The 72089-nt window shown below is 42.3% G+C and overlaps 2 protein-coding genes across 2 annotated transcripts; both read right to left on the reverse strand.

The window, feature by feature from the left end:
- Positions 1 to 1960: 1960 nt before the first annotated feature.
- Positions 1961 to 18720, reverse strand: KIFBP (kinesin family binding protein). The gene is made up of 7 exons (XM_063434092.1): positions 18260 to 18720; positions 16728 to 16826; positions 13317 to 13396; positions 12749 to 12932; positions 10845 to 10938; positions 9664 to 9776; positions 1961 to 4122 (listed from the first exon to the last, which is right to left on the reverse strand). The coding sequence occupies exons 1-7, from the start codon at positions 18647 to 18649 to the stop codon at positions 3247 to 3249; spliced, it is 1836 nt and encodes a 611-aa protein (XP_063290162.1). The 5' UTR covers positions 18650 to 18720; the 3' UTR covers positions 1961 to 3246.
- Positions 18721 to 21396: 2676 nt separating this feature from the next.
- Positions 21397 to 45402, reverse strand: DDX21 (DExD-box helicase 21). The gene is made up of 16 exons (XM_063435048.1): positions 45258 to 45402; positions 41690 to 41818; positions 34967 to 35161; positions 34625 to 34795; positions 32589 to 32664; positions 31511 to 31689; positions 30057 to 30174; positions 29595 to 29780; positions 28646 to 28791; positions 28377 to 28529; positions 28125 to 28286; positions 27917 to 28036; positions 26852 to 26925; positions 24316 to 24610; positions 23446 to 23490; positions 21397 to 21825 (listed from the first exon to the last, which is right to left on the reverse strand). Exons 1-16 carry the CDS (start codon positions 45309 to 45311, stop codon positions 21595 to 21597), a joined length of 2334 nt encoding a protein of 777 aa, XP_063291118.1. The 5' UTR covers positions 45312 to 45402; the 3' UTR covers positions 21397 to 21594.
- Between the last annotated feature and the right edge of the window lie 26687 nt (positions 45403 to 72089).

A 72089-nucleotide genomic window follows, 5' to 3' on the forward strand; every position in this document is an offset into this window, starting at 1 on the left:
ATGGATCTCAAAGGGGAGAAACTGCAACGCAACGCTGGGACCTGGCGAAAGTGACCGCATTCGTCCCACGACAGCCCCCTACGGCCCGGCCTGCGGAGGGTACTACCTGAACTCTCATTAGTGTCATGTTATGTCTAAAGACACGCAATAACCCTAAGTTACACCTAGTTGTCAAACCATGTTCTCGTCGTTATGGTACCTCCTAGTTTGTATTCTCAACACGGCAGCGCACACTCACTCCTGTAGTCAGACCATCTGCCCCCCCCTTAACCTTGACTGAACCTCCAGCTGAGCGGCGCAAGCAGCTCCTAAACCAGGCGCTGGGCCCCTAGCTCCAACAATAGACTCAACGCACCTCAGACCTAACAAACGCGCAACGAGTCTCAAACATGTGCACAAGCAGGTAACCTTGTCAGCAGATATGCAACACAAGCTGAGGTACATAGGCTTAACTTAAGGCACACTATCTGCGACCACGGCCAGAACTTAGCCTACAATCGGTATGCTAGACACCACAGGCGCACAACACACGCTTTGTTATGGCACCCATACCCTTTTAGAACAATAGTCACACTACACATACTCATATAATAAAAATGTGCAGACCCTCTGTTAGCCACGTTGTACATGTACATTTATGTTTAGCCCTGGACTGCTGTTGTGGCACCATGGGCCCGTTTGTTATAATGCGCACAGCAAAAATAAAGAATTATAAAAAAAATAAAAATAAAAGAAAGAAATCATGAACAATTAAATAAAAGTCAAAAGAAACATTTATTATCTTTATTAAAATATGGATAGAAGAGCTACAACAAGATTAATTCACTTTACTAACATTCATTATAGTCTTTGTAGAATATACAGGACATCTTATGTTGAACAAAAAGTTGAGATATCTTCATACATGCAGAACCATGACCGATATTGCGTAAGTCCTGAAGCCATTGATGCAATTGTAACTTAAAGTTTATGGCTTATGCTTAAAAATGCAAATTAACTCAGTGACAGGCAGCCTTCAGTAACTAAAAACTTCAAGTTACTCTATACCGCACTCATGGAAGGTAATATAAACAAGATATATTAATACTAGCCTTTCTACAACACCAACATATTCTCTTTCTAGTGTGCCAGAAATTTTGGTATTTGAAAAAGAATCGAAAAATTAAGAACTGTTTCTTACCTAAAGATGAAATACCTGTAAAATCAGAGGCAACCTGTTTTATGGAGTGTAGATCATCAAACACAAATTGATTGTGTTATTTGACACTAAACTAAGACAACGTGGTAGAGCATTACTTAGAGATTAAGATTTTAGTAAGGCATTTGTTACTACTCCCACAATAAGCCACATTATAAATGGCACACGTTGAGTCAACGTGTAGAGAATGGAATAGATAAAATATTTCCCAAGTAACTTGGAGTAAATGCATATGAAAGACTGTCTCAAGAGTCAATCATTGAGCCTATTACTATCAGATTACTGAATGAAGAATAGGCTTCCGCTAGACATATTAAAGACTGACACTTCACAGGAATTTAGGAATGCTTAAAGGACCACTATAGTGCCAGGAAAACAAACTCGTTTTCCTGACACTATAGGGTCTTTGGGTGCCCCCCCACCCTCAGTGTCTCACTCTCGCCAGGCTCTAGGGGGAGGAAGGGGTTAAAGGCTTCCCTTTCTCCAGCGCCGGGCTCCCTCGGCGCTGGGGACTCTCCTCCATCTTCTGACGTCACCGACTCAATGCGCATGCACGGTAAGAGCTGCGCGCGCATTCAGTCAGTCCATAGGAAAGCATTTCTCAATGCTTTCCTATGGACGCTGGCGTCATCTCACTGTGAAAATCACTAAGAGAAGCGCGGAAGCGCCTCTAGCGGCTGTCAAGGAGACAGCCACTAGAGGCTGGATTAACCCTAGTGTAAACATAGCAGTTTCTCTGAAACTGCTAGGTTTACAGCAGGCAGGGTTAACCCTAGATGGACCTGGCACCCAGACCCCTTCATTGAGCTGAAGTGGTCTGGGTGCCTATAGTGGTCCTTTAAGAAATGAATAAGGCTTTCACATGAAATAAATTTGCAAAATAAAGTTTCAACATGGTTTGATTAGATGGGCCAAATGGTGCCTATATGCTGTTACCATATATATTGTTTGAGACAGCAAATAAAGTGTAGAGAGGTAGGACTATTACCAACACAATAGTATTTACATTATTTACAGGTCTAGCCTTTCATAAATATGGCAAAGCACAAGCTTGTGCATATGTGACTCTAAATACAGGACCCCTACGACCTATAGAAAAATGACTACACCCCCTCCCCCACCTCTAAGGGGTTTAATGGGTAAATTCTAAATGCAGTGAATTGCACAAAGTGAGAAGTCAAGGCGCATTGACAATTAATTTCACCTTTAAGGCAAAGATATCTGAAATGTTAAAAATTCTCAGCTATGCGTCACGTTCTGCTACACAAGCCTAAAATGTAAAATGCACTTTTTATTTTATAACCCTGACTGTTCGGACAAGGTGTATCATTAAGTGGAAAGTATGTAGATTTTGAACATTATTGAAAATGGCCAGGATAAAACAGTTGTGTTTACTGGGACTTGGAAAACATGTATATTTCTTGTTACACCCCATTTGCCATCAAATTAATTTATTTTGTCTAAATTAACAACTTTGTTTCCTACAGTTCAAAAGAATTATTTGTATTGAAATATCTCAATTTGCTGACAATGATTCTCCCAGTAGATGATTCAGAGATTTATAACACTGGGGAGACAATTCCAGATCGGTTTGTTAACCAGTCACCTAAATAAACTGCAACACTAAAAAAAAAAAAAAAAAAGATTCAAAAATATGTATCCACAAGAGAACAACACTGAGGTCTACAGAGTATCCTGTGGGAGGTCAGGTCTCACAAAGAGACGATGTATGACGCACACAGCTATCTGACTGCCTTATACCTTTAGTACTTTCACACAGCTTGCTCAAATGTTCAGGGATGTTCTGACGGAGGTCAGCAGTTAGAATTCTCAATATTCTGAATTGTTCTGCATCTTCTTCCTCTCTAGAAAAACAACAAAACAATCCCAACCTCTGTCATTGGGTTTATTCGTTGTCCAAGAACACATTTACTGTCAAAATCAATACTTGCAGGTGCATGTTTCATGGAGGGAATCCTAAATAATAATAAATATAGCATGAAATGTATTAGTAAAATAAACACAAAAGCACATTTTATGCCTAGAATTTAGAAGGATGTTAATCTGGCTCTTAACCTCTCCATACGTGTAGGGAGTAAAGCCACCATTTCCTTACTAAGTTCCAACTCTGTTTCAACTGATTTGATGGCGTCTTCATATCTTTCACAGTATTCTACAATAAATAAGTAGTAATTCAAAGAGGTCTGCATATTTTGCAGCTGTTTCTTTTGATCTGTACAAATAAGTTTTCCATAAAGACGCGCAATGTGAAACTTGGCCACCAAGGCAGGACGGAGAACGTCCTCATCAAGCTTCTCCGGGAACTTTTTATCTGGGCTTCTCAAGGAGTCCAAAAACATTTCATAGTAATCAATTGCTGACTGTGCTAGAGTATTGATCTTTTTAATTGTGTGAGAATCCAACTCATCTAGTTTGTTGCCAATTGCTACTTTCAAATCCATCATCTCATAATAAGTGTCAGCTAGCTCAAACTGAAGCTGTCTGCATACTAGAAGATAGTATTGTGGATTCAACTCTTTGCACATAGGCTCTAACATATCTACTCTGCGTTTGTGCATTTTACAGCGCCTTTCATAATCATCCTCAAAAAAAGCAAGAACCTTAAAGAGTGCGCTGTGGTCCCGGATTATCTCAATGTGGTCAGTTACATGACCATCTAGCTGAAAAAATTCCTTTGCCTCATTGACATAATTCTGTCCAATTAGGAAAACCTCTCTTGCTTCTTTGAAATCTAGCGGATAACAACAGTCAACTTTTTCTTCTACAGCAAGTATGGAATCATATATATCACTTGATCCAAAGAGAACTGCCTTCTTCCGACCTCTCTCTTTTTCATCCTCTTCTTTTCGTCTCTGGGCTTTAAGTTCATCCTGAATGTCAACATCAAGTTCTCCAATGTTATCCTATGATGGAAATTAAGAATGTCATGTTAGCAAGAAGACAACATACTAGTCTGCCTTAAAGGAACACTGTAGTGTAATACTAACACTATGGTATTACTAGCAGTTCCCACCCGCGCACCCTGGATAATAAAAGGTTTAAATATCCATTTAAACACAAACCTGATTCCAGTGTCGAGGGACCTCTACACCTCTTCTGACATTAGCGTGAGTGGGAACCTATTGAATGGATTTGCATGGCCTCATGCAAAGTGGAGTTCCTGCTTAGGATTTTATGGCTCTCTACCATTACTAGTGGAAATGGGGAGCAGCCCTCAGTGAATCCCAGGTAATAAATCAAGCAAGTCAACAGTTTGAGTACTTACAATGTTTCCTTAAACAATTATCTCTTGAACAGTAACAATACCGTTGTAAATGTATACGTGCATTTATTTTCAAGGTGTATAACAGATATGAATACCTAAGCACACCTATCTTATATTTTTGAGCAGAAACATTTTAAGAGGATATCTTATTAAATATGCTAGCAAACACCATAGTAATCTCAAAAAAAAATATCAAAACAGACATATTAAATAATCTTAGATCAGCCACTACATGGTTTGATCCTCATATTAAATGATTATGATGCCTGTGTTCTCTAAGTAAATACAAGAAGTACTCATTGAAATCAACAGGGAATCCAAATCAACACTAGCAAATCTTTCGTGTCCAGCAAATGAGGCAATTTGCCACAGTTTCAATGGAAGTTATGAGTAAAGAAGTATATTTGCATACAATTGCATCAAAGATGCCTTCTTTTTAGAAAAAAAACTAACAAAATTTACAAAAAAAACTATTGTCTAGTGACAGTTCCAATTCTACATGCACTACTGACAGAAGCATTTTGCTGCCACCTTGTGACTTTTCGTGTCAATCTGTTTTTATTGAGGTAACGTTTATCAGAAATTCCGTAAGCATACGGTGTGTAAAACAATACAAGAGTACAGTACATACATGAGTAACAATATTTTTCAAAGGTAGACTTTGCTTAAGAAAAGTGAGTTCCGTCTGATTGCTAGTTAACACCCGTGGGGAAGGGAATTTGATAGGCCTGTGGATTAGTAAGAATGGGCCTTTGTGGCCGGGCGGCTTTCCCCTTTAGGGTCAGCGGACCATCTGGTGCGGTTATGGCTGGGTGTTGGCCATCCTTGTGTCACTGCCTAGTACCCTAAAGTATTCTCCTTGTGTTCACCCGTTATCTGTTAGGGTCTGTCTATAGTAGGTGTTGTGTTGGGCTCCCGTGCCCTCTTAGTGAGTTTTGGGTCAGTTCCCTTAATTAGGTGTGGGTAAGTATAGATGTCCAGCAACCCGGTGGCATTGTGTCATCGCGTATTTGTACGCCGCCCCTCGGCTTGTGTGCCGGGAAGGGCGAAGGCCTGCTTTGCCGGGCTAAGTCTGTCTGTGGCGGTCATTGTGGGTGTAGATGTATGTTGTGTGTGTGTGTGTACGCGGCTGAGTGTTGTGGCTGTCTATGTGTAGTTTGGCGAAAGCCGGTTTATCCTATGCATCTCGAACTAGGTACGAGTACCGAAATATACAGGAGAGAAAGAATGAAGGACAGAATAAGAGAGGAAAAGAGAGAAAAAAAAAATATATAATAAAAGTAAAATAAAAAAGGGGGGGTGGGGGGGAAGGTAGGGGAGGGAGGGACTGTGAGGTGGGGGGGACATGGTGTATAAGCTGCGTGGTCCATCCTCCCCGCGGTGGTGCGGGGTCTGTGTGGCCCTCAAGCCTCGGATCGGGTCATCTAACCCGTGCGGGGGCTCAGATCTCTGGGGACTCAAGCTACGCCTCTAGAGATGTATAGTCTCCATGGGTACCATGTCAAGGCGCACTTATCCGAGCGCTCTCGCAGGGAGGCAGTCAACGATTCCATGTCGTAGATACTCTCCACCCTATCTATCCATTGCCTGAACGTGGGTACCGAGGGGCCCTTCCAGTGTAGGGGTATGAGCGTTTTCGCGGCGTTAAGCAAGTGGATGGTCAGGGAGTTTTTGTATGCCTGCATGGGAATAGGTGTGTGGTGCAGGAGCATTGGTAGCGGCTGTAGGGGAACGTCATCGCCCGTGATCTCTTTGATCTTGGCCTTGATCATCTGCCAGTAAGGTTTGATACGGGAGCACGACCACCAGATATGTAAGCTAGTGCCCCTTTCGGTGCCACATCTCCAGCATTCGCCCGCGTCCGACCCGTATATGTGTCTGAGAGAGTCTGGTGTTCTGTACCATCGTGTTAACAGTTTGTATCCGGTTTCTTGAAACTTCGAGCTGATTGAACATTTATGGGTGAGGAGGAATATTTTGTTCCATTCTTCTTCAGTTAGCTGGGCTCCGGTCTCTCTCTCCCATTTGCTCGTGAAACCCAGAGGGAGGCTATCTCCTGACCTCTGGATCATAGCGTATAGGAGCGAAACCCCGTGGTCTATATGCCGTCTGTCCGTGCACAGTCGTTCGAATTCCGTGAGTTGGCGTTGGAGTTGCGTTCGCCCCTGTTGTTTGGCATAGTACGTCCTAACTTGGTGGTAGTGGAATTTGTCTAGTTGAGTAGGTTGTCGTTCCACCATCAGAGCCTCGAGTGGTAGGAGCGTTCCCCCCGGACTCCATTGGCGCATATAGAACCAGTCTGTCTGTCGGAAGTTGTGTAGGGCGGACGGTTGTAGGCCCCCCGCCAGACCTGGGTTGTGAGTAATGGGTGTAAGCGGGCTTGGGGAAGTGGTGAGTTGATGGGCATACCGCTGTCCGCACCAAACCCTGAGGGTGGCGTCTATCATCGGGTTCTTAGTTTGGAGATCCGAGAAAGTGGAGCCCCCGAGCCAGAGCCTGGATGGGATGGTGCCCCGGGACTGTTGTATTTCCATGGATACCCAACGTTTGGTGGTGGGACGCGCGTGCCAGTCCACTATTCGGTGCAGGTGCGTGGCCCTGTAGTACGTGAGCACTAAAGGAAGCCCCACCCCTCCAGCCATCTTCGGTCTCTCCAGGATCGACCTGCGAATGCGCGGCTGTCCCTGGTTCCAGACAAACCTGCGGATAGCTGTGGACACTGATTTGAAAAACGTCTGGGGGATGCTGGAGGGCAGCGCGGCAAAGAGATACAGCAGCCTAGGAAGGACATTCATTTTGACCGCATTAATGCGGCCAAACCAGGAGATGTATTTCTGTGTCCATCGCTGGAGGTCCCGTTGGATGGTCGCGAGGATAGGGAGAAAGTTCAACCTGTAGATCTGCGTCAGGTCAGCTGGGAGCCAGGTACCTTGTGACTTTTCATTGCATACATCGTTACTAGTTTTTGAAACAACGCACCTGCTCTGATTTACATGCTAGATCTGTATGCTGCGGTTGCATATGATCTAGATAAGGATGGTTTCATTTAATTGCATGTATACAATCACAAGGGGAGCACGCAATACAAAATAAAAAAAAACCTTGAAAGTGTGTAAGAACCCCAGATCTGTAGGCCGGTGGATAAATATAATAATGAAGGTTCAGTTATCCTAGCATATACTCTCCAGATAAAGTTTCTGCCAAAAATAAGGCCTTTGATTTAAAAAGATTGTGCCATTTTCTATAAAAATAAATAGAAATAAAATCTACTGAAGAAGCCACACTAGGCGAAACGCATTTTGGCAACAAATTGGACATTACTAATAGATTGTATTTCTATTTATTTTTATCCATGTGTTTTATTAATAAATTTAATTTTAACACCATTTGGAGTTCCTGCTATTAACTGCTGGGAGGAGATTTCAACACTCCAGGTATCCAGACCAGGTACCCAGACCATCCACAGGGGGATTTAGATCACCCTTATAGATCCTAAGGTCATCCACACCAAAGCCAGATTATATATATATAGCTCTACTCTTGTGAGTGCATTCTTATACAAAGCAGTATTTACATATATGATTTTGAGTTATCTGCACTACTGTATACCTCTCTGTCTTTGCAGCATTGCTGGACCTATTGAGAAGAGAGTAAAGTATATAATTTGCTCCACCTATTGTGTTTGTATTTTATGTTTTTAGATATACACCCAATGAAAAAATGCACAATTAAATGCATGCGTGTTTTTATTGGCGGTATATCTACTAAAGAATGATTTTTAATTTGGGTGGATTTGGGCAGCGGAGTGTCCCTTTAACCCCTTAAGGACACATGACACTACTGGAATATCGGGCCAGAAAACTCCTGGAACCATATCCATCAAAGTGATCTGTAGTGGTTTTGATGCTTGAAGTAAACCTTTAAATGGGTTTCCAGCTACTTAACTCCCTGGCAATATGGGAAACATGAACAATTGATTTGCTTGTACACAAACTATTATTGCAAATCATATTAAAATAATAAACAAAGCACTCAAAATTTCCACCCAATACTAGCCAAAATGCAGCTCTGGCGAGTAGAAATCCACTCTTGAAGGGTATGCTATGGCCAGTAACTTTTAAGGCTTGCCTAGTAGCATACAGCTAAAGACTGCAAGCCCCGATAAACAGATATCTGGAAGCACCAGGAAAGTTGTAAGGTCCTTTGCTACTTGAACACTGCTGACTAGTGAGATTTTAAATAAGCACTGACTTCGGTTCCAATCTGACAGCACCAATCTAACCATTTATTAAAAAAAAAATATATATATATATATATATATATATATATAAATACTGATATCAAAAGATTCATCCATATTTTTTATATTTGATTTCAGAATATAGCCTTATGCTTTCAGACACACACATATATTTAAAGGGACAATGTAAGCACCCAGACCACTTCAACTAACTGAAGTAGTTCGGGTGCTGTGTTGTGACCCATTTGCACTTAGTGCTGCAATGTAAAACATTGCAATTCCAGAGAACTGTAATGTTTACATTGCAGCTCTAACTCTGCCCTCAGTGGCTGCCACTTGAGGGCTTCCGGAATCCAAACTGACTTTTGGTCCGTTATCTCGCTGGATATCCTCACGGACCTCCAACATCAGATTTTCCCCATAGGAAGGCAGTGAATAATGCTTTCCTATGGGGAGGTCCAATGAGCCAGCGGCCATTACCACACATGCACATTACGTCTCCTCCACCTGCTGACATCGGCGGGGGAGGAGCGTGGGCAAGGCCTGACCCAGCGCCGAGGGACATCAGTGCTGGATTCAGGTAAGTGGTGAAGGGGAGGGACCTATTAACCCTATAGTGTCAGGAAAATTACTTTTTTTTCCTGGCACTATAGGATCCCTTTTAAACTAAATCAATACCAACATATACAGAGAGCCTCAAAATAGTGAAACTGCTCAGTAATTGTGAAGACAGCCTATATAAATGGATGGGATATCTGAGAGAGACAGTGCTATCCATGCCTATTTGCCGATTTTGAACAGCACTATGCTGTGTGAGGGTCAGCTTTTTAAATTTATGTTCGTATATCTAGTACATTAGTAAATATTAAGTTTGTAAGATCTTCATTCAACCACAATGGCAAGGATTTAAAAAAAATAAATAAAAAAAATGCACATTACCTCAAGACTTTTACGTGAGTCTTGCAATAAATTGAGACAGTATTTAACCCAACATCTGGCAATTTCTGCCTTCTTCTGCCCAAGAAACTCTATACGATCCTGTTCACTTTCATCTGAAAAAACAATCAATAATAAGGAGGTAATAAAAGTCCCAAAATAAAAACAGTAAACGTTTTACGAAGAAAAATGCAGGTTAAGTTTGTCAAAACAAAAAGGGAATTAGGGACACACCAGGAACACGCATTTCTCAGGAATGGTGCTGCCGTAATGACCAAAATGTATACATAATACCGATAAAGGAACAGCGCATAATTGTTATAAAAAAAATTTATGAGGCTCCTTAAAATCGTCTATTTCAACAAAACAAATGTGGGGGTTCTACTTCACAGTACCAACATGGAGACAAATTAAATAGTGCTAAATAAGAAAAAATGTGTAATTTAATAATCTGTTGTAAAAGCATTGTGAATATATATAATGCAAAATTAATGCCATAGTGCTTTGATGCGTACACTCACAATGCATATCATATACCTGCTTTACAAAAAATATAATTAAAGTGACATTACAATCCAAAACCTTTCTACTGTGAAGTAATGGTGGGCTTAACACAATATGGCCATATTGTGAAATTGAATCCCCATATTTGTTTAATGGTGATTTTGAAGAAGCCTTATACATTTTAAAAATGTACTTTTATTTGTGCACTGTTCCTTTATCTGTATTATATTTGATAATCACAGCATGTTCTGATACTAGCTTGACTGCCCTAGCTCTTTTCCTCAGAATCGGAAGCAGTGTGCAGAGTAGACCAACAATGGGTTGTGTAGGTGGTCTGCAGGTATGGAAATACATCAATGAGGGGTGAGAATGTATACAGGCAAAGAAACAGCATGTGCCTGATGAGATTCAGGGCTAGACAACACCAAATTCAGGGCTGTAGCCCCAAAAGCACAGCTCTACCAAAGTCCAAAGATACTTGGTCCATGTAGTCTTCTCAATCTTCTACAGACCTACAAGCCTATGTGTACGTACCAATTTCAAAATCATTAACATCTGGAAGACCATTTTCCATCTAGTAGTATTGCAGCAGATAATCTCTCAGCCCACAAACTAAAAACATTTTCTTTCAAATATATACAAATTAGTATTTTAAAGATGATCACCAAAGTAAAACATACTTTCTTTTGTCGTCTCTGGGGAAACCACTTGTTCTGCTTTGCTAAAGATGATATTTGCTGCTGCAAGGCAGTGTCTGGATTCCATGTAACATTGCTGCAGAGAAAACAGGGACAAATGCATTTTCAATTAAAATGTTTGCTGGAACCAGTTATCTGTTTGTAGGTTATGGACTTGCATTTGTGTATCTATGCTTTCAATAAAGTTAATAAGCATTTTTGACAAATCTCAAAGAATCACAATAGTCGTTTTTTAGCACCTAATATGCAAATAAGAGACAAAACACCAAAACAACTTTGATCTGTACAGTTTTTGTGTACCGATTATGCCTCTTCAGTATCACTGTTCAATTATCTGCTATTCAGGAGTTAAATCACTTTTGTTTCTGTTTATTCAGCCCTAGTCACACCTCCCTGCAAGTAACGTGCACAGCCTTCCTAAACACTTCCTGTCAAGTGAGACCCAAGGTTTACACTTCCTTTATAGAAGCTGAAAACGGAAGAAAATAATAAATAAAAAATATAAATATTCAATATCACTCTCAATATGATATAGGAGAGTGATAATGAATATTTACACTTCCTTTATTGCAAATTCTGTTTAATTTAGAATTTCTTATCTCCTGTTAGGTTAATAGCTTGCTATAAATTGAAGGAGCCTCCTGTATGTGACTCAAGTTTAAATAACAGAGCAGGAGATAAAAACTTCTAAAGTAAGTTAACAGTTGACTGAAAATAACACATTTTTTTATGCGGGCTGTGTGAGTCACAGCCAGGAGAGGTGTGACTAGAGCTGTATATACAGAAGTGATTTAACTCCTAAATGGCAGAGAATTGAGCAGTGAGACTTCAGAAGCATGGTCTATACACTAAAATTGCATTGGGGACTATAGTTTCCCTTTCATTTAGAAAGACTAATTTAATTTTTGAAAGTGGTTTGACTCCTTACAAGAGACTTCATCAGGGGACACTGGCACCATAACCAGCACACTCTATTATTACAATACTTTAAGTGGCCCCTATAATGGCCTTGCAGGATCCTGCATAGTCCTCAATGATGTACTCTTGTGCATGCGTGAGAGTACAGCAGTGACCTTGGCTCCTGCCACTTCAAAGGAGGACTGTCCGGAAGACAATAGTGGCGCTCACGATGGACAGGCTCAGGAAAGTAAATCTAACCTTTTCCTGCTCCTCCGGCCACTGGACCACCAGCGGCGATGTCACCGTCGGGGGTCTTTGCACATTAAGTCCCCAGACTGTGACAGTGGCGCTTTAACCTCAACAACATACGCTTAGTAGCATACCTCTAAACGTTACAACCATTTTCATTATTGGATAAAATAATCAGCTTTAAGGTTTTTTTTCGTAACACATGCATCAGGCAAAAATTATTTTAGTATAATGCTGTAAAAAAAATCAATAAAAAAAAATCTGTTCTTGCACCTATGTTGCTTTGAGTGCTTCTCATTCACATTTGGGAATTACTTACATGTTTAGTTAGTTGTATGGTTGCTAAGAAACAAACTGAAGGTTGTTTTGCAGCATCATAGGTTTGATGCCTAATTGATCTCAGTAATCCGACTCAGAAATCACTGCACTGGGTTATTTATCCAGTGTTTCATTTCATGGAGACATCAGTTAAAAGTATTTCAAAAATAAACAGCACATTCAATGACAAGCTCATAGCAAACTATAGAATCTGTGTCAGTTAGAAAATGCATGTAAGCTCAGTATGCATGCACTCTGCTCTAGACTGGTCCACTTTAACATCTGTCATGCATTTGCTTTCTGCAATTATGGGTGGTATTTAACATATTAAAAAATATCTGTCTCTTCTTTCAAGAAGAGAAGAAGTGTTTTATTTGCATGCAATGTAAAGTAAATTATAAAAGTGAGGAAATGCCTACCTTTGCAAGATAATATTGAGATAATGTGGCAGCATTGATTGCCCACTCAACAGGGCTGTATCCATCGTACTCCAGTTGTCTCTGCAAAGTAGTGTGACAATACTGAGCTGACTTTTCATCCTGTTTTAGATGTTTGTAGACTTGTGCTAAATAGTAAAGTGTATGGGTGTACACCCTCTCAAACCTGAAATGACATAAAATGACCATCAAAACCAAATGACAAAGAAAATAAAATATTTAGGTGTTGCCAGCCTAAATCTCAATCATCCATCCCAGCAAGCCAATTGTATCCAAATAAAAAGGTATCCATCTAAAAGAACTGAGAAATTCCAACATCATAAACTGTCTTAAAAAAGGATCAACATCTATGAAATCAGAATGTTTCTAAAATGACACCCAGTCTGCAAAGATCTGCTTATTTTATGATGGAAGCACCGTGGGTACTAAAAGAGAGGACATTCCACTCCACATCTGAATTTGGTTGCTAAGAGACAAGAATTTTCAGATGTGCATGAGTGCCAAGTCCTTAATGGGCTAACACTGGTGTAGAGCAGTAAGAGACCATTACCTCTTAGATCTCTCTTGTTCAGTCAGCTTTTTTTCTTCAGATAAGAAATGATCATCAGGATCCATTGGAGGTTTGCCAATCTACAAAATGTACATATACATACAGAAAATGGGTTTAAAGGCAAGTCAATAGAAGTGTCAGATTAACCCATTTTATTTGATTCTTTAAAACAAATTCAGCAGGATTAACATAAACTGTATCTGAGATAACAGCATGTGTCATGAATAACTATTGTGCTGTGTCACCCACAGGCAAGGTGTTGCCAGAGTCCAACAATAAGTAGTTGATACCCACACTTGATACGTGGAATCCCGCATTGCACGGACCCAACTACAGCTTGCTTACACCCTCACTGGCAACAAACACGCTTCTTCCTCGCACCTCCTTCTCACAATTTGCATGCACCGGTATCTTGTCTCGATAATAGGATACTATTAATGCCAAGGAGGTTTATCATGTAATATGATATGTACAACTAACTGTTAAATGTACGTTATTTAAAAATGTTGGGTCCTGCGAGACCGTAGGCTACTTATTCCCTTCTGTATGTCAATAACTATTTCAAATAAAATCATATTTACCTAAAACAAATTCAGGTGTGATAATATTGTTGCACACAATGGCTTGAAATGTATTTAAAGGGACATTGTAGGCAACCAGACCACTTCAGCTAACTGAAGTGGTCTGAGTGCTGTGACCCTTTTGCACTTAATGTTGCAATGTAAAACATTGCAGTTCCAAAGAAACTGCAATGTTAACATTGCAGCTCTAAGTCTGCCCTCTGTGACTGTCTAATAGTCCGGAATCCAAAACGTACTATTGGTCCGTTATCTGACACTGGACGTCATCAAAGACCTCCAGCGGCAGATTTTCCCTATAGGAAAGCATTGAATAATGCTTTCCTATGGGAAGGTCTAACGCGCAGGCAGCCAGGAGGAGGAGTGTGGGTGGAGCCTGACCCAGCACCAAGGGACATAGGTGCTGGTAAGTAGCTGAAGGGGGCACTCCAGGAGCCTATAGTGCCAGAAAAACAGGTTTGTTTTCCTGGCACTATAGGATTCTTTTAATGTTATGGTGGGATAACGATTTCCTGGGGGTCAGTAATTTGGTCACAAATTTATGGTGATATGTCCAAATTTTGGACGATCATGTTTTGTTCGAATTCCCCAATTTCAAAAAATACTTATGCAGAAATAAATTAAACTGGCAGTGGACGAGCCATTTTATTTGTTCCATAATTCTGTACGTGACACCAGAAAAAGAGGGAGGGAAAGGAAGCAGTTGTTTTTTGGGGGGCTTACATTAGTTAGCTACGATGGACTTGATGTGGGCTGTATCTCCAGCCCAATAAAGAGTTAGGTAAAAAAATTATTGATGCTTAAGGGACAGCCACTAAAGGTTGATTTAATTTAAGAGAATTGAGAAGTGACAAATAGAGAGGAAGCAGTAAAAAAAAAAAAAAAAATATACACACATACATATACAAATCTAGATAGCCCCTTCACTCCAACCAAAACAATTAGAAAAAATACCTGGTGCTCTGGTGGCTTAATAATACAGGATACAAAAAATACCGGCACTCAAGGGTTGACAACACATCAAATCTTCATTGATTTCGAAGATAGAGATCGACGTTTCAGCTACTCACAGGAGCTTTCATCAGGTCCTGATGAAAGCTCCTGTGAGGAGCTGGAACGTCGATCTCTATCTTCGAAATCAATGAAGATTTGATGTGTTGTCAACCCTTGAGTGCCGGTAGTTTTTGTAATATATATATTTATTTATTTATTTATTTCCAAGCAGGATTCTTCTAGACAATGTGACTGCAGCTTTTGAGGGAGTTAGACCAGCTGTGATTATGTATGTTTACCACTGCTTTGCCTGTGTGGGACCCTATGTCACTGATCATACTGGGAGACTGGTGAGGTGGTTACACTGCCACTTACACCAACTTTGATTTACTGATTTGTGTTTTGTTTTTATTAAAGATTATTTGATGTGCAGAGTACTTCAATGCTACTGCAAATTGCAATACAGTGTGCTTGATAACTGCATTGAGCCTGCATTGAGTGTGGCATTTATTTATTTAATTTTTGCTGTTGCACTGTGCTTCATGGCCACTGCTTGTACATTGCAAATTGCAATACAGTGTGTGGTGGTTTACTGCACAACTGTGGCAGGTCTCTTTTTTTTTTCTGAACTCTTTGTAGAAAGTGTTTTTTTTTTTTGTTTTTTGTTTTTCTTTCTTTGTCCAGTGTGTTCACAGATATAATATAGGTATGAGAACACACAATTAGCATTACAAAAATGCCTAGCCATTAGACTAGGCATTATTTTAGCAGTTTTTGCACTGCAGTACAATAATAAGAACATTTTCACGCAACTTTGCTTTGTTTGAATTGTTTTTCCTAAACCTACTACATTGAGGAGTTTCTTCCAAACCAAAGAGTCATACTGAGTAATCCATCTTTTAGTTGTACACAAGTCTAGTGCTAACGATTCACTTGCATTGGGCATCAATTTTATTGAGACACAAGTCTGTCTGGCGGTTGGTTTGTTTTGTTCAATTTTGCCTGCATTAAGGAATGGTAGACCAAATGTAATTTATAATAAAAAAAAAAAACACAAGTGTGTAAGCGCTAAAGAGTGTGGTACAGACAAATAAGCGACACTAAAAACAGTGATACACCAAGATGTATACAAAATAGTTCCCAAAAAAAGCGCGCTAAGAAGTCTGTACCTCTGAGGAAGCCTGTGGAGGCGGGGCGAAAAGCGTCACACAATCATAATCAGAGGGGCGGACCAGGAAGTTGATCACGTGATCGGGACAGGTGGAACCAGGAAGTGCCCTTGTCTCTTTGCCTGTGTATATGCTTTGCAAGCCAAACCCACCACTTACCAAGTAAGGATTTTAACCTTTTTTTTTTTTACATAATAAACACATTTGATATTATTCAATTGGAGGTCCTGCCTCTCTCTATCCTCTATCTTTCACAGTTACATCAAGCTTTCTGTGGACATACCGACTGAAGTCATCTTTAGTGTGGGAACATTCCCTCTCCAAAGGAGCTTTGAATACCCAGAGCCAGGGGTGATAGGGCTCTGGTACATGTGAGTTCTCTCCCTCATATCCCCAGCTGTATTTTTGGTGCTAATTCAGATAGCCTGCACTATTATTTGTGTCTCTTTTTTTATATTTTTACAGACTTCTTAACGCGCTTTTTTGGTAACTACAAATTTAATTTATGCTATATGACCACAACGTGATGTCTTACTCCTGTCTTCTCTTGCCAAGACTATGCCCCTTTTTATTTCTTGATTTAGGACACAGCTTATTTTATGGTCTGCATTCTTATGTATCCATATATATTTAGAAAATATATATATTTGAACCTAAAAATTAAGACTCACCTCTTTCATGTATTGGAAATATAAGGATTCTGCAGATTCTAAGTATGTCTGTGCCACAATTATTTCACCTCTGTCAGCCCAGAGAATTCCAAGATTATTCTGTAATAAAATAAAAATATATATTATGTGCAGTCAAATTTTAAGATGTTATAAAACTTATGGGGGGGGGGGGGGGAGCATAATCTTTATTGTACAAACACATATATAGATATTGCATAATACACATACAGCCATCACATACCACAAACACTCCAAGCACAGTCAGTACTCGCCGTTCGTACATCACACGCTGCCAGTACATCCTGAACACAGATGACACAGCACACAATGTGGAAAAAGAGGGAGAGTATGGGAAGGCAGGGGGTAAAACATTCATGGTAATTCGCAAGACTTTGAATTTTTGCTAAATAAATCAAAACTGCAAAATTTAGATAAAAAATAGTCATGTTGTGACTATTGCAGAGTTAGAGAATTTTTCCACATTAGCTAGTTTTGCCTCCAATTCTCCTTTCAGATTTATTTTGTGAAAATTCAGAGTTCAGCAAATAGTGCCTGGATGCAGGCGGACACGCAGCCATACCCGTGCCTGGATGCAGGCGGACACTCAGCCATACCCGTGCCTGGATGCAGGCGGACACTCAGCCATACCCGTGCCTGGATGCAGGCGGACACTCAGCCATACCCGTGCCTGGATGCAGGCGGACACTCAGCCATACCCGTGCCTGGATGCAGGCGGACACTCAGCCATACCCGTGCCTGGATGTAGGCGGACACTCAGCCATACCTGTGCCTGGATGTAGGCGGACACTCAGCCATACCTGTGCCTGGATGCAGGCGGACACTCAGCCATACCCGTGCCTGGATGCAGGCGGACACTCAGCCATACCCGTGCCTGGATGCAGGCGGACACTCAGCCATACCCGTGCCTGGATGCAGGCGGACACTCAGCCATACCCGTGCCTGGATGCAGGCGGACACTCAGCCATACCCGTGCCTGGATGCAGGCGGACACTCAGCCATACCCGTGCCTGGATGCAGGCGGACACTCAGCCATACCCGTGCCTGGATGCAGGCGGACACTCAGCCATACCCGTGCCTGGATGCAGGCGGACACTCAGCCATACCCGTGCCTGGATGCAGGCGGACACTCAGCCATACCCGTGCCTGGATGCAGGCGGACACTCAGCCATACCCGTGCCTGGATGCAGGCGGACACTCAGCCATACCCGTGCCTGGATGCAGGCGGACACTCAGCCATACCCGTGCCTGGATGCAGGCGGACACTCAGCCATACCCGTGCCTGGATGCAGGCGGACACTCAGCCATACCCGTGCCTGGATGCAGGCGGACACTCAGCCATACCCGTGCCTGGATGCAGGCGGACACTCAGCCATACCCGTGCCTGGATGCAGGCGGACACTCAGCCATACCCGTGCCTGGATGCAGGCGGACACTCTGCCATACCTGTGCCTGGATGTAGGCGGACACTCTGCCATACCTGTGCCTGGATGTAGGCGGACACTCAGCCATACCTGTGCCTGGATGTAGGCGGACACACAGTCCTCTGACAGCCGGTATCTCTCCAGGATCCTCCCGCATTTCACCAGATGCTCCTCTCCGGCGGACATCTCCTCTGTCTCCGTGTGATTGACCCCGAGTTTGTACTCGATCACCCCGAGCCGGGCCGCTAGGAGCCGGTCCTCCTCCCCCTCCTGCCGGTCCCCGGTCTCCTCCTGCCGCCGCCCGCTGCTGTCATCCTCCTCCTCCCGGGGCCGCAGCAGAGCCCGCACCTCCCGCAGCAGCTCCCGGGCCCGGTACTTGGAGCGGTAGGGCTCATTCTCCGGGTCAGTCCGGGATTCCACCTCCGAGGCGGTGACAGCGAGCTGGTAGGTGTCACAAGCCAGGCGCCAGCTGTCCGACATCTTGCTCCTCAGCTGTGATTGCGTCCGCAGAATACGGCAGTGATGCAGCTGTACGACTTTCACGACAGCAGCGCGGATTACGGCAGTAACAGGCTGGTGTAGGCTGGGCAGGGCTGTTTCCATGTGCTGTGCTGTTACCATGGCACACAAGGAGGAAATTGGCCTCTGATTATTCCCACCAGAGATTTTATTTTATAAACATTTATTAAACTGGGAATTGTGGAGAACTCGCACATTTTCTACATCGCCTACGATTTGTAATTCCATTGTAGGGTTTTTGAGTTTAGTAAAAAAAAAAAAAAAAAAAATATTAAAAAATAAAGCAACTCATTGCATGTTCACAATTAACTGTAAAAAAAAAAAAGAAAAGGATTTTTCTAAAACACGCTTTTAATATAAATATGGTAAACTCTTATTTCAGATTCTGACCCCAGCTCGCACAGTTAAAGCAACACTGTAACCTCTTGGGACTTTCTCGAATTTGCAAAGACCCCTGGCGAAGACATCGCTGCTGTGGGGCTGGTGGCCAAGGGTGAATGGTTTAAGGTAATTCTACATACTTGAACCTGTCCCTCGCAGGCGCAGCCAACCTGTTTTGGCGGGCCCAATTCAGCACCATGAGCGGACATCATTGCTGTACGCCAGCATTGAGGTCTATGGAGGATCCAGTGAGACCATGGTCCAAAGACAGAGCTAATTCTCTGCAGCGGTCAAAATAGTTTGTACTTTATCTCAGTATATCTCTTGACTGAATTACATCGAAATTCCAATACAGTCAATAAGAGTATTTCATTCATCTTTATGAAATACTAATTACCAATAAAAAATTTTTTTCAACTTAATAGAACTATGGTGAAACGATCAAGAAGGCTGAAGAGTATATAGCTTATGTGTACATAATGTTAGCCAAAGTGAAGATAAAATGTTTTTCCCCACAAAGAAAATTGGGGAGGTGCACTCATTTCTTTCATGACAGTTCTAAAGTGACTTGTCCATAAAGTGGCCACTTTTCTTGGCTTGAAGAAGAAAACCTAAAAATACAGGCCATGTTTATTTGCATAATTGATTATTTATGTCATCACCACCTACACGGTTACACTCAGGGGAGAGGGAGAGTTTTTATAAATTATCCTAATGTGCCTTCATGTTTGACTCCCTGTTAAATTGTTATTCCAACTCTTTTTTTTTTTTGTTAATCAATAATGTCCTATTGGTATAATTGTCTTGGTAATGGCATCGATAACTACTCTGTTGGTAGTATCTGCGTGCCTGACCGTTACAATCTGCAGTATGTGTAATAATCGAATTTGAGTTTTTCATTCTGTCCCCAATAATCTCCCCAACAGGTGATCAGTGTTCAGTCTGAGGGGGTGGAGCCATGTACAGATCACGGTTCAGTTTGAGGAGGCGGGGCCATGAGTCACTGTGTTCAGTCTGAGAAGGCAGGGTCATACCTAGATCAGTGTTCAGTCTGACGGGGGGAGGGGCGGTCATGCGTAGTTCATGTTCAGTCTGAGGGGGCGGGGTCATGCATAGAGCATGTTCAGTCTGAGGAGGAAGGGTCATGCATAGATCATGTTCAGTCTGAGGGGGCAGGGTCATGCATAGATCATGTTCAGTCTGAGGGGGCGGGGTCATGCATAGATCATCATGTTCAGTCTGTGGGGGCAGGGTCATGCATAGATCATCATGTTCAGTCTGTGGGGGCAGGGTCATGCATAGATCATGTTCAGTCTGAGGGAACGGGGTCATGCATAGATCATCATGTTCAGTCTGAGGGAGCGGGGTCATGCATAGAGCATGTTCAGTCTGAGGGAGCGTGGTCATGCATAGATCATGTTCAGTCTGTGGGGGCGGGGTCATGCACGGACCAATTTGTTCAATCTGAGGGAGTAGGGCCTTACAAGTTATGGTGATCAGTTTGAGGGGCTAGGGCCATGCATAAATCACTACATGTTCAGTGTGCGGGGGCAGGAAAATGTAGAGATAAGGCTCTCAGGACTGAATAAAGCAATCCTAGAGCATGTGCTCTGATTAGCCAGCAGCAAACACTGGCTGTAGGTAGGGAGGGGGACTTTAAACAGGCAGAATAACCACCCCAATACATTACACAACGCTGAAAGTCACCCAATGTTAACAGTCAGGTTTTAGATCTGTACTGCTATTTTTGCCTGTCTGCTTTGTTATTGTCATCATTCTCCTGCAATGTTTCTCTAATATATGCTTCAATAAAAACAGACGGGGGGGGGGATGGGGATATTTTCAAAAACAATGAATATGAGCAGGAGCACAGAAAACGCAATAACTTAAACCACAGGAAGGTCATATTTATGATAAAATAAATGGAAAAACCTAAAAGGGTTTTGCACCCTTACACTCCATTTTCAATTTATCAGTCGGGAAGGTTGCCAAATATTGAGTAAAGATGTATTAATATATATGCCATCTTTGTTTGCATTAGTTAATAAAATGTAAAGGATTTGTTAAGCAGCACACAACTCTGTATGTAAAGCAAAAAATTCAATTGCTGCTTCAGGCAACCATAATAATCCAAAAACCCAGATTTGAGAAATACGTGTATTTGAACTACACATCACGTGTATGGTAAGCAAGTCAGAACTTAAACAAAACAGCTTACACTCAAATGTATTTTAGAATATTTTCTTCTTCCTTTTGCAGTTTAATATTTTTTTTTTATACGGATCCCTCAAACGGCAATAGATGTTTAATCAGTTGTAGACGATAAGAAGCATACAAAGATTATATATCTTTTTATTAAGGGCTTTGTAACATAAGCTTTAAATATCGAGTGGATAAAGCGTTACCAAAAGTTAAAAGTACAAAGGATGTTTCAGCAATTGGTCGAATGGCAGTCAACGTTAGCAGTACACTGCAGGGTTTTCCCGAGAACAGAATAGAAAAAAATGTAATCAAGTCCATGGTATTTAACGTCCTCGTCTAAATCCACCACCTGAACTTCTTCCTCCAGAACCTCTTCCACCTCTGCCACCACGGCCTCGTCTGCCAAATGATGAATTTCGTCTGTCATGTGATCTTCCTCCCCTGCCACCAAAGCTTCGGTTTCCTGGTCCGCTCATGTCTGACCTAGATGGTTGTATATTAGGAAGTACAGTAGCCACTGTAAACTGCCAACGTCTGGAATCTGTCCATTTTTCCTATGGAGTGAAAGAAAAACAAAACCATCACATGAATGAAATTATAAACATGCTGCTGCTATTTGTAGATCAATGAATTACAGGCACTATAGGACCTACAAAAATTGACTCTTAGCCCCAAACCACTGACTGAGTGCTTAAACAGTATACATTTAGCCCTTCAATGGCTCCTAAAATATGTTATCTCCTAAATATGTAATTGTTGGCTGCTAAACTCCAGAGGCTCGTCAACCCCTGCACATATGTATTTCAGTTTGTTAAACTGCAAACCAAGAGGACAGGCATACGGCATTTCTCGTACACATTGCCTGCAATACATTTCAACATGGTTTCCAAAAAACAACGGAGAATATAAAAAAAAAAAAAAAAAAAGCTAATCAAATGCAATTTTAAAACTTTTCAGAGTTTAAAAAGTTTTTGGTATCTACATTAAAAGTTTTGCCTCGTATGCAGTAGAAGCAAATATTTGCCCTTCAGGTATGTTAGTCTTTTAGCTAAGTGCAAGAGCCCTATTGGTTACTGCATACCTGTGAGCCAAATAATATATATATTTTTTTAAATTGACAGACTATTAGCTGGCAAAATTGAGAAGCTAGAAATTATACAAATTATGCTTTTTAACTTACGCATTTTCCAGGAATTTTTTGGATCTAATAATTTTCAGTTTTTTGTTTAAATGCTGAAATACTTGGAGGAAATGTTAAGCATCTCACTGTAGGATGACAAGTGTCAAGTCACCAAATTTTATGTCCACTAGAGACTTCATATACACTTCTCTAACACCGGTACCAAAATTTAGTCTGACAGATGTTAGAGATGTAAGGAAAGGAGGATACACCTTTCCAAATGTGGAAGTGACCAGAATTCTGCCTTTCTGGACAGAATGGCTAAGTCTTCCAGAACTTCTGATAAATCTCCCTTCAAACTGGCAACTATGATCTTACATTAAATTGCCCTACCAATTTAATATAATAAAAAAAAAAAAAAAAGCCATAATTCTTCATAAATTTTTAAGGCCAAATCTCTTTTTTTACTCTCATTTTACTAGAAGATGCTTTGCCTACCACCTTTGGGGGTTTGGATCATGGCTGGGAAAACCACAAGATAATTATTGTTTCCTTAGTATTATCTAACAAACAGCCCTAGGTAGTTCAGTTGGGGTAATTAGTTTTTTTTCATCAGAAGACTTTCCATGTAATTTTGGATGGTGCTTTCTGACCAGGGTACCCTATTTAATGTTTCGCATGGCTGGTTAAGAAACAAGACAGTTCACTACTATCAGATGGCGTATTGTCCATCAGTATTCATACTCCTTTAATGCCGCTTTATGTTTTCTTCTCTTTAGCTTTCTGCATTCTTTTTTATTTCCTATCAAGTATGCATTGGGCCTCATCCTTCTACTACCAAAATCCTACCATTGCTGCTAGTCTTTTCCATTTCTTTTTATTTTAAAGTATCACTTTGATCTGTTGGTCAAGTTTGCATTCACCTTCATATTAATTTAGTTACATGCACTGAAATACTTTTATTTGCCTGGCATTTCCTGGTTGTTAATGGTTACTTTACTAGATGTTTAGGACACACATTGGCACCTTAAATTTTAGAGAATAGGAAACCTACCTGCATAGACTGGAGAGTGTCGGGCCGAATGTCAAAGCACACACCCTGAGAAAGAAACAAAATAATACAGATTAACTTGCAAAGTATGCAGGACTATTTCAATCCCATATTAAACATACATATAACTGAAATGAGATGCATTATACAATATGCAAGCATATACAAACCTTAAAAACTGATGTACAGACCAACCACAATTAACAAAATTTAATGAAATGAAAGAAATCTACACAACGTAATGGACAATGCATTACCTGCATGCAAGCTTCAGTTTGGTTTGTTTTTGAAACAAATGTGCAAGTTGCATACACAAGCTCATTAAAAAATAAATCTATGACCATACATGCAGCAGCCTATAGCAATAAAGGATATTGTGATGTAGAGCTGAACTATAGCAGTGAAAAGGAAACTACAGCTTGTTTGGAGCAATAGGAACCAGTGATGGAAAATGGCAAGATGTAATGGTGGAACCTGCGTCCCTGGTTACATTTTGCCCAAATTAGGATCTTGCATGAGATAAAGGGTAATCCTTGCAATCTGATTGTATTATTATTCACTTAAAAGATCTACCATTTTGCCCTAAATTATGCAAGACATCTTTGATGAATAGACATCCACCACCCTATTCCACAATATTTCAACAATAGAAAAGAGGTATAAAAGTAAAGTCTTTGTGCTTTACAGTCGCTGAAGCCAACAGTATGCACTTTTGTGTATTTGAAGTCATGGTCAGTTACTTAAAGGTTGTTGCTATATTAACATTTCTTGCCAATACTCAAATTTAAAGACAAATAGATAAAATAAAAACACAGTTTGTTAGTCAATATAATCCAGTAACTTTAAAAGCAGTAAGAGGTCTTGAAGGCTTACCATGGAATCCTTCAACATACACATTCTATGGATTTGTGAATCAATCTCCTCTCCCATTTGTTCCTTAATAGATCTCCATGCATAGCTTATTGTGTTGATGGGTACAGAACTCTGCAAGACTACAGTCACAAAGCCTGGTTCCATGTTGAGGAGGGAACGTTGTGCAATTGAGGTAGCTCCAGATATATGAGCCAATGCTGCAGCCAGGGCAGTTAGAGCTCCCTTCTTTTCAATGAGCTCCTCAGCATATCCTTTGAAATGTTCGACTACATCAGCTGGAACTGACTCTAATGATCTGTAGGAGTGAGAGAGGGTGGGAAAAGGAAGAAAAACAGTTATTGATAAAGAATTGTTTTCTAGAGAAGCAATTTTATTGTCCCAGCAGGAAGTTTGGCATTCAAACGGTTAAAAAACAAAATAATAAACTAAACATTTAATAACCGAGGTAGCTGGAAATAGACTTTGTAAGGAAATTGAAAAGAATTCATAATAATTGATTGCATAATAATTCCGGAGGCACATTTATTCCAAAATCAAGATGCAGTTTACACGTCAATAAATGTTCTTTTTAAAAAAATTACGTATTGCATGCAACATGTTCTTTTAGCAGGGAGCTGTAAACTATACAGATACAAAAGTTGCACCTCACCCCTAAGAAGTCAACAGTTGAAAAACTCTCTGAACTCCTGTCTAAACAAACTTAAGACACATGACATGTGTGACATGTCATGATTCCCTTTTATTCCAGAAGTTTGGTCCTTAAGGGGTTAAAGGATCACTATAGGCACCCAGACCACTTCAGCTCAATTAAGTGGTCCGAGTGGTAGGTCCCCCTAGTTTCAACCCTGCAGCTGAAAACAGCAGTTTCAGAGAAATTGCAATGTTTACATGGCAGTGTTAATCCAGCCTCTAGTGGCTGTCTACCTGACAGTCACTAGAGACTGCTTCCGCAATTTTCATTATAAAAAAAAAAATAGATTTCGCACTGAAATGATGCTGGACATCCTCATGGAGTCCAGTGTCAAATAAAATCCCCATAGGAAAGCATTGAGTAATGCTTTCCTATGGGCAGGTTTGAATGCGCGCGCACCTCTGGCCGGGAGCAGACGTCAGCAGGGGGAGGAGAAGTCACCAGCACAGAGGGAGCCCGGCGCTGGATTATGGTAAGTGGCTGAAGGGGGGCCGGGGAACCCATTAACCCTACAGTGCCAGGAAAACTGTTTTCCAGGAAAGAGGGGGGAGGGGGAAAAATACCCAAACTGATATGAGGAAAAACAAAACTAGAGTGTCATTTGTATAATCACTCGAAAACAAGCATGCATTTTTCTCAGTTTTTATGAATAGGCAGCCACTGCTTGGCTACGACTATCAGCTGACCACTTTAAGCCAATAAGCGCCTTCTAGGCTTGTGACTTCTGTTTTCAAGCTCTTCACAGCAGATGTTGAAGGGGGCAGATCGATCAGACACCGGAGTAAAGGTTTTGTGGTTAAACAGTTTGTGAATAGTTTAACCCCTAAAAGGTAAGCCAGCATCAGGGACCTCCTATTACCATAGCAACTTAATTTCAATGAACTTGTTATGGTGCCCTTCGTGTTCCTTTAAATGTCAAAAGAAGGCCAAGAAACATAACCAATATGCAGTTCAGACTTCAGCTGAGTACCCTACCTTTATCAGCCTACAGCAAGTCTGGCAGGATTATTAAAAGAAAATTTAAAGTGAATTTCAAATTCAAGGTCATAATATCCGAACTGGATAAAAAAAAGTCAGCTATGCTCACAGTTTGGTTATTTTGCCCTTATTTCTGATGTTCACTTTAATCCCCACTAGTGGATAACCCCCGATAGGAATGCACGTTAATCAATAAATAGTACCAAACCCTCAGTTTTTGGCACCATTTCAAAGATACTGCTTTCTTCTTGGATCAAGTATGGCAGAAACTTTCAATTGCTGACACATCAGCAGCTATGTCCCTGCACATGAGGCGACATGTGGTTTAATTTCCTTTCTCCCTAGCTTACGCAGCTATAAGTTTACAGGTAGGGGGCTCCCAGGTAGTCGAAGATGGTTGGAATAGCAATAGCAATCACCTCCCCTTAGCCATGCATCTCCAGCCTGGTAGATCAAAATATCAGGACAATCTCTGGCCTGTGGCTATCAGGACCCCCGGACATCCTCAAGTGAATTGAAAACCGAGTGTTTACATCTTTAGTCATTGTAAGAAGCCTATTTGGAATGAAGCCCGAAGGAGCCGCAAAGCTGTGTGCCCTCTCAGAAAGGTAGCCAAAGCCAATCGCTAATTTAACACATTTATTACTAGTTTCATGTGGATATTTAACTATTACACGTTTTGAATTACAAAGAAATCTATTAAAGTGGTATAATTCTAATATGGTTTTTTTTAAAGTTATTGCAGGATGCTATCCTGGACAAATGTAACAAAACTTTGATCGTGACAAATTAACTTTTTTGTGTTTTGTTTTCCCTGGTTATGGTTTGTGTGGAAAAGATCAAATGGAATACAGTAAATTAACTTACTTTATTGCATCGGCACTGGATGACTCTGCAACATTTAAAAGGGAAGGCACTCCAACACGTCTGAATGTGATTCCCTAGAGAGAACAAGTTAAATAGTTTACTTGCTTTAAAACCTTTACATATTTAGACATTTTTATACAAATACAATATGAGGCACAGTGCATTTACTAAATCGTTTAAACACACGACCAATGAAAGACTTTATACCTAGTAAAAACAAACATTATGGTAAAGTGGATATTTCACATCACAAAACAAGTTCCAAGTTTACACAAAAACAATATAATTGAAAACTACAATAAATCAAATTATTTAAAAGGGTATATAGTGCTTACGTGTCATACATTATTGTGGGTGCCATCATACCATGCATTATAAACCTTGTAATGTTTTACGGCAGTAGTGCACAAGTCTCAGTGGACAAATAGGACTGTATTCGCTATCTGCATTTACATTTTGAAGTGAAGAGGTCTATTTACAGATACAACTTTTAGTTCAATAGCTGTCCTTTCATTATAGAAGTGAATTTTATCCAGCAAGTTTTTCACCCTTTTTGCCTTCCAAAAACATTACTTTATGTTGTAATGTTATACACAATCCACTCCTCCAATGCCTACAAGGTGATATTTAAATAGTGTTGTAAGCAAACAATAGGTGGAATAGAAACAGAGCTGACTCTGGTGGGCATCAAACACAAACTTGGGTACCCTAACAACCCAAAAATACTACACAAGAAAAGACCCTCACACTGTGTTTGGCGCAACCGGTTTCTCTTTCTTTTTACAAATATTGTGTTGTGATACATGTAAACACCTTTCCCAACCTGTGGCTTTTGATGTCTGTGCAACTCTGGAATTCAAGTCATGAGTTTGGTTCACTAAATGTTATAGTTTGTTAACAACCCAAGAAGTGCTCTAGGTGGTTTCAAGATACTGAAAGGGTAGTTGTTTCTTGTCCTGCAATCGGCCTATGGGTGGTGGTCTCAAGGTATCTACATATAGATTGTCATATACAGACACCAGTAAAAGTTTAGTCCAAATCTTGGCTACCCAGATCTATACATACCGTGCTTCGTTCCACATTGCGCAGACAATAACTTTCTCTCGGGTCATAGAGAGATATGCAGATTCCTGTTCGCCCAGCTCTGCCTGTGCGCCCTGAACGATGAACATATGAATCTGCCTCCTATGAACAGAGGGGAGAGGAAATGTAAATGAAGTAGAGAACTTAATTCTATAGACTAAAACAGCTAACCTTAAAATCAATTCATCACCTTTGGAGCAGAAAATAAGATGACCAAGTCAACTTCTGGAATGTCCAACCCCCGAGCAGCTACATTGGTTGCAATAAGAACCTGAAAGGCTCCTTGTCTGAATCCTTTCAAGATGACTTCACGTTCCTTCTGTTGGAGGTCCCCATGTAAAGCTTTGGCACTCTGCAACAACAGAAACAAAGTGTCTTTGACATGAAAAAATAAAGACTTTTTCATGGAATGCTACAAAAGAGAAAAATAAAATATTCAAACCTGCTTTAATGAGCTGCAGTTGGTAGATAACTCATGAGCTTCTAACTTGGAATCACAGAACACAATGGTTTTTCCTAGACGTCCACTGTAGACTTGAATGATGTCACCAAGAACATGGACTTTTTGGGCTCTTGTACATTCTATGGCTAAATGCTGGAAATAAGAAAAAAAATTATACATACATATACACGAGATTCAAATCAGCACTTGCAAAACAATGATTTTTTTTTTTTTAACCCCCTCCACCACCCCCATAAAACAGGACTAACCTCTACAGTAATTGCAGCCTTCTGACTCCTGTGTCCCACAAGGTCGATTTTTTCATATTCTGTTTGCATGTATTTTTTAGCAACGTTGTACATCCAGTTGGGACATGTCGCAGAGAAAAGTAGAGTCTGAGGATTCTGTGTAGGATCTTTATTAAAAATAGATAAATTAGTATTTTTTAAAAAGCAGTTAGGCAATAAAACAAATTTTATGGTAGCATCATATATTCGTAAGCAAGTATCAAGGAAAACATACAGTTCGTCATAATGTGGTAATTCTTTTACTGGGTTTATGCTCAGAAAGGATACTGTAATGTCTTAATACATGTAGGAGGAATGGTTTTCTACTGTTCTTAAAGGGACACCATAGTCACCAAAACAACTTTAGTTTAATGAAACAGTTTTGCTGTACAGATCATGCCACTTTTGTTTCGGTTTATGCAGCCCTAGTCAAATCATCCCCTGACTGTAACCGACACTCTGCATGGAAACAAAATGGTTTCATTTTCAAATCAGATGTAACTTACTTTAATCACACAAAGGAGGCTCCTGCTGGGTCTAGGAAGCCATTAACCGAACAGGAGGTAAGAAATTCCAAATTAAACAGAGTTTGCAATAAAGGAAGTGTAAACATTAGATGACTTAGCAGGAAGTGTTTAGGCAGGATGTGCAAGTCACATGCAGGAAAGTATGGCTAGGGCTGCGTAAACAAAGTTATTAACTCCTAAATAGCAGAGAATTGAGCAGTGAGACTGTAGGGCCATGCTCTATACAACAAAACTGCATCATTAAGCTAAAGTTGTTTTGGCAACTATACATGAAATTCTGTTGTGAAAAATGGGAAGCTAAATACTCATGGAACATTATGTTACATTAGCCCATTAAAATAAGAATATCAAAAAATTTAATCAGAAAGGATGCATTGCTAAAAGTATTTTTAGTGTCAACATACCAGAATTGTAACGCGCACTCAATATTTCCTCTACTTGTTCAGCAAATCCCATATCAAACATCATGTCAACTTCATCTAGAACCACATGTTTCAGGACGCCAAAATTCAGACGATAGTTTTGGATGAGATCTCTTACACGTCCAGGAGTACCAATCACAACATCAATGCCCTCTTTAATTGAGAATACTGGGAAAGAAACACAATGCACTCTCAGGGACAGAAATAGACATCAAGTACCAATACAAAACAAAAGAAAACTAAATCTAAATATACACAGTAGTAAATGCCAGGAAGAAAGTTACACAGTGTCCATAATAAATTGATAGTTAGATTAGGACTAATGTTTATGCTCACGAAATAAAGATAATTGAATTACTACTAATGGACAGCATTGGACTAAATATTTGAAGTCTTTACTTATAAGCACAGCAGCCAATTAACATACAAAAAAAAAAAATGTACCTTGTTGCTGATAAGGTGTTCCACCATAGAAGCAGCAAATCTTCAGTTTCTTTGAGATAGCACGGAATTCATTTGCGATCTGGATGGCAAGTTCTCTGGTGGGTGTGAGAACTAGAATCTGAGAAATAACAAGAAAAGAGCTACTTCACCATAAACAGACTAGAGATTCCAGATTTGATTTCCAAACAGTTTTTGACAAAATCATAGTTCCGTCAGTTTACTAAATATCTAGCACAGCACAAAAGCAACCAATCTGCTGCAATCTGTCAATCACAAGAAGTCCGAGGTGAGGAGGGTTGCCTAACAAAAATAGCACTAGCACACTAGGTGTGAAATTAAAGGCACACTATACTCACCAGAGCCACTACAGCTTAATGTAATGGTTCAGATGTATATAGCCTGTTCCTGCAGTGTTGGCACTGGCGTTCAGCATCTCCATGTTCTGCATGGAGACGCTGAGCATTCCCCAGGTAGCCGATTTAATGCATCTGTGTGAGGAAAGGCTAATTGGCGTTTTGTTGCATGTGCACAAGAACATTCCAATGCTTTCCTATGGGAAATCATTTGATAGGCTGAGATTAACCCCTTAAGGACACACGACATGTGTGACATGTCATGATTCCCTTTTATTCCAGAAGTTTGGTCCTCAAGGGGTTAAGATTGATAATCTCAGCCACGGCTAGACGTGGGTGTAAAAAGGGGAGTTAAATAGCTTTTCACTGCAATCTGAGGGGACAGGACACCTGAACAGCCTCTCCGTCACTATAGTGTTAGGAATACTACATGTTTATATTCCTACCAATATAGTGTTCCTTCAATGCAGCACCAAGCATCTTAACAAAAATATAGCCTAAGCCGGCTTTCCCAAACGCCAGCCCTCCAGATGTTGCTGAACTACAACTCCCATGATTCTCAGCCCATTTCATTCATAGAATCATGGGAGTTGTAGTTCAGCAACATCTGGAGGGCCGGAGTTTGGGGAAGCCTGGCCTAGAGTCTGTAGATTGGTGTTTGTCTGACAGATTCTAAAAAATTTTTTTTTTTTTTTTTAAAAACAACCTAAAATACGAGGTCTCTGAAGCACCCAGAATCTGCCAGTGGAGTGCTGGTTAGCAAATCACACACAGTCTTTCAATGATATCAACATTATCAATAAAGCCAAGGAGAAGTGCCCTTTTCTTGTTTTGTTTTTTAAACTATCACCGAAAAGACTAGTCTACATAACCTCCACATTGAGATGTAGTGTTTTTGATGCTTAGTGTCCCTTTAAATCTGAATTTCTAACCAACTCAGACAATTTTCCAAAACAATATAATTTCACTTACGCAATCTAAAGTATTAAAATATACAATTGTAACAAAATCACATACAAACTAACATGACTGAACCCCCCCCCCTCCCCCCAAAGAAAATCAACTTATAAACCAGAACTCTTAATGAACAGGTAACCATACCTTGGGTGGTCTTCCTCTGGCCAATGGCTCCTTGTCCTCATTTAACTTTTCAACTAAAGGAATTGCGAAACAAAATGTTTTCCCTGTACCAGTGCGAGCCTGGACCACCACATCTTTGCCGCTGTACACAGTGTGGAATGTTTTGGTTTGGATGGGGAATAGGTAAGAGACTCCTTTAGCTGTTGAAAGAATTAAACATTATTTGCAGTTACATTGTAGACAATATATTTAGCAAAACTGTGCTCCAGCAATAATTATAGCCAACGAATACCGTATATACTAGAGTATAAGTTGAGTTTTTCACCCCAACTCGACTTATACTCGAGTCAATGTCTGTTTTATGGCAATTTACATTGCCATAATACAGACAATGGGGCTGTGTGCGTTTACTTACCTCTTCTGCAGCTCCTGTCAGCTCCCTTCTTCTCCGCGACGGTCCGTTCAGCACCTCCGTCAGCTCCCAGTGTAAGTCTCGCGAGAGCCGCGGGGTCATAGTGCGACTCTCGCGAGAAGTACACTGGGAGCTGACCGGAGCTGCAGGAGAGGTAAGTGCTTCCTGCCAGCCCCCCTCCACTGAACTGCCAATGCCACTGGACCACCAGGGAGTGAGAGCCCCCCTCCCTGCCATGTATCAAGCAGGGAGGGGGGACGAAATAAATAAATAAAAAATAATAAAAAACAAAAAAATTAAAATAATTTTAAAAATACCCACCCCCCACCAAGGCTCTGCAACACACACACACACACACTGCATTCATTAAATACACACTGCATTCATTAAATACACACTGTAAATAAATATTCAATTCATATAATTTTTTTAGGATCTAATTTTATTTAGAAATGTACCAGTAGCTGCTGCATTTCCCACCCTAGTCTTATACTCTGAGTCAATACGTTTTCCCAGTTTTTTGGGGTAAAATTAGGGGTCTCGACTTATATTCGGGTCGACTTATACTCTAGTATATACGGTAATCTCCAATATGAAAGAAAAACAAAATGGAATTCATCCAAGAAATTTCAGACCACAGCAACTTCACCTTGATATTTACTATACAAACAAAAACCAAAATCTTACCTCTGAGATTGGTTATGGTTTCTTTGGAAATGGGAAAATTTTCAAAAGCTCCAGCCGCTTTCTCCATTTTAGTTTCCTGGACAAGGGATTAGAAAACAAAAACAAAAAATAACCATAAACCCCACTATTAGTACTACAGATTTAAATGAGAAATAAAGGATGCATCATACCACATACTGATATCCAATACAATACAGACGCCAGCCCTGGCACTTCACAATAAGGGTTTATTCCTTAAACACATTTTTTACAAACATTTTATAAGAAACAGTAAAAAAAAAAAAAAAATGCTTAAAGCAGCTGTCATTTTGTGTGGTCTTTGCCTAATTTGCAAAGGCAAATAATGGTGATTTTGACACTTGGTGTCCGGTGCCCACAGGATGCAAGGTAACTTACATGAAGTTACGCCACTTGTGTGTCAAAAAGGCAGATAAAAATGCTTATTATCACTGCACTTGGTACAAGCTAGTGAAAAAAGGATCCCATGCTAAGGTTCAAAATATGCCTTCTGAAATACCATGGGATGTCTTCTTTAAGAAATGGTATGCCTTTATGGTGTAGTTGGATTACGTAGCCTGCTAAAGTGCTCCAAAGTAGGTCACGGACGCATAAAAACCCTCCATGAAAATTCACACTTAAAAAGCTGAACTTGTCACATCTTTTACAGCACTGTAACTTCACAAAATAGTGTCTAGGTCAAAACATTGGGCATTTTGTTTTACTCAGAGGATGTAACTGAACATAATTTGGAGGGTTGTATGACAGTGGCACATATCAAGTGTAACAAATACTCTGCAAAAATGCCTATTTTATTTCCCTTCACCACAAACATTGGCATAAATTGGTGGGAAAATGGTGACACGTTATGGCATAATATACGCCATACAAGATACCCATGAGTGTCTGCTTTATCAAATAGAAGCCCTTTGTGGGGTTATGTGAACAGTCAAACTGCTATAATATCCCAAAATGAGACATAGGCCTGTCAAATCTATGAAAACAGTAACTATAGAAACTGAAATAGCCTTGTCTCTTATATGGCATTGTAGCTTCACAGAAAAGTGCCAAAGGCATACAATAGAGGTATCATTATACTCCACAGATGTAATATCCAATATTTGGCAGAGATTGGCAATGAAATAGCTATGTAAAAAGTGTCAAAAAAACATTAGGTAAATAGCCTGTGATGTCTACTTTATATAAATATATACTTTTGCACAGGAATTTTGTTTTCTGTGACGGCTACTAAATCTACAAGACAAACATACCAACTTTTAAAATAGTTTCACATTGAAATGTTATTTTAGTCCTTGCATTTTGTGTACTGTAACTATTAAATAAGCTGAAATCATACACATATTATGTAGTCTATAAATCAAGATACATAAATGAATTTATTTTGAATTACTTTTCGTAAGCTGGACATATTATGGACACGCTATTATTGCCAAAACTGTGAAAAAAAATGTGTTTTGTTTTCCCCCTATTGTAATTAATGAGAATTTATATATGTATAAGTGACATCAAATTAAAGCCATTTTTGCCCTCTCAAAAAAAACAAAAAACTGTATTTAATATGTGATGGTGCAATAAATGACAGAGGCAAATTGCGTTTGAACACAAACAGCAAAAAATGCAAAAATGGCTTGTGTCCTTAATGGAAAGACACGCTTTTGTAGCTGTGTCCCTAAGGGGTTAATAATGCTCACTCTAAATTGTTGAGATGCATTAACTCTCTTTGAAAACTAATAGTTCCACTTGCACCTCTAAAACACACATTTTCTTGTTCAGAACGTTTTCTAAGAAGGTTTTATTATATTTGTCCAGAAGATAAGCCTTCTTAGATAGTATAGATGTTACTCACAGGCTAAAGTTTGGTAACAACCCGGTTATCTCTTTGAATATTAATGACGTTTCACAGCGTTGTTGTCTCTTCACATTTCATAACAGTTATTCAAACAGAAGTCCGATCTAACTATTCTACAAGTGTACTGCCGTTTACTATATATCAGTGCTCTAGAGTTAGCTTCCCATACCTCATCATCTGATTTAGGTTCATTTTCATCATTTCCTGAAGTTGCATTTGATGCAGATGGGTCTACTTTCATCTTCTTGGCTGATGGTTCGTCGGAGTCAGCAGACTTATCTGCGTCATCATTTTCTGCATTCGCCAGTTTCTTTTTTTTGGATTTAGATTTTTTGCCACTCTAAAATGAAAACCGTGTCGGAAAATGCATTTAACATTTAGCCATAAGTGAAAGTCCAGGCTGAAAACACAAATCTAGACATATATGACACTTCAGATTATGAGATGCACTAGCAAAAATATAAGATTACACCTTCTGTCTCCGTAGACAATAAAAGAATATGATATTTACCTGCCCTCCATTAACCTGAGGTTCAGGGGAGGATGTTTCTGGCTCTGTTATATCTACAGCTTTGCCCTTTTTTGGCTTTTTCTTCTTAACTTTCTTTGGAGTAGGAGCATCGTTCTGCTCTCCATTACATTGATCAGCGGTTTCAGAAGGACTCTCTTTTTCTGCAAGCTTCTTCTTTTTCTTCTGTTTCGGTGTCTGTTGAATAAGAAAATAAAAGTAATCTACTGGCCAGGCCCAATTGACTAACACACCCATGTTTTGTTTTTGACTCAGAGTGAAGTGAGGAAAGTACTTTTTGTATCAATGTTAAAAGGTTTCACCACACTGGGAAACAATGTCTTACGCGTTTCACCTTTCATCAACTATCCCGGTGTGGTGGAGATGTTGTGGACAACTATCCCGGTGTGGTGGAGATGTTGTGGACAACTATCCCGGTGTGGTGGAGATGTTGTGGACAACTATCCCGGTGTGGTGGAGATGTTGTGGACAACTATCCCGGTGTGGTGGAGATGTTGTGGACAACTATCCCGGTGTGGTGGAGATGTTGTGGACAACTATCCCGGTGTGGTGGAGATGTTGTGGACAACTATCCCGGTGTGGTGGAGATGTTGTGGACAACTATCCCGGTGTGGTGGAGATGTTGTGGACAACTATCCCGGTGTGGTGGAGATGTTGTGGACAACTATCCCGGTGTGGTGGAGATGTTGTGGACAACTATCCCGGTGTGGTGGAGATGTTGTGGACAACTATCCCGGTGTGGTGGAGATGTTGTGGACAACTATCCCGGTGTGGTGGAGATGTTGTGGACAACTATCCCGGTGTGGTGGAGATGTTGTGGACAACTATCCCGGTGTGGTGGAGATGTTGTGGACAACTATCCCGGTGTGGTGGAGATGTTGTGGACAACTATCCCGGTGTGGTGGAGATGTTGTGGACAACTATCCCGGTGTGGTGGAGATGTTGTGGACAACTATCCCGGTGTGGTGGAGATGTTGTGGACAACTATCCCGGTGTGGTGGAGATGTTGTGGACAACTATCCCGGTGTGGTGGAGATGTTGTGGACAACTATCCCGGTGTGGTGGAGATGTTGTGGACAACTATCCCGGTGTGGTGGAGATGTTGTGGACAACTATCCCGGTGTGGTGGAGATGTTGTGGACAACTATCCCGGTGTGGTGGAGATGTTGTGGACAACTATCCCGGTGTGGTGGAGATGTTGTGGACAACTATCCCGGTGTGGTGGAGATGTTGTGGACAACTATCCCGGTGTGGTGGAGATGTTGTGGACAACTATCCCGGTGTGGTGGAGATGTTGTGGACAACTATCCCGGTGTGGTGGAGATGTTGTGGACAACTATCCCGGTGTGGTGGAGATGTTGTGGACAACTATCCCGGTGTGGTGGAGATGTTGTGGACAACTATCCCGGTGTGGTGGAGATGTTGTGGACAACTATCCCGGTGTGGTGGAGATGTTGTGGACAACTATCCCGGTGTGGTGGAGATGTTGTGGACAACTATCCCGGTGTGGTGGAGATGTTGTGGACAACTATCCCGGTGTGGTGGAGATGTTGTGGACAACTATCCCGGTGTGGTGGAGATGTTGTGGACAACTATCCCGGTGTGGTGGAGATGTTGTGGACAACTATCCCGGTGTGGTGGAGATGTTGTGGACAACTATCCCGGTGTGGTGGAGATGTTGTGGACAACTATCCCGGTGTGGTGGAGATGTTGTGGACAACTATCCCGGTGTGGTGGAGATGTTGTGGACAACTATCCCGGTGTGGTGGAGATGTTGTGGACAACTATCCCGGTGTGGTGGAGATGTTGTGGACAACTATCCCGGTGTGGTGGAGATGTTGTGGACAACTATCCCGGTGTGGTGGAGATGTTGTGGACAACTATCCCGGTGTGGTGGAGATGTTGTGGACAACTATCCCGGTGTGGTGGAGATGTTGTGGACAACTATCCCGGTGTGGTGGAGATGTTGTGGACAACTATCCCGGTGTGGTGGAGATGTTGTGGACAACTATCCCGGTGTGGTGGAGATGTTGTGGACAACTATCCCGGTGTGGTGGAGATGTTGTGGACAACTATCCCGGTGTGGTGGAGATGTTGTGGACAACTATCCCGGTGTGGTGGAGATGTTGTGGACAACTATCCCGGTGTGGTGGAGATGTTGTGGACAACTATCCCGGTGTGGTGGAGATGTTGTGGACAACTATCCCGGTGTGGTGGAGATGTTGTGGACAACTATCCCGGTGTGGTGGAGATGTTGTGGACAACTATCCCGGTGTGGTGGAGATGTTGTGGACAACTATCCCGGTGTGGTGGAGATGTTGTGGACAACTATCCCGGTGTGGTGGAGATGTTGTGGACAACTATCCCGGTGTGGTGGAGATGTTGTGGACAACTATCCCGGTGTGGTGGAGATGTTGTGGACAACTATCCCGGTGTGGTGGAGATGTTGTGGACAACTATCCCGGTGTGGTGGAGATGTTGTGGACAACTATCCCGGTGTGGTGGAGATGTTGTGGACAACTATCCCGGTGTGGTGGAGATGTTGTGGACAACTATCCCGGTGTGGTGGAGATGTTGTGGACAACTATCCCGGTGTGGTGGAGATGTTGTGGACAACTATCCCGGTGTGGTGGAGATGTTGTGGACAACTATCCCGGTGTGGTGGAGATGTTGTGGACAACTATCCCGGTGTGGTGGAGATGTTGTGGACAACTATCCCGGTGTGGTGGAGATGTTGTGGACAACTATCCCGGTGTGGTGGAGATGTTGTGGACAACTATCCCGGTGTGGTGGAGATGTTGTGGACAACTATCCCGGTGTGGTGGAGATGTTGTGGACAACTATCCCGGTGTGGTGGAGATGTTGTGGACAACTATCCCGGTGTGGTGGAGATGTTGTGGACAACTATCCCGGTGTGGTGGAGATGTTGTGGACAACTATCCCGGTGTGGTGGAGATGTTGTGGACAACTATCCCGGTGTGGTGGAGATGTTGTGGACAACTATCCCGGTGTGGTGGAGATGTTGTGGACAACTATCCCGGTGTGGTGGAGATGTTGTGGACAACTATCCCGGTGTGGTGGAGATGTTGTGGACAACTATCCCGGTGTGGTGGAGATGTTGTGGACAACTATCCCGGTGTGGTGGAGATGTTGTGGACAACTATCCCGGTGTGGTGGAGATGTTGTGGACAACTATCCCGGTGTGGTGGAGATGTTGTGGACAACTATCCCGGTGTGGTGGAGATGTTGTGGACAACTATCCCGGTGTGGTGGAGATGTTGTGGACAACTATCCCGGTGTGGTGGAGATGTTGTGGACAACTATCCCGGTGTGGTGGAGATGTTGTGGACAACTATCCCGGTGTGGTGGAGATGTTGTGGACAACTATCCCGGTGTGGTGGAGATGTTGTGGACAACTATCCCGGTGTGGTGGAGATGTTGTGGACAACTATCCCGGTGTGGTGGAGATGTTGTGGACAACTATCCCGGTGTGGTGGAGATGTTGTGGACAACTATCCCGGTGTGGTGGAGATGTTGTGGACAACTATCCCGGTGTGGTGGAGATGTTGTGGACAACTATCCCGGTGTGGTGGAGATGTTGTGGACAACTATCCCGGTGTGGTGGAGATGTTGTGGACAACTATCCCGGTGTGGTGGAGATGTTGTGGACAACTATCCCGGTGTGGTGGAGATGTTGTGGACAACTATCCCGGTGTGGTGGAGATGTTGTGGACAACTATCCCGGTGTGGTGGAGATGTTGTGGACAACTATCCCGGTGTGGTGGAGATGTTGTGGACAACTATCCCGGTGTGGTGGAGATGTTGTGGACAACTATCCCGGTGTGGTGGAGATGTTGTGGACAACTATCCCGGTGTGGTGGAGATGTTGTGGACAACTATCCCGGTGTGGTGGAGATGTTGTGGACAACTATCCCGGTGTGGTGGAGATGTTGTGGACAACTATCCCGGTGTGGTGGAGATGTTGTGGACAACTATCCCGGTGTGGTGGAGATGTTGTGGACAACTATCCCGGTGTGGTGGAGATGTTGTGGACAACTATCCCGGTGTGGTGGAGATGTTGTGGACAACTATCCCGGTGTGGTGGAGATGTTGTGGACAACTATCCCGGTGTGGTGGAGATGTTGTGGACAACTATCCCGGTGTGGTGGAGATGTTGTGGACAACTATCCCGGTGTGGTGGAGATGTTGTGGACAACTATCCCGGTGTGGTGGAGATGTTGTGGACAACTATCCCGGTGTGGTGGAGATGTTGTGGACAACTATCCCGGTGTGGTGGAGATGTTGTGGACAACTATCCCGGTGTGGTGGAGATGTTGTGGACAACTATCCCGGTGTGGTGGAGATGTTGTGGACAACTATCCCGGTGTGGTGGAGATGTTGTGGACAACTATCCCGGTGTGGTGGAGATGTTGTGGACAACTATCCCGGTGTGGTGGAGATGTTGTGGACAACTATCCCGGTGTGGTGGAGATGTTGTGGACAACTATCCCGGTGTGGTGGAGATGTTGTGGACAACTATCCCGGTGTGGTGGAGATGTTGTGGACAACTATCCCGGTGTGGTGGAGATGTTGTGGACAACTATCCCGGTGTGGTGGAGATGTTGTGGACAACTATCCCGGTGTGGTGGAGATGTTGTGGACAACTATCCCGGTGTGGTGGAGATGTTGTGGACAACTATCCCGGTGTGGTGGAGATGTTGTGGACAACTATCCCGGTGTGGTGGAGATGTTGTGGACAACTATCCCGGTGTGGTGGAGATGTTGTGGACAACTATCCCGGTGTGGTGGAGATGTTGTGGACAACTATCCCGGTGTGGTGGAGATGTTGTGGACAACTATCCCGGTGTGGTGGAGATGTTGTGGACAACTATCCCGGTGTGGTGGAGATGTTGTGGACAACTATCCCGGTGTGGTGGAGATGTTGTGGACAACTATCCCGGTGTGGTGGAGATGTTGTGGACAACTATCCCGGTGTGGTGGAGATGTTGTGGACAACTATCCCGGTGTGGTGGAGATGTTGTGGACAACTATCCCGGTGTGGTGGAGATGTTGTGGACAACTATCCCGGTGTGGTGGAGATGTTGTGGACAACTATCCCGGTGTGGTGGAGATGTTGTGGACAACTATCCCGGTGTGGTGGAGATGTTGTGGACAACTATCCCGGTGTGGTGGAGATGTTGTGGACAACTATCCCGGTGTGGTGGAGATGTTGTGGACAACTATCCCGGTGTGGTGGAGATGTTGTGGACAACTATCCCGGTGTGGTGGAGATGTTGTGGACAACTATCCCGGTGTGGTGGAGATGTTGTGGACAACTATCCCGGTGTGGTGGAGATGTTGTGGACAACTATCCCGGTGTGGTGGAGATGTTGTGGACAACTATCCCGGTGTGGTGGAGATGTTGTGGACAACTATCCCGGTGTGGTGGAGATGTTGTGGACAACTATCCCGGTGTGGTGGAGATGTTGTGGACAACTATCCCGGTGTGGTGGAGATGTTGTGGACAACTATCCCGGTGTGGTGGAGATGTTGTGGACAACTATCCCGGTGTGGTGGAGATGTTGTGGACAACTATCCCGGTGTGGTGGAGATGTTGTGGACAACTATCCCGGTGTGGTGGAGTTCCCCCCCCCCCCAATCTCGAACTTATGTATTTTTAAAATAAAGAAATAGAGCTTTTGTATATCTTGGAAGGTGATGCGGTGTTCATTTGGCGTTCCCCATCTGGTCTGACCAATATGTACATTTGGATGTATCAGCTATATATACTTGGATTGCCTGAACTTTGTATACTTTACATCGAGTATCCTTTTAAAGTTTACGGGACTCTCCAGTGCCAGGAAAACAAACCCGTTTTCCTGGCACTGCAGGATCCTGCAGTGCTTCCTTCCCTCCCTCCCAACCCCCATCCCATGGGGGGTGAAGGGGTTAAAACCTTCACTTACCTAATCAGGTTCCGCCCACCATCCTCCCCCGCCGAGAGACCTAATGCATTAAACCTCCCCATAGTAAAGCATTATTCAATGCTTTCTTACGGGGATACCGGCGACGCTGGAAGTCCTCGTGTATAGCGTTAGGACGTCCAGCATCATTTAAAAAACTTTTTGTGTTCTAAGAAGCCGGACATCCCTAGAGGAGGACTTTACCCTGCAAGGTAATAATTGCAGTTTATAAAGACTGCAAAAATTACACTTGCAGGGTTAACGGTGATGGGAGTTGGCACCCAGACCACTCCAATGGGCAGAAGAAGTCTGGGTGCCTGGAGTGTCCCTTTAACTACCTTTAGACTGAACGCATGTTTGAGCAGGGTCCTCAAAAAACCTGTTTCCCATTAACACTCTAAATAAGTTTATATTTTTTCCTCGGTTATATATCCACATTTAAACTGCAAAGCTCTATAGAATACATAGGTGCTATAGAAAAGTCAATAAATATAATATTACATGTAGTTAATCAGCAGTATGCTGGCATTTGAGTTTTTTTTTTTTTTTTTTAAATAGTTTTTCACGCCAACAATAGAAACACTGTTAATATACTTCTGCAAACTGTTGGGAGGCCTAAACACACAGACAAACACACAGACACAAAAATAAACTTAAATTAAAAAAAAACAACAACAACAAATCTTCCATGCTATCTTTTGTTAAAAATAAATTTAAAAAAACCTTTAAGCATCTATTTCACCTTATTATTGTTAATGTCGCCGTTTTCCAGTCCATTTAAATCAGTTACAAGTTCCAAATCAAGTCCTTCTGTATCCCCATTCTGAAGTTTTCTCTTTTGTTTCTTGAGTGTAGGAGTTTCAGTAACTTTCTGGAAAGGGAAAAAAAAAGTTTAAGGATACATTATGGCTGAAGGAAGTTAACTATATCTTACAACTGCAGGGTGTATTTATACATATACTTGTCCAGTTCAACATGGACCCGTTTTATTTATTTGGGTTTCTTAAATAATTTCTTGCCCAGACAACTGATGACATGTCATGACACTCATAATAATAAAGAATCGCTAACCTATTGTGTTAAAGGTAATAAGAGGGGGGCGGGGCCTGACCGCCAAGATGGCCGGACGCACATGCTGCGTGCTCCGGTGGCAAGGGGCATAATCTGAGCCCTCACGGCGACCTACTGAGACTATATTTACTTACCAACCTGAGGGGGTTAACCAGCACCAGAAGCGGCACCCAACGGTGCGCGAAACATGCAGCTCCGACCACGGAAACCGGAGCAGAGCAGCAGGGCCTACCGGTCACTGAACCTAGTGGACCACGGGGGAGACGGCCGCTCTCCTGGGACCATACTGGGCCACGACCTCAACATGGGGCCCCGTTCCCCCCCCCTTGGACCGGTGGGGGTCATCCCGGTATCCATCAAACCAGGGCAAGCGACTTCACAAGCCCCGGCTAAACTCCGCGGCTCGAGCAACACGGCCAGTGGGCCTCTCAAGATGGCGGCCGCGACTCAACGGCAGAAAAGCGCGCCAGCCCAACCAAGCAGCCAGAGTTTCTACACGGCAGAGCAGTACGCTGAGAGGCTAGACAAGCTCTTCCAAAGGCTCTGGGAGCGACTGATACTGCGCTGTAGATGGGAACCACCCGACCCGGTGGACACAGTAAGGAGGGACAAGGTGCGGAGCTGGCATGGACCCGCAACGGGCAAACCACGCAAGGCGACAATCGCAGACCGCCCTACAATCCTTCCCGGGCTGAAGGCCTCCCGGAGGACACCTCCACGGCACCGACCACACCGCCAGAAGCCCGACCGTCGCAGGCGACGGCAGAACATCCGAGCTCCCCACGGCGCCCGACAGAGGGTGGACCCGGCCTCGACTAAGAGAGCACGAGTCCGTGGACAACAGGTGCTGGCCTTCATTCCGGCCTGGGGCTGGAGCACTCCTTCCTTGCACCAGCGGCTCACCGGCCTCTCGCTGACCCGTCCGGCACATGGCTCAGACTTTCCCAGCAGGGGTATTGGCTGATGGATGGCCTGTAAGCCCGCAGCCCCATCACATGCCGCCCACAACTATGGACTCTTGGTGGACAATATAGCAGGCAAATTGTTGTATTTCTGTGGGTATGACTACTCACAATACCATAGTGTGCCATGTAGAGGGTTTACCTTTCCTTTCCTGTTCGTCCTGCTGTTTAAACGACGTAACTCAGCTTCAGTATAGATGACACTCTTGATGGATAGCAATGTTTTATTTTATTTTACTTACTTGACCTAGCTTGTCTACGTTCAGCGAGTAATTATATGATCGTTGCTGTAGCCTATGTACTCTAACTCTTAAAGCGTGTACCTTACTCAGACACCCAAAGACCATAACCAGTTCATAGCTTAACATACCCGACCAGCACTACTGACGCTGAACTAGCCAGACCTGCTTGCATATTGAAGTTAACATATACCTAGCATAAGTAACCAATGTTTTTTCTCACCCATGTGTCTCCTGACACCTGACTAACATGATCTAGTGAGTTACCAACCCGGATCCTTTGATCCATAGCTTGTATTTTCAAACTGGAGTTTAACTACACTACATAAAAAAAAAAAAAAAAAAAAAATGAGGCATTGAAAATTTGGAAATGTACTCTAATTTTGCATATTGTCGTACCAACCCTATGTTGTAAATCACTTAAACGTTTCCCCCGATTTCTCTTCTGTATCCCATACTTTATGCCTTTAATAAAAATCAGATTGACAAAAAAAAAAAAAAAAGGTAATAAGAGATTTGCAGAAATAACCTTTCTAGAATTGCATAATTATTTTATATGATAGGCCTGAGAATAAGTATCTGTATATAGATATCATAACCAGACTAACACTTTATTAAAATCCACAGCAGCGTAGCACATATATTTAGTTCTAAACCCAATGGCCACCGTGCATGTATACATAAAATAAACGGGCAGACAGGCTTATTTCCTCTCATCTGGTTAATTTACTGACCAGAAGAAGTCAGAAGAAGCTGGAAAAATATTGTAGCAGTGTTTCCATCAGATATGTTTGAAACCAAAAATATCAAAGAGCACAAAAGCATAGATCACCCAAGGGAAAAATGGTACCCTTTAGAGTCACCGTATGAAAACAGACTACCCCCAGAAAACTAAACTTTCCTTTAACAACTTTGCCATGTTAGAAGTCATTATAATGGGCTTAAAGCCATAAGGACAGATTGGCACATCTTAATGTTATAGTGTGACCAGGATAAACTTCATGCTCACATAAAGGAATCTCATGTATCAATCAATACCTCTGGCTCCCCTCTGTCAGCTGGGGTCTATTTAGTGTCCCCCAGACCTGCAGAGAAGTTGTATGCAGCATTTAAAGTAAGCGCTTCATACACCCATTTAAATGGGCATTTTAATCCCCATTGGCTGTTATGCGACTTGAGCAGGGTTAACTCCCAGCTCACAACTATCGTTCCTATGTCTGCTGGGGGCACTTTTGTTGGCACCAGACTGATCAATACGCTGCATGCAGTGTGGCTTAAATGTGCAAATGTCCAGAGTGACAACTGGAGGTTGGAAAGGTTGTGGTTTGCCTGCCTGCATTCCCGCAATTAACAAACAAGCAAGGTATTTTCTTTTGAGCAGCATTTAGGGTTTTGTTTCTAGAAACCTCTCACAAGACAATGCATAAACAAATGTATTTCATATTGTGGAGCAAAGTCAGTACAACAATAACTACTGACTACCACAATTGTTTTAAAACATGAACACCAAACACATTTCTAGAATTACCCAAAAACTTTAGGCGTAGAGTGACCAAGAAAGTGGATTACCTACAAGATTATTATCCAAAGTGAGAATTCAAAGTGAATTTCAGAATCTGAAACTAGAAGCATAGCTAGCAGTGTGAGTGATTCCTTCCCAATGTGGCTATTTTGACTTGAAATTCACTTAGAATACCCACTTTTAGCCAGCAGCAGCCAGCAGCCTCATGAAAAGCTGCAGTTCTGAAACAGCTGGGGGTAATCTACCCATAGCCAACCCAGTTACACAAATACAGATGTGTTTACACTAAACTTTATAAAAGTTCTGGACTGCACTTCCCATGATGCTCAGCCTATGGAATGGCTGGCTAAGCATGCCGGGATATGTAGTCCAGGGTTGCTCTATGGCTGGTACAGGCGAGCTGGCAGTCCCAGCACAGGTTGTTGATGACCCACGGACAGCGTAGAAACGTGCTCCACATCTGGCTGTCCGTCCCCGGCCCCCTGGCTGACCCCCGAGCCCCGCACTGGCCCTCACCTTCTCCTTGATGGTTACGGTGTCCATTGCTTCCGTGTTTAGTTTTCCCGGCATCGGTAATAAAGGTCTAAAACTTCCCGAACTCAAGACAGGGGAGACCGCAGCTGGCCTCGCTAGTAATGGCCGCGTGAAAGGAAGGAGGAAGCCGAGGTTGCTCCCAGAAACCCCTGCGCGGGATGACGCACACAGGGAAGCGACCAGCTGGGGAGCACGTGGGGAAACAAGCACTGAGCGCACGTGGGGTGTAATTCCGCGCTGTGACCTGTAGGTGGCGCTGCGTTACAGCCAGCGCTCTGGGAAGGTTGGATACCTGTTTAGTAAAGTTTCATCAATAAGACAGGATGTCAGTGTGTGTTTGTGGCCAGGGGGAGGTTAGCACTAAGATATACAGCTGGGGGCGGTGTACACATGTAGACACACGGATAGAGCATACATGTGTACACACACTGAGACATACCCAGACTGAATTTCTGTATGTGTTTGTATGTCAAGGGCATTTCAACAATATGACATTTCTATTTGTAGCATTGTAGGTGCTCCACAGATATTGTTACAGGCTCTCAAATCAGTTCTTTCGTAGATAACGTGGCCAGCTGTTTAGAATTCTGAGACACCAGCAAGAAATGTACATATATTATATTTTAGTTCTATTTATTCTGGTATATATTTTCTTTTGAGTTTATGATTTTTTCCCCCACATGTTTCTCCCACGTGGTATCAGTAAATTATTGTGTATATTCTCACTCTTTTTAAAAAAATATTTCATCTAATTTTATCATAATATCATTGAATGTTATGTTTTAGCCACTATTTTGGTATATAATTTATTTTGAGTTTCTGTTTACAAAATGTTTTCCTTTATTAACAAATATGACATAGACAAATATAGAACATTCAAAAAAGAAAAAAACACACAAAAACATCACACTCTCACTTGTACAAAATTGAAAACATAGTACACACTGCCTACAGGGGTATTGAGGGAAATTAACCGTTGAACAATAACTCAAATCGCTTTTTAAGAATAGTTACCACTGGGTCTGATTAGACAAAAAATCGCTAACTTTTTTAATCCAATTTTCACACTCAAGATGTTTCTTAGGAGCTAGTCCCTGAGATCTAAACAGTAGTGATTCCATATTTAAAAGGACACGATAGTCACCTGAAAAACTTTAGCTTAATGAAGCCGTTTTGGTGTATAGAACATGCCCCTGCAGCCTCACTGCTCAATCCTCTGCCATTTAGGAGTTAAATCCCTTTGTTTATGAACCCTAGTCACACCTCCCTGCATGTGACTTGCACAGCCTTCCATAAACACTTCCTGTAAAGAGAGCCCTATTTAGGCTTTCTTTATTGCAAGTTCTGTTTAATTAAGATTTTCTTATCCCCTGCTATGTTAATAGCTTGCTAGACCCTGCAAGAGCCTCCTGTATGTGAATAAAGTTCAATTTAGAGATTGAGATACAATTATTTAAGGTAAATGACATCTGTTTGAAAGTGAAACCAGTTTTTTTTTTTCATGCAGGCTCTGTCAATCATAACCAGGGGAGGTGTGGCTAGGGCTGCATAAACAGAAACAAAGTGATTTAACTCCTAAATGACAGTGAATTGAGCAGTGAAATTGCAGGGGAATGATCTATACACTAAAACTGCTTTATTTAGCTAAAGTAATTTAGGTGACTATAGTGTTCCTTTAACTGATACAGCACCTGTGGATTCAGGTTAGTTAGTGTGAAAGTATTTGAGGATTTCCAATTTCGGGCAATAAGAATTTTCACTGCAATCATAAAGTGAATATAAATAAATACCTCTTTCTTTTGCAGTTGGTTAATATTCAGATATAAAATAGCGTTCTCTGGAGCTTTAGGAATCGGTTTAGTTAACAACATTTCTAGTTCTGTAAAAACCCCTTTCCATTTATTTTTAATTGTATCACAGTCCCACCAGATATGGATAAAAGACCCAAGTTGTCTATTGCATCTCCAGCATAGTGGGGAAGCAGAGTTATAAATTTTAGCCAGTCTCGTTGGGACCAGATGCCATCTATTCATTACTTTGTAGATCCTTTCTGTTAGATTCAAGCAGTGGACAATTTTACAGGTTTTAGAAAGAACTAGGCACCACTCCTCTATTGATTTAAATGTTTAGATCCTTTCCCCATTTTTTGCACGCTGGGATGGTTGTGGGAGCATCCATTTTTACATAGCGCTCATAGCTTTTGAGACCACCTTATCTATTGGCTCATTTATAAACAATGAACAGATGTCTTTGGCCCCCTCCGGGTTGTTGCAAAGAATATTTTAATTAAGAAAATGTTTCATTCTCATTTACGTAAATATCTCTTTGTTAGATAATTGAATTAATCTTGAATTAATCTAATAATCTTGAATTATTTGTGGAAAGGATGTAAATGTATCTCCCTCCATTTACTGATCTGCTTGTACACATTTTTTTTTTATAACCACTTGTCTAGATCAAGATTTTCTAGATAATATTGTATGTATGATAATATAGAATTTACAGGAAATGTATTTCATTTATTTTTTTTCCACCCGTCTAATATCGCATCTAAACATACATTTCTAGCAGTAGTTAGTTAACCAATACTTGCTCCCTTGCTATAAACGGCTCCTTGTAGGACCTGTAGGTGGCGCTGCGTTACAGCCAGCGCTCTGGGAAGGTTGGATACCTGTTTAGTAAAGTTTCATCAATAAGACAGGATGTCAGCGTGTGCTTGTGGCCAAGGGGAGGTTAGCGCTAAGATATACAACTGGGGGCGGTGTACACATGTAGACACACGGATAGAGCATACATGTGTACACACACTGAGACATACCCAGACTGAATTTCTGTATGTGTTTGTATGTCAAGGGCATTTCAACAATATGACATTTCTATTTGTAGCATTGTAGGTGCTCCACAGATATTGTTACAGGCTCTCAAATCAGTTCTTTTGTAGATAACGTGGCCAGCTGTTTAGAATTCTGAGACACCAGCAAGAAATGTACATATATTATATTTTAGTTCTATTTATTTTGGTTTTGGTATATATTTTCTTTTGAGTTTATGATTTTTTTCCCCACATGTTTCTCCCCCGTGGTATCAGAAAATTATTGTGTATATTCTCACTCTTTAAAAAAAAAAAAAAATCATCTTATTTTATCATAATATCATTGAATGTTATGTTTTAACCACTATTTGGTCTTGGCAGCTCCGTGTTTCCTTTTAAGTACAGGTGGAAGTAGTATCACTGGCAAGTTCCAATTTCATACCTGCCAATGTTGGGTAGTATGCCATCCTGCACTGAGGACCTTTAAATCCTTTCTTCTATTAGCCAACATGAATGTATCAGGTCTCACCTGCAGAGCTGAACACTCGAACAATGCTGAGCTAATATGCAGCACAGTTCTGTCTGTTATAAATGTCTACTATTTCCTCTTCCCCTTTGTAATTCTTTTCTGGTATTTAATATATCATATCGTTTTTACAATCTACTGCTGTACTTGTGGAACACCTGGAGTAAAGGTTAATTTCCTACGTAACACTGAATTGCCTGCAAAAGAGTTTATATTTTGCTTCCCATTATACTCTATGGGCATTCCCTTCTGTTATGTATCCTTGTCATTCCATAGAAAACAATAATAATCTCACTTAATCTCAATTTTAAAAATTGCCACTGAATATGGAGTGTTTGCCTGCAAAATAATTATTTCATAGTGTTGTCTCTAATTCAAATAGTTTGTTTTCATTATTCTCTATGGGCATTCCTTTCTGCTCTTTTATTGTCTACGGGCATTCTACTGCCCTGTTAAAGCCTATGGGCATTCCATTCTGTCATTCCTTTTAACAGGGGCGGACTGACCACTTGGGCAGATTGGTCATGGACCGAGGCAGTCAGGGGCCCGGCTGGCTGAACAGCCATAAACTCTCTCTGGCTGGGGAGATCTCCAAAGATGCACAATTACACAGGATAGGTTGCTCCCCAGCACCTACCTCGCCTGCAGAGTGAGACCTGGCCAGGTGTCAGGCCTTAAGCCTCCCGATGTCTCCTCATGCTTCCGGGTTTGACGGAGCTTAGCCACAACCCCATTGCCGCGGTCTGCTATTTAATGCGACCGCACAAGCTGATAGACGCTGGATTATTGAAACGCGTACCGTGCCAAACTCACCGGCTCACATACCTCGGTGAGACGACCACTCGCTACTAGACCGGACTGGAGGAATATTCAAGTCCCCAACATCTCTCTTCATCACAGACAACTACCAGCACTCTCGGCAACCATTCACTGAAGCAACCGCCTCTGAGGAGAGCTGGGGACATAATCCCTCTACTTCCAGAAGTTAAGTAATTTACAGTCTCTGAGTTAAGAGCTAACAATGTTAAAGCTTTATTTCAACTTACTAAAGTCTGCTATCAAGTTCTCCAGCAATCCTGCTACAGCTTTCCTCAAATCAAGTATTATTCAAGTTCAGCTGTACCTTTCTTGCTACAGATAATCTTATTTCTTCATACTAAAGTCTGCTATCAAGTTGTTCAGCAATCCTGCTACAGCTTTCCTCAAATCAAGTATTATTTAAGTTCAGCTGTACCTGTCTTGCTACAGATAATCTTATTTCTTCATACTAAAGTCTTCTATCAAGTTGTTCAGCAAGCCTGCTACAGCATCCCTCAAAACAAGTATTATTTAAGTTATACTGCACCAGTCTTGCTGCTGATAATTCCAATGTATATGATCTCTTATAATTTGAACTGTTAACAAGAATAACGGATGCTAATGAATTCTGAACCTTGTCAATGCTAAATGAAACAAACCGTTTATTATTTAAAGAAACAGTAACTGTAATTCTGGAACTGAAGTCTCAGTTCCATCTAAGTGTCTTAATAAAAGATCAAAGTCCTAACAAATCTGCAGTTGTGTTCCACATCATTTACTGTGAACGTGACAGAATAATCCAGCCTTTGTAATGGAACCAGCAGATTTCGATTCTAAAGTATTTTTGCTGAATCAACGAGTCGATACACTTAACCAAGGTGTGCAAGACCTGCAAGTTACAAATGAAAGAATTCTCATTTATGTCAGAGACTTACAAACGCATTCTCCTCATACTGTTCTGCACTCAACTAGCGATCCTGCTGTATGTAACCCTGAAAAATTTTATGGTGATCGTTCCAAATATAGGGAGTTTTTTAATTCCTGCAAATTATTGATTGCTTTAAAACCTAGATCTTATCCCACAGAAAGATCTAAGGTTTTTTCAGTTATCTAATTTCTGAGAGGTGAACCTATGTCCTGGGCCCATTCCTTTTTGGACAATGATGACCCCATCTTAGATTCACTGGAGGAATTCTTTAAAGCCATGTCTCTTCTCTATGAAGATCCTTACAAACAAAATACTGCTGAATTAACAATTAGAACCTTGCTGCAAAAAAATAGACCCGTTGAAGATTATATCGCTGAATTTAAAAGATGGGCAGTAGAAACGCAATGGAATGACAGCGCATTGCGCAACCAATTTCGAATCGGTTTAGCTGAAGCTGTAAAAGATGAACTATCTAGAATAGAACTCCCTACTACTTTGAATGCTCTGATTCATCTATCGATCAGCATTGACAGAAGGCTTAGAGAAAGAAAGGCCGAAAAGGCTCTCTCAACTTCAACTGGGAAAAAATCATTTCATCCTCCAAAGCCTTCTGACAACTCATCCTTAACAACCGAACCTATGAGAATAGGGGTAATAAGAAGTCCCCTCACTCCTGAAGAAAAAAATCGACGACGTATATTAAACCTTTGTATTTATTGTGCCTCTCGAGTTCATTTTGTCTCTGATTGCCCCTTGTTGAAACGGATAAAGGGAAATAGGCATACTCATGCCTCATCCATCCTAAATGCACTCTCCTCTATAACAACTACTCAGTTCTCCCCTATAACTCTCATACTACAGTGGGACAAAGAAAGAATTGTGACCGAGGCCATCATTGATTCTGGAGCTAATGGGGTGTTCATCGATTCAACCTTTGTCAAAAAGAATAAAATTCCATGTGCTCGTAAAAGCACTTCTGTTCCTGTTAGAGTGATCGACGGCTCCCTCATCTCCTCGGGGCCGATACTTCATGAAACCATCCCTCTAAAAGTAACCACCAATCATATTCATACTGAAAATCTTATATTTGATATTATCCCATCACCTTTTTTTCCTATTATACTAGGGATCAACTGGTTAAGGAACCACAACCCTCAAATCTCTTGGTCCCCCTTTTCTCTTACTTTTAACTCCGATTATTGCAATGAAACATGCTTACAACATATTCCAATCCTTCAGACCACTAAAGAACCAGCTATACCCTCTTGTTATTCGGACTTCTCGGATGTCTTCAGTAAAAAGGAAGCTGAAACGCTCCCCCCTCATCGTTCCTATGACTGTCCTATAGACCTCATACCTGGTGCGCCCTTACCGTTTGGACACATCTACCCTCTCTCTGATTCTGAATTACAAATTCTCAAAGAATACCTGAATGAAAACCTCCGGAAGGGATTCATTAGACCCTCCAGCTCACCTGCTGCCTCAAGAATATTTTTTGTGAGAAATAAGGACCGTACTATACGTCCCATCATAGATTACAGAGCTTTAAACAAAATTACAGTTAAAAATCGTTACCCTCTTCCCCTGATCAATGAACTGATTGAACAATTAAAAACTGCTACCATCTACACTAAGCTTGACCTTCGCGGGGCATATAACCTCATCAGAATAAAAGCTAACGATGAATGGAAAACTGCTTTTCGAACAAGATACGGCCTCTACGAGTATCTAGTGATGACTTTTGACCTCTGCAATGCCCCTGCAACCTTTCAACATTTTATAATTGACATCTTTAGAGATCTTTTGGACATTTGTGTTATCATTTATTTAGATGACATTCTCATATACTCCAACACTCACGAGGAACACAGAAAACATGTAAGATGGGTATTATCCAGACTCAGAACTCACAAATTATTCGCTAAACCAGAAAAATGCCTCTTTAACGTCACTGAAATAACCTTTCTAGGTTATGTTATTTCCCCTCATTCAATAAGCATGGATAATTCAAAAATCGATTGTATCCTCAATTGGCCCATTCCCTCTACAGTAAAAGAACTACAACGGTTTCTGGGATTCGCCAACTTCTACAGAAAATTTATTAAAAACTACTCAGAGGTAGCTCATCCACTCAATCAACTTAACAGAAAAAAACATCCTTTTAATTGGAACAAGAAAGCTCAAGATGCCTTCGAAGAATTAAAAAGAAGGTTTACAACAGCTCCTGTTCTTCAACTTCCAAACTCCACATATCTGTATGTCCTTGAAACGGATGCTTCGGAAACTGCAATTGGAGCTGTCCTCTCTCAACATAAAACTCCTCAAGAACCCCTTCATCCAGTCGCTTTCTTCTCACGTTCATTGTCTCCTGCCGAAAAAAAATATCCTATAGGAGAAAAAGAATTATTAAGTATCAAAGCAGCCTTAGAAACTTGGAGACACCTTCTTGAAGGTGCAAAAAACCCTCTAATTGTTTACACTGACCATAAAAATCTTGAATATCTTCACTCTAACAAGACTCTCTCTTCCCGACAAGTACGATGGAATCTTTTTTTTTTCCCGTTTTAATTATCAAATTGTTTTCAGACCTGGTTCTAGGAATAAAAAGGCAGATGCCCTTTCCAGAATCCATTCAGACACTGAATTGGAACCTCCTCCTCTTACAGTCGTTGGAATCCTATCTTCCCTTCTAGACGACATAAAAAACCTCAGCTAAGATGCCCTTGAACTTCCTACATCAGTTAAACTATCGAAGAAAGACGGTCTCTACTATTTCAAGGACCGAATTTACGTACCTCCCGCTTTCAGAAATAAAATACTCAAATGTATTCATGATTCCCCTCTGGCAGGTCATTCAGGTATAAAAAAGACCCTTGAATTGTCCAAAAGGTATTATTGGTGGCCTCGCCAAGACAAAACCATAGAATCATATGTTAAAACTTGTTCAACTTGCCAAAGATCCAAATATGAACATCATCAACCATTTGGTCAGTTATTGAACCTACCGATTCCTGAAAGGCCTTGGCAATCCATTTCTATGGATTTCTTGGTGGAACTTCCCCCTTCTCAACATCATACCACCATCTTGGTGGTAGTTGACCGTTTCACGAAAATGTCCCATTATATCCCTTTAAAGAAATTACCTTCATCCTCTGAACTTTCAAAATTATTTCTTAACAATATTGTAAAACTTCATGGACTGCCTGATGAGATCATTTCGGACCGAGGAACTCAGTTTACCTCCAAATTCTGGAACGCATTATGCGCTTCTCTTCATATCCAACGTAAACTGTCATCTGCATATCATCCCCAAACTGATGGGCAAACTGAAAGAGTCAATCAATGCTTAGAGCAATATCTACAATGTTATTGTTCCCATTTACAAGATGATTGGATAACATGGTTACCCATGGCAGAATTCGCATATAACAACTCCTATCATACTAGTAGCAAAATGACTCAATTTTTCTCTAACTATGGATTTCATCCCTCCTCGTTTCCTGCTCAGACGATTCCTACGTCTAACCCCTCCGTTTCGAATCAAATCTCTCACATGTCCTCTCTATTTAAAAAATTACATGAAAATCTAGAATTGGCCTCATCCAATCAAAAGAAGTTTTTTGATGCTAAAAGACAACCTCCTCCCACCTATAAGATTGGTGATCTTGTCTGGCTTTCCTCGAAAAACATTTCTACGAACCGACCATCAAAAAAGTTTAAGTTCCCTTTTTCTTGGTCCTTTTCCAATATTATCAGTTATCAATCGTAATGTTGTTAGATTGAAACTTCCACCTACTTTGAAACTTCATCCTGTTTTTCATGTATCCTTGCTTAAACCTCATCATCCTGACCCCTTTCGTAGAGATGTAACTACTCCTCCTGATCCTGTTTTAGTCCAGGGTGAAGAAGAATACGAGATTCAGAAAATTCTTGATTCAAGGATTCATCGTGGCTCATTACAATACCTCATTAGATGGAAGGGTTATGGAATTGATGAAGATACTTGGGAAAACTCCTCTGGAATCCATGCTGATAAATTGATTTCTGCTTTTCATAGACGCTACCCTTCTAAACCATGTTGAGATAGCACCCTGAGGTTGCTCATTAAGGTGGGGGTACTGTCAGGCCTTAAGCCTCCCGATGTCTCCTCATGCTTCCGGGTTTGACGGAGCTTAGCCACAGCCCCATTGCCGCGGTCTGCTATTTAATGCGACCGCACCAGCTGATAGACGCTGGATTATTGAAACGCGTACCGCGCCAAACTCACCGGCTCACATACCTCGGTGAGATGACCACTCGCTACTAGACCGGACTGGAGGAATATTCAAGTCCCCAACATCTCTCTTCATCACAGACAACTACCAGCACTCTCGCCAACCATTCACTGAAGCAACCGCCTCTGAGGAGAGCTGGGGACATAATCCCTCTACTTCCAGAAGTTAAGTAATTTACAGTCTCTGAGTTAAGAGCTAACAATGTTAAAGCTTTATTTCAACTTACTAAAGTCTGCTATCAAGTTCTCCAGCAATCCTGCTACAGCTTTCCTCAAATCAAGTATTATTCAAGTTCAGCTGTACCTGTCTTGCTACAGATAATCTTATTTCTTCATACTAAAGTCTGCTATCAAGTTGTTCAGCAATCCTGCTACAGCTTTCCTCAAATCAAGTATTATTTAAGTTCAGCTGTACCTGTCTTGCTACAGATAATCTTATTTCTTCATACTAAAGTCTTCTATCAAATTGTTCAGCAAGCCTGCTACAGCATCCCTCAAAACAAGTATTATTTAAGTTATACTGCACCAGTCTTGCTGCTGATAATTCCAATGTATATGATCTCTTATAATTTGAACTGTTAACAAGAATAACGGATGCTAATGAATTCTGAACCTTGTCAATGCTAAATGAAACAAACCGTTTATTATTTAAAGAAACAGTAACTGTAATTCTGGAACTGAAGTCTCAGTTCCATCTAAGTGTCTTAATAAAAGATCAAAGTCCTAACAAATCTGCAGTTGTGTTCCACATCATTTACTGTGAACGTGACACCAGGTCTCCTCCATTCTCTGCCTGTGCAAAGCTCCGTGTGAGGGGAGGAAGCGGGGCCCATGGGAGGGGAAGTTACTTCACTTCCTGCCCCCTACTCTCCTCCTGAATCTGCTAAAACAGTGACTGAAGCTAAGGAGCAGCCTGGCTCCTTTATAAATCGCAGGTATGTAAACTCCCAATGCCCTCCTCCACCTCAGCCCCATGCCCCCCTCCACCCACCTCAGTCCCCATCTCCCACAGCACCCACCTCAGCCCCCATCTCTTCCAGCACCATAGAAACAACTTCAGCCCCATGCCCCCCTCCACCCACTTCAGCCCCCATCTCCTCCATCACCATAGAAACAATCTCAGCCCCATGCCCCCTCCACCCACCTCAGTACCCATCTCCCCCTTCACTCACCTCTGTCCCCATCTCCCCCAGCACCAACCTCAGCCCCATGCCCCCTCCACCCACCTCAGTCCCTATCTCCCCCAGCATCAACCTCATCCCCATACCCCCTCCACCCACCTCAGCCCCCATCTCACCCAGCACCAACCTCAGCCCCATGCCCCAACCACCCACCTCAGTACCCATCTCACCCTTCACTCACCTCAGTCCCCATCTCCCCTGGTACCAACCTCAGCCACATGCCCCCTCCACCCAACTCAGCTCCCATCTCCCCCAGCAACCATCTCAGAACCCATTCTCAATTCACCCACCTCAGCCCCATTACCCCAGCACCTACCTCAGCCCCCATTAATAATTTTACCACAACATGTTGACATACAGGAACACAACATCACAAGCAGCATCCCACACACGGAACACCAACAGGTAGCCTAAAAACACGTGTTTGGAGACTACTTGTATGGACTTGTATGATTGAAAACAAATGTGGGGGACGCTGCCTGTGATGTCACCAGCAAACACAGAGAAAGCGTGTAATTACATTGGCTTTATTTCTTGATTTTAGTGGGGATGGGGGGTCGAGGCATGCCAGTAAGGGTTACTCCATTCAAAAACAGTGTTTTATTAAAACACTGTTTTTGGTTAGATTAACCTCTTAAAAGCAAATCTGACCCAACCCCCACACGCTGGCACAACATACGCACTCACCGCCAGACAAGGGCCCCCCATAACACAACCCTCAAAACACAACCTAACCCACCACTCACAAAGCTCACAACCCCCCCCTACGGAGAGTGACTAATTGATAAAGACCTACACCCGAAACCACAAAAACAATAACCAGGGGTGCACTCACCCCGAGTCCACACACACAAAAGGAAGAGAAGGTGAACTCACGAAGAGGACCACTCAGTGCACACAACAAACACCCACCCACTAACCAGGGGAGATCAGGACAAAAAGGCCCATCCCAAAGGACACACAATGACACCACAAAACACCTTGAATCGAAACTCCAACAAGCGCCAACACCCACACACACGACCAACCGCTACCACAGACGATTACACACACAACCTTCCAAAAGGCTACACAAACCTACCACCGACGCAGAGACAAACAAACAAACATCAGACACACACCCCCCAACCCAAACCCTCCAAAACCCACAGACACCAAAGAGAAGTGCTACAACCTAACAACCTAAACTAATCCCCCACAAATTCACACACACAACAGATACCAGACAAACCTGACCCACAAACCAGTAAGAGGATACGACATCAGAGCAAAGACAAAAGGGCAAAATATCAGGATATCCTACCCCCCCCCCCTTTTTTCTTTCTGTACCCCACCCCAACCAATAGACAAGGAAAAGACGATACGGAACACAATTGTAACACTGGGCAAACGAACAAACGCTCAAAAAGAACTCTATAACCAGTTGTATTGTATTTCGAGCAACAAGAACAACCAATGCAAATGTTGTATGAAACAAACCGTAATTGTCTACCTCCTCCTTTTTCTCTTCTGTACCCCTATCCCCAAAAAACGGAACTCTTTATAAAGTTTGGAGGACTTTACATTTATGTATGTCAGAGCTCTACAACAATAAAACTCATAATAATGTGCATTAAACACACTACCTTTCTCTTTATATATTACTGTGTTTTGTATAAAAAACTATTGTATTAGTGTTTAAATTGCTTGATCACTTATAGAAATAGCTATTAGGTCATGCTGAAGTGACTAAAAGAAGTCTCAGAATTTTTCTGCATATCCCCCCGCCACCCCGAGCATCAATGTAAAATAAAAGATAAAAGGCTCTATAAATAGCCGCCCTAAAAGAAAAGTGCTTAACATGCTATATAGTTTTGGTGTCTGTGTCGTCACCAAGTCCTCTATAGCCACAAGGCCATTTCTATAATTGCCCTATTTTAACACGAGCCTGTAACAGCCATGAATCACCCAGTGTAACAGATCAAATGTTTGTGTACATAGAGTCATACTAATTGCCTGAAGTGTTGTTGTCATTCCTGAATAGATAAATTAAGGAACAAATCTTTATGGTGGCAATCAGTCAGCCTGCAGGCAAATCTGCTTTCTTTAAAGTGTCAGCCATTTTCTTTAAGAGCAGCTTAAAATATTATGATAAAAGATTGATCACATACGCTCATGTGAAATAGTAATTAATCAATGTGTATATGGGACCTTATCCAAACAGTGAATGAACAACTGAACAGTTTATTTTCATTAGAAAATATCATACAATACTAATGCTGAATAAAGAGTGAATGTCATGCAAGCATAGCGTGTTCGTGGAACATTCCGTGACACGGACAATATTTAGCATGTTATCCTTTTTAGTGGCTCTGTCACGCCTAGGGTTTTGTTGGGTATTTTGCAAAGATACCCCAAAGCTAACATTCAACCTTTGTCTGTGGTGGATGTATCATAAGCCTAAAAGTAGATATACTTAAATTCTCAATCATGGACACCACCATCTTCTTTCTTCAGCTGATATTGTGAGGTCAACAACGAGGGAGCTGAGCAGACAGCTCAGGGGAAGTGCTCCCTCGCCAGCCGCCCAGCAGCGCCGCCCGCCCAGCAGCCCGCCGGCATGTCTGTTAGCCGCAAGGCTAACAAGGCATTTGCCCTGGGCATTTGGGGGCCGCCCTCGGGGATGGGGGTGGCGCGGGCGGGAGGGGGGCGCCTGAGTTTTGTCCTGCCTAGGGCAGCACAAAACCAGGATACACCACTGGTAAAAGTGTTGTAGAAGTGTATCGGAAAAGTGGGATTGCAATAATGTCATCATTAACGGACCATTGGTAGTCATTAACATATTGATAAACATCAGATATGTGATTGTAATTTTCCTAAAAATGAGGTAGGCAAAACAATTTGTAAATAATATAACGACTCTGTAGAGTGATTGGGACAAATTGAAGGAATGGCCAGGCAAATGGCAGAAATGTTCATTAGAGATAAATGTGATGCAATCTGGGACCAAACATATACCATTATGTACCAAAAATGCAACAAATGTGTTGAATTATCTAGAATTACAAAGATAGGACCATTTCTATTTCCCAAACAAAGAAAGAAGAGTTAAATTGGGCTAAAACCATGTTGAACAATGAGACAGCGTCATCTGATGTAATGGGAACAGAATATCTATAATTACTATGATAAAGTAAAGAATGCAAGGACAATAATTAGAGATTTGATGCCTGAATTCAGTAGAGGTACAATAAAGCAACCCGTTAGTGCTATGATCAGAGGTTGTATGATGGTAAAAGGTTATTGACAGAACTTTTGTGATTGATGGGACTCTAAGTGGCAATAAATATATCAGAAATATACTTGATTTAAAGCTTAAAGGGACACTTTAGGCACCTAGACCACTTAAGCTAATTGAAGTGGTCTGGGTGCTGTAACCCTTTTGCACTTAGTGTTGCAATGTAAAACATTGCAGGTCCAGAGAACTGCAATGTTTACATTGCAGCTCTAAGTCTGCCCTCTGTGGCTGTCTAACAGACACTAGAGCAGTGTTTCCCAACCCAGTCCAGGATTTAAGGATTACCCAGTTTTGTCTAAGGTGTTTTTAGAAAAAAAAGAAAAAACACCTTAGACAAAACTGGGTAATCCTTAAATCCTGGACTGGTAGGTGTGGCTTGAGGACTGGGTTGGGAAACACTGCTCAAGAGGGCTTCTGGAATCCAAACTGACCTTTGGTCGGTTATCTGCCGCTTTGCCGCTCATGCACATTAAGTCTCTGCCACCGGCTGACGTCGGCGGGGAGGAGCGTGGGCGGAGCCTGACCCAGCGCTGAGGGACATCGGTGCTGGATGGGATGGGGGCGGGAGGGAGGGGAGCACTCCAGGATTCTCTAGTGCCAGGAAAACGGGTTTGTTTTCCTGGCATTGGAGAGTCCCTTTAAGCCTTTAGCATGTGATATTTTCCAGTATAATGAAGACTATATATACATACACGATTCCGCTCCCTGTCATGTAGCTGTGTGCAACACGTGTTTTCAGAGAAATCACATTACACTGCTAGAATGGAAATTTGTAGCCCTCCACAACTCCTACTCCACACCCCTGTAGTGTACTGCACTCACAATAAAATAAGCAATCTACTTTTACAAATAAACCAGTTTATAGCCACGTTCACTCATTCAAATCTATATAAAGATGCACTATACTCACCAAAATTCACACTTTAGTTGTGATAATCTAATTGAGTTGCACTTAGTACTTGAATACACCTTACTTGCTAAAGTTCACAGATATTTATTGAAAACAATAAAACAATGAAAAAAAACATAAATTATTTTACCTAGAGTGTACGGAGAGTTTGCAGTCTTTTAAACTTAACACCTCAATGAGGCAAGCATACATTTTTATAATAGTAACATAACAGGGTGACATTTCTGCTTCTCTATTATGGAAACCAGGTGATATAAATAGTGTTAAATTGTTCCTATTAAACCATCTTGTATAGGCTAAATATATTAGTTGCTGCTAATTACCAGTTGTTAAACATGACATTTTCTATCATGGAAGTGCTAACCATGCAGATGAGTCTGAAATAAACCAGAGAATGGTCTGGTTTGGCATAAAATGTGAAATTGCATGGTTAAAAGGACTCTATAAGAACCAACAAAACCTTAACTTAATTTAGTTGTTTTGGTGTATAGATCATGCCCCTGCAGTCTCACTGATCAATTTTCTGCCATTTAGGAGTTAAATCACTTTTGTTTATGCAACCCCAGTAAGTCATAAATAATATAGTGTGAGTACTCCTACAGGGGAAAAGATAAATGAATAAAACTGTACTGAATGTATTAAAAGTAACATTTAATAAGGCTACAGTCTTCCGGCCCAGAGAGGCGAGAACCCAAAAGACATGAACTGGGCCCCATCATCATCAGCTCCCTTCGCTTGATCCAATGGTCCAGTAAAAACTGTACAGATCTGCTCTACCTTTCAATTTTGTTTCACCAGTTTGTTATAAGTTTAATTATGCTTTAGAAATTGCAAACTCGTTGATCCCCAAGGGCGGAGAGAAATCCCTCACAGGGTTGACCTTAACTGCTCCGGTGATGACCCCCCCTCACCCCTAGGATATGGGGACATGCACGCAGAGAGCCACCAATACCTAACCCACGCCAGGCCGCGACCAGCGCTATAACGCGACTCAGTGGCGCGCACTCACCGAGGCTCTACATTACATAGGATTAAAATAGATGTGCCTTTTAAACGGCGACGAACAGCACTAACACATAGCCCTAGTATATCACGAGGACGCATTTCGCCCTCAATGTCATCACTCGCTATGACATCCCAGAATGTAATGTTATGCTCTCTGTTATGTTTTATCTTTTTATTCCAGGACATGTCTCACAAGTAGAGAAGCTCCTTACCCTAACCAGCCTCGCTTCTAAGCAGCACACATATACTCCCTATTACACCGCAAAACAGATATCACTAGACTACTTTATTATGACTCGGCTTCTCCTGTACACATGTACAAGCTTCCGACACAGTACATAGAAGCATACCAGGTTTAAAGTTGACTCAAATGTTATGCTGTATTTCGAACCGTTATATAACAAAAAGTGCCACATTTACTCATGTTACACCACTGTTGTATTCTGATGTACTAGAAAGAGTCTGATAAAGCTTTTGTGGCAATACAGATTCTGATGTACTTACGTGCACGACAAAAATAAAAATTTACAAAAAAAGGAAAATTTAATAGTATCACCATAAAAGACACATCAACTCAAAGCAATAATATAGTCAATTGAACATCGATATAAATCTGCACAGTGGCGTCTGAATTGCAATGCCGTAAGGACAACTACAAAACTAACGCCTGTGTGAAGAGATGTATCAGGTGTAGATGAAATATGTCAGAGAATACACAAGAAAAACAGGCTGTAAACTGTAAAATATATCCCCCAAAAAATAAAATAGGGGAATGTTCACTAAACATTGAAAGGGATACAGCTAAAAGTATGGTATAATAGCTTTAAAGAAAGATTGAAAGATCAAGAGCGGACCATCATCTCTTCTATTGGTTCCATCACAGTACCACTCTCCAAATGGGTGGATATTCACCTACAAAGATATGTGGTGAATCTTCCCTCCTATATATGTGACACTAGTCTTTTTTTGATGCAAGTGTAAAATGGCATGAAGGATATAGCTGGCTCACCATAGATGTGACACCAACATTAGCCATGCGTTGGGCATACAAGCACTTTCTGATTTCTGATCCGCTATTCCCATCTTCTCAGGCAGAGTCCATTTTTGAAAGGGCACATTTTATACCAATGCATAATTTTTTTAAGTTTGACAAAATGTTTTATCTTCAAACAAAAGGGACAGCCATGGGGGCTAGTTTTGCCCCTTCATATGCCATTTATTTATGGGCCTATGGGATTTTTCACATATCTTAGAGAACCCAAATTGAAAAGATCACCTGATATTTTACACTTTTATCGATGATATTTTAATTATCTGGAAGGGGGACTGGGATGACATTGATAAGTTTGTGACTGAGTTAAATTCTAATGACTGGGGACTCTCATTTACTTTTAACAAGCACAAGTCCAGAATATAATTCCTTGACCTTGTACTTTGGGGAGAAAAACTAACTAACTAACTAACTAGGACATTTCAGAAAAAGTTAGACGTCAATGGATTCCTAAATGCCATCAGCGGTCATCTTCCTACATGGATTGCGAATGTACCACTAGGCCAATTCATTAGACTCCATTGTAATTGTTCTATGTTAGAACATTTCGAGGAAGAAGCTTTAAATCTCTGCCAACTTTTCCTTGATAAAGAATATCCCTCTAAATCGATCCTATTTGCTTATAACAAGGTGAGAAATATGGATAGAATCTCTCTTTGTAATTCAGCTTCCAAACTCAAAGTGAATTGTATCACTAACTTACAGCGTTCCGACTCTGAGACACATAGAGCCATTATATCCATGCGGACTAATGGGGACCACAAGAGTACTATACAGCCCCACACATTTTCCATCAGCACTAAAGATGTGACCAAGAATACAGGTCCGATCTTTTCTACTGTCTTTAATATCTCCTATGATGCCATCATAGGCATTCTGCGCAACGCTGACCCATACTTAAGATGGATCTTTGGTTAAAATGTATCATTGCTAACAGTCCTAAAGTCACCCTTAGAAGAAGTAAGAATTTAAAAAAACATATTGGCTCCCTCCAAATTTACCTCCTCAGATATCCCTAACCAGATTTGAAACGTCAGTGTTGGGAATATTAGATGTGAAGGTACTTGCTGCCTTACTTGCAAATTCTTTGGCCATAAAGTCATTCAATATAGTTCCACCTCGGGTGAAGGGGAATATATGATACATCAAAGGATAGACTGTAATACCTCCTTCTTAGTTTATATTTTAACTTGCACTTGTGGTCTCCACTTTGTGGGACAGACCAAAAGACTTTTGAAAAACAGATTTTTCCTACTCTTTACCTGTGGATGTAGGGAAACAAAACTTGTGTGGACTGGCTGACAATGCAATTAGTTAAGGTAAAGCTGACTTTTGTCCTGCTGCTTCAGTCTTTCTAACTCTGTGGCATGTTCCCTTTCTTCTACACTCACTACATACACCTTCTCTCTGTCCCAGACTGTGTAACAGGAGCTTCTGCCTGCTAGTAAGAAGGTAAGGAGAGAAGTGGTCAAGTGAGTGCTTGCGGACAGTCCTTAGAAAGTGCATCATTAGAAATATCTACCGGAGAACGACCTGAAGGTGAGCAGCTGGCAGCCGCTGCCTGTCCGAATAACTGCTGGAGGGGCGTGGTCTGAGGTGGGAGCGAGCTGGACGTGTCCGTGTGAGCTCCGCCGGGACCACTGGATCAACGGCTAACAGAAGCGGCATTCCGTGACCGATTGCGGATCAAACTGAAGGGAGACCCGAGATGGAAAAGCGGGCCCCTAAGAAGCCGACCAAAAAACAGGCTGAACAGGGAGCGACGGTGGCAGATCTCTTTGCGGCCTCCCGCGCCATGAGGAACACCCAAGATGGCGGACGGGAAAGCCTTGGAGGGCCGCGATCTCCTTCCAGCCCGGCATCCAGCGGGACTTCGGGATCCCAAGAGCCTGACGCCAAACAGATACTGGCTACCTTGGCGGAGGTAAGATCCTACCTAGCGACAGAGATAGCTAGAAATACCGCCGAAGTTAAGGCGGAGATACAGGCACTCGGCAATAGAACAGCAGTGCTAGAGCAAAGAGTGGAGTCCACAGTGGAAGCTCACAATGCAGCCGCTGCGCAAATTAACCTGTTGACATCCAGGTTAGCGGTGGCTGAATATGCACTAGAAGATTTGGGCAACCGCTCGCGTAGGAACAATATCAGACTGCGGGGTTTGCCAGAGAGAGAGGGGGAAGGCTCCCTGATTGAGGTGGTACTCGCCATATTTAAACCATTGCTACCAAACATACCGGAAAACCTCTGGCATGTTGAGAGGGCTCATAGGGCTCTCAGGGTCAGACGGCCAAATGATACCAGACCCAGGGATATCATCATCAAATTTCAGTTTTTTCAAACAAAGGAAGCTTTGATGAGATATGGAAGGGAAAACCAAATCAAGTATAGAGGAGCTGAATTGGCCCTATTTCAGGACCTGACACCAGACACCCTGAGACAGAGGAGGGAATGGAGGCCTATAACTGAATTGCTCCAACAGCACTCTATTAAATACGCGTGGGGCCATCCGTTCCGCCTGATGGCCTTTAAGGATGGGCGCTCTAAGATCCTACACCCTGGGGGCGATCCGGCGGCATTCCTGCACGACCTAGGGGTACAAGACACAGGCGACATTGCAGTGCCTGGAGCTGCGACAGCGACGGTACATCCCCTCCCTCGAGAATGGTACACGGCGGGTGAGTGAGGTCCGCGGGGGGCTCCCTTACGCTCCTTTTCTGGTGCCAGCCCCTTGAAGAAGTGCCCCATTGGGGACGGCTTGTGGGGGGTATTTTGCATCCTGTTTTTTTGGGAGGGGGTCTTTTTTCTGCGGGCACTTATATCTATTTTAATTTAAAGGTTTTTGTACCCGTCAGGAGCGAGTGATTTTTGCTCGGCCTGGGGTTGATATCCGGGTGGGGGGCTCCATTGTGTTTTGGGGAGGGTTAGGGCTTCTCCTTCTGGAAAGGTGTGGGATTATATACTCATATTGGGGACATGATTCTGACGCATCTGCAAGGCGGCGCCCAGCATACAATCGAGGCACGGTGTGGTTGCCAGCTCATGGGTTAACGTTTTCGCTATTGTTGTGAGGTCTGGACTCTGACTTTTAATATGTCCGGCGGGAGCGGGGTGGACGGTGGGGTAGGCACCGACGGAGGGGTTATTTGTATTTGTACTATGCACACCTATTGTTCGGTTATAGGCATGTTTAAACAGTTTTTAGTTTTTTCTTCGTACCCCCCTCTATGTATTTATGCTTCCTCTTTCACTCTCGAGTACCCACAACCAGGTATTAGATGCGGCCACATGTTGGGCTGCATAGAGGTGGATAGTTGAAATCCACCAAGACCAATTTTTGGCACCCGTATGCTCCACTCCGGCTGACTCGGGGAGCTAGGGATGAGGGGGGTCCCCAACAATTGAGGCAAAGGGCATACTGCTTGTTCTTTACGGGGGAGGGGGGACGTCGGTTTAGGCCTTATTTCTTCCCGCCTCCGGCTCACGCTCCATTAGCTGTGGGATATCCCCAGGGCTATAGCCCATATTTAGTCGCACGAACCCTGGATACCCCGGTCGGGCCTATATAAATGTCTTCCCATTTGATTTAAATAACACGCAAGGCAAGCTCTTTCCACCCATAGGATGCAGGGAGCAGCGAGGGGATCACAGGGCGAGAGTAAAGTCGAGTTGCAAGGGATGCCCGAGAAGGGGTACGGGTATGATACCCAAGGGGAGCCTGGGGTGGGGCGTCCTACCTAGGTGAATGTATTTGTAATGACCGCCACCAATCGTTTCTATTCGGCTGCGGTTTTAATTATTTTTAGGTTGGTCTGAATCCCTGGCCCTGTTGAGCCTTTTAGGATCACTGGAGGGACAGGGACTCATACCCCACAAGAGCCTGGCTTTAGATAAGACCAGGCATTTACTGTACATAATATGTTTTCTACTTACTGTTCTTTTATCTTCCTCTTTATTTTGTCCCCTTTCTATCCCTTCTTATACCTTCCCTTACCCAGCCCTGGAGGGTGACGTTGGGGGAATACACCTTAGGAACGGCCGGAACGTAACTGGTGAGACTTCAATGACAGGAGCAGCGCTTACTATGCAAGCTAGATCGCGCCGGCGAAGATTATCTATTCCTACCGAGAGAAAGTTAGACGAAATACATTTAGTGCGCAGGCTTCACAATGGGTTTTATCATAGCGATTCACACGGGATAGACCCATGCCGGTGAAGATATTGTCCATGAATGTTAAAGGTCTTAATGCACCCAAAAAAAGGCGCCTCATGTTTAGGGATCTCAACCGTTTGAACCCCGATATAGCTTTCCTGCAGGAGACACACATTCAGGCCTCGGCGAAATTTGCACTCAGAGACCGTACGTACCGAACCACGTATGAGTCGAGAGCGCTCAATAAGAGGAATGGCGTTGCAATCCTGGTACACCACAGATGCCCGCTTAATGTTACTAGGGTACATGCGGACTCGGGGGGCCGCTTTGTGCTCCTGTCAGGAACGTTGTACTCCCATAGCATACATATTATTAATCTTTATGGCCCCAATGACCCCTCTAAGGAGTTTTGGGCGGAATTGACACTGATGATTAACACTCTACCACATGGCATGATAATAGTAGGAGGCGATTTCAATGCAGCGCCATGCCCGGCGAGAGATAGGGGATCAGGTAAAGGTATTCCTAGATCGCATAATAGGGGCGGACAGGACAAATTATTACATATCTTCATGCAGGACACAGGCTTAGTAGATATCTGGAGGGCACAACACCCGGACGACAACGATTTTACATTCTACTCTGCACCCCATGATACTTACTCGAGAATTGACTTGTTTTTGGTTAATACTCACTCAGTGCCCAAAGTATCAATATCGACTGTAGGATCCATAACCTGGTCTGATCACGCTGACATTTCCATAACATTGGATAAACTAAGTGCTACGTCCCCATGGTCATGGAAATTGAACACTTCTTTGCTGCGTGATCCGGCAATAGTTGAGGAGGTTAGGAAGGAATTGCTTGACTACTTCGCTAGAGAAACTGGCACGGATTTATCAAAGGTGACGGTGTGGTCGGCTCATAAAACGGTGATCAGGGGCGTTTTGATTCGTGCAGCAACGCTGAAGAAAAAACGCAAAACCCAACTGCTATCTTCCCTTCTGGAGTCCTTGCGTGAGGCCGAACTGAAACATAAGATCGACGCTACACCTGCTAACTTGCAGGTGGTGCGGGAACTGAGAGCCTCGATTAAAGGAACGATGATAGACGAAACAGCACGGGCTATCGTAAGATCTAAACGGACCTATTTTGAAAAGGGCAACAAGATGGATACCCTACTGGCGAGAACGTTACGGCCACGACAGCATCGACCCCACATTACTAAAATCAGAGATGCCTTAGGTCAATACCGCACAGACCCCACAGATATAGCTACAGTATTTACGGAATTCTTCGCTAAACTATACAACCACTCCACAGCAGACCCCGCCAGAATCAGCGACGAAAGGGACAAGATACAAGCCTTCCTTGCCGGGCTGGATTTACCAAAACTAAATGGGGCGGAAGTGGAGTCCTTGAGGAAACCGATTACAGAGGGGGAAGTAGAAGTGGCAATCTATACTCTGAAAAGTAATAAGGCTCCGGGACCGGATGGATTCGATGGCTCTTATTATAAAACCTTTAGGGAAGAACTGGTTCCACACCTGGTTGATTGGCTTAATGAATTATTAGATGGAGGAACGCCTGATAGGGATATGTCACTAGCAGACATCGTTTTACTGCCGAAACCAGGCAGAGATTTGTCGACCCCAGAAAACTTTCGCCCGATTTCCCTTATCAATCACGACTCAAAAATACTAGCGAAGATCCTGGCTACCAGGATAAATCTGATCCTACCTCGGCTGATTCACCCTGACCAGGTGGGGTTTATACCAACTAGACAACTATTCGAGAATACTCGACGTAACGTGGACCTCATATGGAGACAAACCACAAGGAAGATACCGACGATATTACTATCGTTGGATGCCGAAAAGGCTTTCGACAGGGTTCAATGGCCTTACTTATTTACAATGCTGGATCACCTTGGATTCCAGGTTCAGTTCACGACTGCGGTTCGAGCAATGTATACCAACGTCAGAGCCCAAATCCGCATTTCGGGTGCAAAGATAAAACCGTTTGGTCTTAGCAATGGCACGAGACAAGGATGCCCATTGTCGCCCTTATTATTCGCCCTGTCTTTAGAGCCGCTCCTTCAGGCAATACGCGCAGCCCCGAATATCAAAGGGGTAGATGTCGGAGGGAAACGATACGTGGTGTCGGCATTCGCCGATGACGTGTTACTGACGCTAACTGAACCGAGGGGATCTATGGCGGCACTGGCAGACGTTTTGGGAGAATTTGGAGAATTGGCCGGATACAAGGTGAATATGGATAAATCCAGTGTGTTACCCATAGGGATGCCGGAGCTGGACACAGACTACATAGGGAGAACCTACAAGTTAAGAATATCGAGAGATCACATAAAATATCTAGGCATACGATTGACAGCGGATCCATCTAAATTATTCCAACAGAATTACACTCCGCTGATTAAGACCTTGATGACGGATATGGAGAAATGGATGGAAAAGGCAATTTCTTGGATCGGCAGGATACACTCCGTAAAGATGAATGTGCTACCCAGAATATTGTTTTTGTTCCAGGCACTTCCGATAAGGGTATCCAGATCAGACCTAGGACCGCTACAGCAAGCCATAGGCAAATTTATATGGCAAAACAGGAAACACAGGGTATCACGCAACATTCTTTATCGAGCTAAGGGCAGAGGAGGACTTGGCCTTCCACATTTACACTTTTATTACATTTCCGCCCAACTGGCACAGGTGGCGCTGTGGCACTCCCCGCCTGAGGAAAGAAGATGGGTTGACCTGGAAGCATCCCTTATGGGGATGGATATGCCTCAGTTCTATATGTGGACCCCGAAGGAGCACAGACCGAACATAACAGTGACTTGTCCAGCGATCTCTAACTCGCTGAAAATATGGGACACGGCTGCACCTAAGTATGGCTTGGCGTCCTCCCCCTCACCGATGACCCCTCTATTGAGGAACAAAGCATTCTTACCAGGGATGTCGGCCCGGGAGTTTAGAGGCATGGAAAGGGCGGGACTGCAAAGGTTATTTCAGCTATACGAGGGGGGCTCGATCGTGACTTTTGACAATCTGCAAAATAAAACACCTCTGCGACCCTTTGACTATTTCAGGTACCTTCAGATCAGGGATTATGCCCGTAACATCCAGGTTAAACAAGCCGCAGAGGCACAGATGACGTTCTTTGAGAGAATGTGCGCAAAAGAACGATTCCCAGGAAAAATGATTTCACTTATCTACTTACATTTATGCCACAACACTTCAGAATGGGGAGGACTAACATACATAGCCCAATGGGAAGCGGAATTAGGAGAGACATTAGAGGGAGTGGAGTGGCAGGAGATGTGGGAGGCGGCCGCGCAGGCTTCTATGTGTGTCTCCCTGCAGGAACAGTCCTATAAGACGCTATTTAGGTGGTATACCACACCGGTAAAGTTGAGCCGTATGAATCAAATTACTACAGACCTATGCTGGCGAGGATGTGGTCTCAAGGGCACATATGTCCACATGTGGTGGGAATGCCCAATAGCACAAGTGTTTTGGCGACAAATTGCGCAATTGCTACGAGACATATTTGAGAGGGAGGTTAAACTAGACCCATGGGTGTTCCTGTTAGCCAGACCTATAGATAACTGGACCAAAGCGCAACTAACCCTATTGAATAAGGTGACTCTGGCAGCTAGGAGAGCTCTGGCACAGGGATGGTTGAAACAGGAGGCCCCAGGGATTGATATGGTGATCAGGAAAATTAAAGATAATTACCTCATGGATGACCTCACAGCTCGAGTTAGGGGTACGACGAAAAAGTTTGAAAAAATTTGGGGCCCTTGGGAGGCCAGCGCAGCCAATACGTGAGTTTAGCTCACACGACATGGGATGGCCGGACCCTCCTGACGTCACCCTCCTCCCCCCCCCCCCCTTTTTTTTTTTTTTTTTTTTTTTTTTCTTTCCCCTAGTTTTTCCTTTTTTCACACTCTGATATCTACTTTCATCTCTCTGTTCCTTTCCTTCTCTCTTGTGAGATCTTCTTAATTATTTCACGAAAGCCAGGCAGACTGTAAATAACTAGTACCACGAAAGGATTGGGACATGGGCTTACTGGTGCAATTGGATAGAACTTTGTAAGAGTTTGACAAAAAATATAAAACAGCAAACGAGTTGTTAGATTATCATGGAAACACAGGATGGGAAATAGGGCATGTCCTACACATATTTAACATGCGAACATACTAGTATGACATATATGGTGCTGTTTGACCTGCCTTATTGGTTTCTGTTTTTGTCTTATTACTGCCTTTGCTTATCTCTCATCTATGTTATAAGTTTAAAAATTTTAAAAATAAAAAACTGGGAAGGACTGGTTAAAAGCTGATAGCCGCATTCCAGGATACGTTGGTGAAGTGAAGGTTTACTAAGAGGGATAGTTTAAGGTCATTCCAAATACGATGTGAACCATGCATATATAATGTAACAATATCCTGTATCGGCTCGTTTTGATATGCAATTATTGTAATGTTCTTCCTTGACATAAATAAAGAATTTATAAAAAAAAAGAAAGTGCATCATTAGACGCATTTATGCCAAGCTCAGGATGCTGTCTGCATAGTATGCCCTTAGTTGGCCAGCCTGCATTATTGGCAGGCAGCCTGATATGTATTCACGCTAGGCTGACCTTCTAATTCCTCGGGGAGATTTAGTTGGGTGGTTCTGGTTACAGGATTTTCGTCAGTCGCCCACTCTTTTACCATGCCCACCGAAATCCTGCTTCACCAGACACTGCTGTTAGGGGGAATGGATTTACTTGAAAGATGGAAGAGAGACATTAGCATAGGGTATCTGGTTTTTTTTTTTAAAGCTTTATCCTGTGAGTTTCCCTCCACTACCAACTCCACCAGATACATGACGATTTTGAGGTATAACTGTTTTAGTGTATTCTGTCGATCCGATTCTACAATTAGGCCCATCATAATTGTCAGCACCAGGCCCAATGGGCTCTTAATCTGGCCCTGTAGCTTGGCAATTCTGCATAGAGATCAAAAATCCCCGGTGGCACGCCACTTTTGAAGTATGACAGTGACACTCTGCATCTATCAGTCATTGGGATAGAGTTAATCCCCAGGATAAGCGACCTAACCAGGAGAAAAAGAATACCTAATGCTGCAGAAACAAAATGGATCTTTAAATTAGATACCTTATATCCACACGGCTTAAATGAAGAATTGGATTGAAATACGAGATATTTTGTATTTTAGTTTTATTGTATTTTTTAGTTGCCTATCAAGATAACTACCAGTGGAAGATTTGTAGCTGGTTGATAATCTTACTATTAATAGTATTCTACTTGCAGGTTCACCTCCTATTTATAGGTTTTGAATTTTTGGTGTATATATTAAATAGATTTTTTTTTTATTGATTATTATGTTCTCTGTTTTTTTATGTGTATAGTCTCTGAAAGATACCACCCATTGTACAGTTGTGGTATATGTCTATTGATACAGATCATTTACATGCCCTGTGCAGCTTGGGAATTAAAATTATATACATTACATTTTGTGAGAATTAAATACTTGTTACGATTATTACTCCATGTCTGGTTTCCCATCTTTTCTTTTTCATTTCCCTCCCTGAGGGTATATCTGCTGAATTGAATGGACTGAACAATTTACTCTTGATAAAGTCCCTGAATGGGACAAAACGTGTAGACCTGCTGTCCGATTTTTATTTGTTCCAGATCATTTGATACCGCTCCTTTATGGCAGCCGCGACCTTTTTCGAAGATACCGGCCGCGGCACACCACAAGATCTCAGCTTTGGGTGCTCCCCATACATATACCTCCAGTACGCTACAGTTTGCTATACATCTCTTTAGTTATACACTCTAGCCCTGATGGTGTATCATGCTAGGTT

Source organism: Pelobates fuscus, chromosome 10 (assembly GCF_036172605.1).
Source record: "Pelobates fuscus isolate aPelFus1 chromosome 10, aPelFus1.pri, whole genome shotgun sequence".
NCBI classification, from domain to species: domain Eukaryota; kingdom Metazoa; phylum Chordata; class Amphibia; order Anura; family Pelobatidae; genus Pelobates; species Pelobates fuscus.

Bases quoted from the DNA above. Each gene is read 5' to 3' on its own strand.
- KIFBP (XM_063434092.1), bottom strand. From the start codon at position 18,649: ATGTCGGACAGCTGGCGCCTGGCTTGTGACACCTACCAGCTCGCTGTC. The intron at 13,397-16,727 runs GTGAGTCTTAAT...TACATTTTGTAG, and splicing joins ATTTCCAATACATGAAAGAG to ATTGGCAAACCTCCAATGGA. The intron at 9,777-10,844 runs GTATGTTTTACT...TTGTTTTTTCAG, and splicing joins CCCAGAGACGACAAAAGAAA to ATGAAAGTGAACAGGATCGT.
- DDX21 (XM_063435048.1), bottom strand. From the start codon at position 45,311: ATGCCGGGAAAACTAAACACGGAAGCAATGGACACCGTAACCATCAAG. The intron at 30,175-31,510 runs GTATGGTTACCT...GTTATTTCTCAG, and splicing joins CCAGAGGAAGACCACCCAAG to ATTCTAGTTCTCACACCCAC. The intron at 29,781-30,056 runs GTACATTTTTTT...TTTCTTTCCCAG, and splicing joins AACACCTTATCAGCAACAAG to TATTCTCAATTAAAGAGGGC.